The sequence below is a fragment of the Marmota marmota genome, unplaced genomic scaffold, assembly GCF_001458135.2.
Source record: "Marmota marmota marmota unplaced genomic scaffold, marMar, whole genome shotgun sequence".
Lineage (NCBI taxonomy): Eukaryota > Metazoa > Chordata > Mammalia > Rodentia > Sciuridae > Marmota > Marmota marmota.
In genome coordinates, this window is record NW_026000153.1 from 13,622,190 (window position 1) to 13,694,278 (window position 72,089).

At 38.2% G+C, this 72,089-nt stretch overlaps 3 protein-coding genes across 3 annotated transcripts in view; 2 read left to right on the forward strand and 1 right to left on the reverse strand.

The window, feature by feature from the left end:
* Positions 1-5,349, forward strand: part of Nme8 (NME/NM23 family member 8) — a 70,790-nt gene extending 65,441 nt beyond the window's left edge. The window contains exons 14-15 of the mRNA XM_015490087.1: positions 3,601-3,745; positions 5,118-5,349. Coding sequence (XP_015345573.1) covers positions 3,601-3,745; positions 5,118-5,349 — 377 coding nt within the window. The remainder of the gene's footprint in view (positions 1-3,600; positions 3,746-5,117) is intronic.
* Positions 5,350-19,326: 13,977 nt separating this feature from the next.
* On the reverse strand, positions 19,327-29,873 carry Sfrp4 (secreted frizzled related protein 4). The gene is made up of 6 exons (XM_015490231.2): positions 28,898-29,873; positions 27,551-27,631; positions 27,391-27,456; positions 25,401-25,599; positions 22,000-22,063; positions 19,327-20,177 (listed from the first exon to the last, which is right to left on the reverse strand). Exons 1-6 carry the CDS (start codon positions 29,340-29,342, stop codon positions 19,992-19,994), a joined length of 1,041 nt encoding a protein of 346 aa, XP_015345717.1. The 5' UTR covers positions 29,343-29,873; the 3' UTR covers positions 19,327-19,991.
* A 493-nt stretch (positions 29,874-30,366) lies between these two features.
* Positions 30,367-58,959, forward strand: Epdr1 (ependymin related 1). The gene is made up of 5 exons (XM_048786308.1): positions 30,367-30,523; positions 32,998-33,137; positions 54,253-54,434; positions 56,021-56,280; positions 57,349-58,959. The coding sequence occupies exons 1-5, from the start codon at positions 30,367-30,369 to the stop codon at positions 57,543-57,545; spliced, it is 936 nt and encodes a 311-aa protein (XP_048642265.1). The 3' UTR covers positions 57,546-58,959.
* Positions 58,960-72,089: the final 13,130 nt, after the last annotated feature.

Genomic DNA, 72,089 nt, shown 5'->3' on the forward strand with positions numbered 1-72,089 from the left:
TTTTGTTCAACACCAGAGTCTCTACCTGGTGAACCTGTAGTGGCCCTGTAGGTTCCCAGTACCTAGAAAAGGGCAAGACAAACTATAAGGTGCAAACACCATATAGCATTAAAATAAATATCCAGATTCTACCATGACATCTACAACACTAATTACCACACACAAAAAAAAAGAAAGAAAAAAAACCCAGGAATGATGGGATTAACTATTTGTCAATAGTAAAAAAAGAAAAAAAAAAACTAGATCTGGCTTTAAAGCAACCAGCAGGTATCAAGTAGGTCATCCACCACAGTAATAATTTCATTAATATTAATAGTAGAGGCAGGAGTTATATAAACCAATTCTAAAAGATGATAAAAATACAGCTAATTAGAAGAAGAGAAAATGTGGTAGGAAGGTAGAAAAGAGTTTAGATTTTCAAAAAAGTGAACAGAGAATTCAGGTAAGATATAGCAGGTGATAGTTATAAGGAAGGAAGAGAAAAAAAATAGGAAAAACAAAGTAAAGCAAGAGAGAAAGAGATAATGATAGAATTTGGTTGTTAGAAGGAGAAGAAAAGAAAGAGAAATAAAAGAAAGAAACAAAAGACTACGATACAAAGCAAAACCAAAATATACAACCCAAAACACCCTAACCTGCAAAAGAAAAGGCAAAGAAAAATTATTACATTCAAAATACTAAAAATGAGAAAAAAGGAAACAAACATGTATATGTATGTATGTGCCTGAATCAGTCAGTACAACAACACTTTCTCTCTCTCTCTCTCTCTCTCTCTCTCTCACACACACACACACACACACACACACACACATGCACACACGCACACACACACACACACACAGAGAGAGAGAGAGAGAGAGAGAGAGAGAGAGAGAGATATCCTTAGTGAAAAATGACAAAATTGTTCCCACTGAGCTATCTTTCTTTATGTTTCTGTTGAGCTGTGTTCTAACAGTGAGAGTAGGGGCTGAGGTTTGTTAAGCCTTTTTAACCTCTTCCTCTTTTTTTTTGTTGCTCTCTGAGCTGCCAGTTGGAGTGGACTAAGCATGAAGCTAGTTGAAATAATTCTCAGCTTCCCTTCTCACCAGTATGAGGTAGATGGAATAGGATCTACTGTCATTTGGAATTTTTTTCTGCACAGACATGATCCATGCATTCCCAGGGTGAAGCTGCTGCAGGATGCTATGAGTGGAGTTCCAGAGTGTGGGGTTTTCATCTACCCAGGCCTCAGGGACTTTGTTGGATAGTATATGCTCTGGAGGGATTAAATCAACACACCCCTAAGGCCTATCTCTGTTGGGAGTCTGGATCTCAGAATCCTCTCAAGAATTCTATTTCTAGGGCAGGGGAGCCAAACCTCCATATACTGCTGCCCATAATACTACAGCATTCCTGGGCTTAGTCCCTGAATGTATTCACAACCACCTGTTCAGCTTCCTGACCCACTTCAGCTGATCATGTTAGCTGCCAGACTCAAAGGAGAAGCCAGCTGGACTACCCTTCCCCTTTCTGACTTGAATGTCCCTGGGTACAATCTTCTCTGTGCCTGGTTCACACATGTTCTGCAAAGCACGCCCTAGACCATAGGGCAGGTGTTTACCAGGACAGTGTGGCAGTGTTTGCTCTGCTTTCCAGGCTCCCGCAGCAGCCACCACAAGATGGTTCCCAATTCATCTCTCCATGGATGATTGGGAAAGAGCACTTTTCAAGTACCATTGCACAGTGCAGCCTCTGGATCAACTAAGCTCGGGCTTCTTTTCTAATCTCAGATTTTTCTGTACCAAATCTGTATTTCTCCCTCCCTCTGTGATGAACCAGTATCATTGTAGCTGACACTATGGTAATTGGCTCAGCTCTAATATACTCTTTCTTATTTTAGTGTATCCAAATTTCTGAGTCTCTAAGACATTCTGACTGTCTAATATAGAATTTTAATAAAAATCCATCTTTACCCACCTCACTGAGGAGTAATACTTCTGATGGTTGGTTGAATTGTTATCAATAGAGCAACTAGGAATTCAGCCTTCCTCTAAACTGCTGTCCTAAATCTACCATGACTTATAGTTTCAAATGTCAATTTTCTTTCTTTGTTCTGATTTTTTTTCCTTAAGGACTTCACTGGAAATAACAGGAGATTCCCTGTCATAACTTGAATTTTCTTTTCTTTTGGTATGACAAGATAAAATTTAAAAAATAAATATGTAATATTTAATTTTGTACACACACATACACATGCATGCACATATGTACACACACACACACAAGTATACAAGCTTATTTTTGCCTAACCTCTAACCTCTATATTCATTACTTTCTTTTTTATCATCTTTTCATTCTTCATTCGATTTTCCTTCTTTTAGCTAATTTTATTCCTGTTTTCTCTGTCACATATCCACTAGACCTCATTTAATTTGGTGTCTATCTCCATGATGATCTTATCTTTTCCTTTGATTTCTTTCTTGAATGCAGTTAGCTTTTATTTTACATCTACTTTTTTGATTAACAATTTCAAAGTTTTGAATCATGGTGTTTTCATGTGCAAACTTCTCGATCCACATTAGAGTGTTGTGTTATGATGTCTTTTGTTGACCTTTCGCTGCTGCCTGCTACCTACCTACCTTCCTTCCTTCTTCCTTCTTCCTTTCTTTGCTGGGGGAAGAAAAATATTGTTAATCACAAAAGTGATTTTAATTTGATCTCTTTGGGGAGTTTAGGTAAGATTCACGGTGCATGGTAGCATTTATTATTGCATATTGGACCTGCCTGCACAATCTCCTTTATGTGGTTCACTAAGAGTTAAAGAGACTTTGGGTTTACCTTTCTCAGCTTCTCAGTTCAGAATGTTCTCTCAGATTTGTATGATGAGTAGTTTTTGTATCAGGTAGGCCTTGGCAGAGGGTGGATCTATGTCTCTTTCAATATTCCCTATTTATCTAGGACCTTTTACCTCAGCCACCTTCTTCCTTTCTGCTTATTACCAAGTATAGAAATCAACTTTTATTTTCCAACATGCTGCTTTTTTTTCAGAGAACGGATGCCTTGAACACACAAGGCCACATCCACCTCTGCCACCCTAATTCATCCTCCATACTGCAAAGAAAATTGACTTCCTGGAGAATAAATCAGAACTTAGTCCTGCTTCGAATACTTTAACTGTGCCTTTCTGTCCTTTGTCTCCAGAGTGCAGTCCTCAATATTAAGGCCATTGTGAAATTTTAATAGATTCACTTTACTTCTTACACTGACCACCTAACTTTTCAGGAGACATCACTTCAACACAATTCCAGGAAGAAATTCATGGGCATTTATACCACGGAGATGAAAACACATCTTTATTCTTAGCAGTCTAGCAGGGTTCCTCCTTCTCCTTTTTGTTAGTTCTCTAGGGCCCCAGGTGGTTTCTGAATTAAACATATACATTCATGTCTTAACACTCTCCTAAGTAACGATTTGGTGACTTTAAAGTCTAATTTAGTTTGACTCAGATTTGATTTCTTAAACTACAATATGCAAGTGAAACTATTATTTTCCTCTATTATTTCGATCTATGGAGCAATAGTGGAACAATCTGCAATATAACCAAATATTTGCTTCCCCTAGAGATCATCCTGAAGATCATCAAGGATTCAGGATTTGAACTGACTCAGTTGAAGGAAATAGTCCTAACTCCGGAAGAGGCAAAAAAAGTTTATTTCCGAATAGAAAACAAAGAGTTTTATAAAGATGTGTTGGCAGTATTAGCTGAGTAAGTTTATGATATGTAGTGTGTGTGTGTGTGTGTGTGTGTGTGTGTGTGTGTGTGTATATATAATATTATATATAATATTATATATAATTAATAATGTTATATATATGTAAATATTATAAGAATAAATATGTTTCTTTGTAATATCCTTCTTCCACGTGGTGGATCTGTTTCTGGCAACACACAGCTTCATTAGGCATTCCACAAGAATTAAAGTTTAACATTTTTTGAGTGTTCACTTAATTCCAGGGCTACTTCTACCTACTTATACTTAATATCTCATTAGATTCTATGACAACTCTATGTCATAATTTTACTAGAATTTCTACTTTGATTATGAGAGAACAGAGGCCCAGGGCTGGGTTTGTTCACAATCACAAAACTAGAGTTTGGATAGGCCCCAGGGAATCTCTACTCCAGAATGATGTTCCACAGAAGTCCCTTTTACAAAGAGCTCATAATTATCTGAACAACCATATCCATTCACCTTGAGTTAAAAAAAATTAGAGAAACATCTACACACATGCACACATATTCACATACTTATTAGGCTTCACAGTTCAGAATGCTCTCTCAGTTTTAAATGCGTTATCTCCCCTTTGCAGTCCCTGAACATTTGTCAGTGACTGTCATTTGTTGATATAGAAAGACAAAAATGACAGAGTTCCAACAAAAGGTTGGCCAATATGTAAGTTATCATTAGATACAAATAATAAACAGAAACCTAGAGACTTTGAGTACCTATACCATCACAGTTTAGAAAACAAAACTAACTTTGAATTCTGTTGCAGGTTCTATTCCCTGGAAGCAGCAGAGTTCAGGTTGTTTATTAAGGGCACCATGTAGGTGAGGCTAGAAAGAAACAGGATGCAAAAGAAAGAAAAGTCATGGTACAGTGCAGACTGACGCACCCTCTGCTGACAAGATAGAGGCCCAGCTGTTCTGTGTTGTGACGGAGATGACCAGGCCTTTGTACTCTCACATTGACCAAGTCACTGGATATAGTCTACTCTGGGAATGAAGGGACCTGAGCAATGCGGCTTTCTGGAGTATTAGCAATTCTTGGAAGGGCTAGACACTTAAGGACAACCACAAAGCAACAAATTCTGGGTCAGTGAGAATGTCTCTAGAGTAGCAAAAATAATGAATCTATTGACAGGTATTCTCTAGAATTAAAGTACAACACTCATCTAGCACAAAAACCTGTTGGATGAGGGAAACATGAAAAAAGGAAAACCCAAAGTCATACTTATTAGGGCAAAGGATAAAGAATAGCTCTGTGAATGGGCCTGTGACATTCAGACTTTAGCCATGTATGTCATCTGCACTGTTGCAAGCAGCCCATATCTTCCTAAAGTGTTATTATTTGCAGGGGCCCATCTTTGATCATGGTTCTGACAAGGTGGAATGCTATTGCAGAATGGAGAAGATTGATAGGTACAGTAGACCCAGAAGAAGCAAGACTACTGTCCCCAGAATCCATCCGAGCCAGATTTGGAATAAATATTTTGAAAAATGCTGTCCATGGAGCATCAAATACCCTCGAGGCATCAGAGGCCATTAGTAGAGTGTTTGGAGACGATGAGAATCCAGAGAACAATTAAAGTAAGTACTGTGAAGTATATACCACTTTTATTGTGATTTTCTTCCCTCTGCTGCTGGGACTAAGTCTAAGACAAGACTGTCCTGGGAAGATCAGAACCATTCCCATATTTCTGAAACAAAGTATATTTACTACCAGACATACTAGGCTGTTTCACAGCAGCCTCACAGTTCCAAGCTTCATAATGCCAGTGACTTGGGAAGTTCAGTTGCATGCAGCCAGGCTGGGGCATCTACAGTCAAGGGACAAGATGGAGAGAGTGGGATGAGGCACCCCTGAGTTTGCAAGCCTTGGGAGTCTCATGAAGTCCCTGTACTTCACTTTCCTTTACTTTGACTATCCTGAGTCTCATTCAGCAGCCGGAGCTCTGTTCTCTTAAGTATTTTGAAATGCAGAACCTACTAACTGTGGGTGACATATGGTGATGTAACAGAAGAGTAAAAATCATAAGTACTTGTTGGGTGGAGGTAGCTACCTAATAGGTATGTGCATTAAGTCCCCTTCTTTACTAAGCAGCGTAGGCCACATGGGAGATGGAGTGTGAGATGGATGACTTCTTTCATCAAAGCTTCTTTATTTTTAGAGGCCAAGTTCATAAGTTTCCACCATAATGGCTCTGGCTGCTGACTCATATGTGTCTGGCAGCCTTTTCCTGAGTGTAGTGCTATCCTCCCCTGCATGGGCCAAATTGAGGTGCATCCAAAGCAAAACAAGAAGCACTATTGTTTGAGTCAGCTTTTTCATTGCTGTGATCAAAAGACCCCAATCCTTAGAAGGCGAGCTCCATTGGTCTGGGACCAAGGTGAGGAAGGACATCCTGACAGAAGGGTGTGGTAGAGGGAAACAGCTCAGGATATCCCACCAAGAAGCAGAGTAAGAGCTTCACTCACCTGTGACAAGATATAAACCCCAAAGGCACATTCCCAATGAGCCACCTCCTCCAGCCACACCCTACCTGCCTTACAGTTACCACCCAATTAATCCCTCTCAGGGGATTAATGCAGTGATTAAGCTAAAACTCTCATAACCCAATCATTTCACTCTAAAATTTCATGCATTTTCTCACATATGAGCTTTTGGAAGATACCTTATCTCTAAACTGTAACAACTATGAAATGGAGAAACCCTTTCATACTCAACAAGATTCCTCGGGAGAGAAGAGCCTATTGTTTCCTTAGTATTGTAATTTAGGCTATGACTTATCCAGATATTAGAATACTGAATCAAAGTATTTTATATATAAAACATATATAACATAACAAGGTATAGCTTCTTCCATAACTATCACTCTACTAAAGACCAAGGCATGATCACACCATGAGTGAACATTCAAATTGATAAGATATGTGTCCTATATCTGGCTTGAACTGTGGGCTCAGTTAATATACAAAATCAGTTGAATAAAGGTTGTTTCCTCCATGGAAATGCAAACTTGATGGGATGACAAGTGACAAATGATTGGCAGCTGTGGGGGCTTTCGGTAGAGCTACATTTTGCTTATAGCTTCTGTTAGCAGTGTCTTTCGGCTAACATCTTCATCTTTTTTTGATGCTTGTGTGTGTGTGTGTGTGTGTGTGTGTGTATCTTGATGCTGGTTTGTCTTAATGTGCATCCTCTACTCTGTCATATCACTCAGAGGGTTAGGATTTTGGTCAGTATTCAGTGTTGCTATCTGCAGAATACAGTTGCAGGACTGAATATACATAGTCCTTTTGCTAAACAAGCTAGGACATTCAAGAGCAAGAGATAGAAAATAAGTGTGTGTTCTAGGGCTGCTAGAGATGCATATAAGATATGGAAAGGAGAATGAGATCACACTAAGCAGGCAGGATGCATGGCAATGTCAATGGGAAAGATTACAGAAGATTGAATCAATATAGAAACAAGAGAGTTTCGGAGAGGTGGGCTGATCAGATAATTCTTAGAAACCTGCACTGTAGAGAGGACTTGATGATTGACTATGACCTTATTAAAGAACTGGGGGGAAAAAAAGGATGAAGCTTCCCAATTTAAGTAACTGAGAAAATAATCTAATCCATCCCAGAGAAAGGATTCAGAAGAGAGGGGCAGATTAGAAGGGACTACCTTGAGTTGTGATTTGGTCATGTTCGGTAGAGGATATCTGAATTGATCTGTTGGCATGGTGTCAGCAAAATGGTAGAAAGGCAGCTCCAAGCTTCCCTCCTTCTAGGAACACTGAAGAAATAAGAAGCTTTTAGAAACAACATTTTTTCAGGATTCCAGACACTAAAGATCTCCAGAAACCAAGAGAGTGGGTAGTCAATGTAAAGACAACTTGAAATAACACGAATGCTCTGTGGCCTTTGTACTTGACCTGTCTCACCGTGTCACCAGCCAACAGTCCTAAAGATGGTGGCCTGAATTCCCAGAGAAACCCCCTACTCTCTGGTTCCAAAGAGCAGATCTCACTCACCAACAATTGTGGCATTTCTGTACCCTTTCCAGAAACTGTCTGAACAAGGCACTCCTCTTGACTTCAATCAGAAATCAGTTCACTGGAAAAATCACTCAGGTGGAAAAGAAATAGGCACTGCTTGAAAACATTGTAGAGACTGAAAACCCCACAACTACCTGGGGCCAAAGATGACTGAGGCATTAATTGACCACCTACGTTCAGGGAAGAAAAGCTGGGGAGAGAGTATTCTTGGGAATAAGACATTCAGAAACATTAGGGCACACTGAAGAATTTAGAAGGCTATGTTCATACCCAAAACTAGATGTGTGCTCCTAAAAAGACCCTAAGTTTTCACTGCTGGCCCATGGACAGACTCTGTACAAGCAGGAAGTGAAGATGAATTTAGAATTGTAAATGGCCTAAGCATTAAAGAAGTGGGCCAGCATAGAGAGTCACAGAGACTCAGAGAAGTATTTGATGGTGGTGCTTTTCTAAGCTGGCTTTTAAGGAACTCTGTCAATGTTTGTTGAACACAAACTCAATCTTCACACTTCAGCAAGAGCAAACCCTGATAAAGGTGGTGGTGGGGAATCTAATTTTGAAATTAAGTTGGTATTATTCAAACTAGATTAATATAAACTTAGGAATATGAGTAGTAATTCCCAAGTTGACCATGAAGAAAATAACTTTAAAAATTTACAAAAAAGAGAAATAAAATGTTGTATGACAAAAATAAATCAATTAAACCCAAATTGAGGCATCAAGAGACGAATGGAGGAAGAAAAACCATGTAGGACCCACAGAAAACAGAAATAAATCACTTTGATCAGGAATTACTTCAAAGATAAGAGCAATGCATTTTCCATCTTAAAGAGAGATTTGAAGAATGAATTAAAGTTTATCATCCCTCTTTATGTTGCTACAAAAGACTCACTTCAGGTCCAAAGACAAACACAAAAACACCAGGAACAAGTGACATTTATCCCTGTAATGCAAAGATAGCTCAACACTTGATAGTTATCTAATGAAATACACCACATTCATAGAATGAAGGAAGATAGATATTTTCAATTATGCAGAAAAAGGCACTCAACAAAAATCTAGCAACCAATAAACAAGAATGACCAATCAACTAGAAATAGAAATTCCTCAATATATGATAAATGCCATGTATGAAAATTATGCAGCTCATGTTTCATTCAGGTCTAAGAGGCTAAAAGATTTTTCTTTAAGATCATGAACACAAGGATTTTCACTTTTGTTACTTTTATATAACATAGTATTGGAAACTCTAAGGAGGACAATTAGGCAAAAATAAAATAAAATTTAAAAATGCATGCAATAAATTGGAAAAGAAAAACAAAATGGCAGAAAAATAAAATAGGCAGATAACAAGAATAGAAAATCTAAAATATCATGTACATTAATATATGAATGGAATGAAACAAAAAGAGAGAAACAGCAACTGTAGTGAGAATGTGGATGAATGGGTGCCTTGGAACACAGCTGGCAGAAGTGTAAACCAGGTAGTTGCTGTGGAAAATAGTTGGCAGTTCCTCAAAAAATTAAGCATGAAATTATCATTTGACCTAGCAGTTCCACTAGTAGATGCCTACACAAGATTATTGAAAACAGGATTCCAACGTGTACTTATATGACATAGAAAAATTATTCACAATAACAAAAAGGCAGTAACAACCATGTCCATGAACAGGTGAATGAGTAAACAAAATGTGATACATCCATACAAAGAAACATTCAGCCACAAAAGAGAATTAAGTGTTGATGCATAACATGAGGTAGATGAACCTTGAAAACATTTTTCTTGTATGGACATTCCTCAGAAAACTTGGACTGGAACCACCATTTGATTCAGTTATCCCCCTTCCCGACATATACCCAAAGGTCTTAAAATCAGCATACTACACTGATATAGATACATCCATGTTTATAGTAGCTCAATTCACAATAGCTAAGCTATGGAACCAACCTAAGTGCCCTTCAACAGATGAATGGATAAAGAAAATGTGGTATATATACACAATGAAATATTGCTCAGCCATAAAGAAGAATGGAAGTATGGCATTTTCCAGTAAATGGACAGAGCTGGAGACTGTCATGATAAGTGAAATAAGCCAATACCCAAAAACCAAAAGGCCAAATGTTCTCTCTGATATGTGGGTGCTAACACACAACGGAGTGTGTGTGGGTGAGGAATAGAAGTTCACTAGATTAGACAAAGGGGAATAAAGGGAAGGGGGATGGGATTAGAAATGACAATAGGATGAATTGGACATAATTTTCCTATGTTCATATATGAATAGTGACATGTGAAACTCCACATCATGTATAACCTAATTAGAATAAGTTATACTCCAGGTGTGTATAATATGTCAAAATGTACTCTACCTTTATGTATATTTAAAAAGAACAAAAAAAGAAAACATTTTGCTATATGAAATAAGCCATACACAAAAGGACAGAAACGGAATGATTTCAGCCTTGTGAGTTACTTAGAAAAGGCAACCAGAGAGATAGGAAGTAGATTGTAGGTTACTTCCTGGAGCGAAGGAAAAAAAAATTCTTGATGAGAAGCAAAGCTTCTTTTTTGGGTGATGAAAAATTTTGGAAATAGATTATGGTAATAGTTACAAAAAATGTGAATGTAATTAACACCACTTATTTATACATATAAGTGGTTGCAATGGCAAATTTTATTTCATACATAATGTACACACATGCATATATGTATATGATTAAAATGGTAAAAAACAAAGTAAAATAAGGAAGAATGGTGCCTTAGAGAAGCACAAGAATCCCTTGCAATAGCACCTAAAAATGCTTTCCCCAAATGATGGAAAATTAGGCTATTCTTGACGTTTTTTAAAGAAGATGCATGTGATTCCTATTTCATGACTCTTTTTTTTATTATTTGTCTTAATTAGTTACACATGACAGTACAATGATCTTGAAATATCATACGTTTGAATCAGATGGGGTATAATTTCTTATTTTTCTGAGTGTACAGGTTGCAGAATCATATTGGTCATACAGTCACGTATATATATACAGCAATAATAATGTCTATTTCATTCTGCTGTCCTCCCCTTCCCCCCTTCCCCTCCCCTCCCTTCCCATCACTTCTCTCTACCCAATCTAATGTGACTCACTTTTTTTTTCTTTTCCCCTCACATCGTCATACCTGTATTCTGTATAACGATGAAGGTCTCCTTCCATCTTCCGTGCAATTCCCCTTCTCCCTCCCTTTCCCTCCCACCTCTCTTCCCTATTTAGTGATAATCTTCTTCCCATGCTCTTCCTCCCTACCCCATTTTGAGTCATCTCCCTTATATCAGAGAAGACATTCGGCATTTGTTTTTTAGGGATTGGCTAACTTCACTTAGCCATGACCCTTAAAAGTAAGTCTTCAGTAATGTTCTTCAAGAGATAAAAATAGAGCAAATTTTTCTTTCATATAAAATATAGTGACACTAACAATAAATCTGTCAGACTCTTCATGGGCTTCTTTGCTCCTAGAGTCCTTTGGACACCCTGGAACTGGAGTTGCTTCCACAGTCCATGCCCCATCCTTCCCACTCCAGCCTGTCCACGTGTCCAGTGAAGAGCCACATGGTCAGTGCTGTTGTATTCCTCAGCTCCTTCCAATTCACTGCTGGACCTGTGGGTCAACCCCGAGTCCTTGAATCAATAGGGTAGAATGCTGTGCTTACTGACAAGTTCATATTTTTTTAACCCTGTTGCAAAAATTTTGTTCACTACCTTATTACTTTTTATTTATTTTTCATATGGTAGCAGCTTTATTCTGAACTTGACTTCACATACAAAGTTGCAATGGTAATGCCACTTCCAGTTAACTCATTTAAAATGTTTAAAAATGCAGATTACAAAAAAGAAAACATTTTGCTATATGAAATAAGTCATACACAAAAGGACAGACACTGAATGATTTCAGCCTTGTGAGTTACTTAGAAAAGGCAACCAGAGAGATAGGAAGTAGATTGTACATTTTAGAGATGTAGACTATCCAAAACTTCCAGAAAGTTTATTTAAAAAGAGAGCACATATTGGTACTCATCTTGAGAATAAAGAACAACAGTAATACTGAAACTGAATCCCAGATGAGGGTGCACCACTTCCTCCTAGAACTCAGGGAAGAGAGGAAGTCATTACACAGGCATTATTGGTCCAGGGATTCATGAATAGTTGAACCTTACTGTAACCACTAAAATTAGGTTAACATGCTTTGCTTGTCAAGGGAGCTGACAATGGTTGCCCTTCTTTTGTCACTTCAAAGCTATTACCCAACATATTTGGCATCATACCCATTCATTCCAAAAGGCATCAGAGATGAGAATTGAAGCCTCTTCACAAAACAAACCACCTGAAATGTATAGTGATATTCAACGTTGATCTGTAATTGACCTTAAATGATATGAAGACATCATTCCCTTGGAACACAAATTTATTGATCCCACAGTAAATGATAGGATAAGAAAACTCATAGTTGAATGAGAGCATCCTTGTTACAGGACAATCATCTCCCAGGCTAATGTCACCAATTTTAACTTCTGTGTCATTATCAAAGGGCCTTCTTTTCATTCTGTCAGTCAATCATCAGAACAGATCCAGGTCACTGCTCGTTTGAGTCCAGAAGAATTCTAAAATATCAGAGAAAGGAGGAAGGACCTGCCTAAGAGCACAAAGGTCTTCATCATGGCAGATTCCAAGACTCAGCAGCCAGGGGAAGCAGGAAATGGCCGCTATTTGCTTTTTAAATTCTTGATGAACTGAATGGTGTATAGATTTAAAACAAAAACATCATGGTATGGGCACCACAACAGACTGGTAGACCAATGGTACAGAATAGAAGAGACCAACCCACAAAATTACAATTATCTTATATTAGACAAAGGTGCCAAAAACATGCATTGGAGAAAAGATAGCATCTTCAACAAATGTTTCTAGGAAAACTGGAAATTCATATGCAACAAAATGAAATTAAACCCCTATCTCTCACCATGCACAAAACTGAACTCAAAATGGATCAAGGAGCTAGGAATTAAACCAGAGACTGTGTGTCTAATAGAAGAAAAAGTAGGCCCTAATCTTCATCATGTGAGATTAGGCCCCAACTTCCTTAATAAGACTCCTATAGCACAAGAACTAAAACCAAGAATCAATAAATGGAATGAAATAAAACTAAAAGTTTTTTCTCAGCAAAAAAAAAAAAAAATAAGAAAGAAAGAAACAATCTGTGAGGTGAACAGACAGCCTACATCCTGGGAGCAAATGTTTACCCCTCACACATCAGATAGAGCAATAATCTCGAGGGTATATAAAGAACTAAAAAAGCTAAGAACCAAAAAAACAAATAACCCAATCAACAAATGGGCCAAGGACCTAAACAGACACTTCAGAGAAGAGGACATACAACCAATCAAAAAATATATGAAAAAATTCTCAGCATCTCTAGCAATTATAGAAATGCAAATCAAAACTACTCTAAGATATCATCTTACTCCAGTCAGAATGGCAACTATTATGAAGACAACAATAAGTGTTGGTGAGGATGTGGGGAAAAAGACACTCATACATTGCTGATGGTACTGCAAATTGGTGCAGCCAATATGGAAAGCAGTATGGAGATTCCTTGGAAATCTGAGAATGGAACCACCATTTGACCCAGCTAGCCCTCTCCTCAGACAATATCCAAAAAAACTTAAAAACAGCATATTACAGGGACACAGCCACATCAATGTTTATAGCAGCACAATTCACAATAGCTAAACTGTGTAGCCAACCTAGATGCCCTTCAGTGGATGAATGGATTTAAAAAAATGTAGCATATATACATAATGGAATATTACTCAGCAATAAAAGAGAATAAAATCATAGCATTTGCAGGTAAATGGATGGCATTGGAGAAGATAATGCTAAGTGAAGTTAGACAATCCCCAAAAAACAAATGCCAAATGTTTTCTCTGATATAAGGAGGCTGACTTATAGTGGAGTAAGGAGGGGGAGTATGGGAGGAATAGATGAATTATAGATAGGGCAGCGGGTGGGATGGAAAGGGAAGAGGTAGGGGATTAGCAAGGATAGTGGAATGTGATGGATATCATTATCCAAAGTACATGTATGAAGAAACGAATTGGGTGTCAATATACTTTATATACAGAGGTATGAAAAATTGTGATATATATATGTAATAAGAATTGTAATGCATTCTGCTGTCATCTTTTAAATCAATAAATAAAATAAAAGGACTCACCTCCTAAGTTCTGTGATTATACCACATGTCAGGGAATTTTTGTTCAAGACTTCAGTATGGAAACTCCTAGCTGCTTTACAATTAGCATAAAACGTTGACATTGATTTTATTAAATGTATTCTTTCTTTTCATAGAACTGTAAGAAGATAATACCTAGGTTCACATCATCATATAATTGTGTGTCACAGCTTCCTGAGAGGAATAATAAGAAAGCCATTGTTTGGAGGAAATCCTCATCTCAAGATGAAAAAAATGCATGGTTATGAACAATAAAACTTTAGCCTCCCCAAACAAATCTGGATGTTTATTTTTATCTTATCTTCCAGAATGGATAAGGTAGCTTATAGTATATAAATGCTCATGACATAATAACTTGAGAGGAGTATGGAATAGGGGGTAAAAGAGAATAGCATAGATCAAATGAAGGCTAGGGAGGAGTAACATGCAAAATGCATAACACAAAGCCCTAGGATAGATTTAGCAGTTGATCGCAATTTGGCTCTAGACTTGCCAGCATAAATTTCTGAGAGGATGACTTATAGATAGAGATTTACATAATTTGTGATCTCACTACAGGATCGTGATGGTAAGATGATGAAAATATCTCCAGAAATAGAAAATGTTTAAAAGAAATCAATGTTTTTATTAATCTTGCTTTTCTCCCATCTGGGGATGTAGTCAGGATGTTTGCTGCAGTGGTCCACTCTTAAGCTTATATACAGTGTTGTGTGCACTTCCCAGTATGCTAGCTAGGACTGCTGGGACAGCCTCCTTTTCATTCCACTCAAGAGAACATAGTGGACATCAAGTGAGTGAAGGTCACGTTGTATGATTAACATTCCATCCTACCTTCTAAATCCTAATATTAACAAAATCGAGATACAATCTTTGACCATCTAATATTAGTAATAGATTACTCACTTTTTTAAAAAAGAAAAGTCAAATCAATCATTGGCTTCCTTTAAATTATGCAGAGAAATAAGCATAGTGAGAAATCTCCACCACATGGGCTGGAGATGTGGATCAAGTGGTATCACGCTTGCCTGGCATGTGCGGAGCACTGGGTTCAATCCTCAGCACCACATAAAAATAAAAAAGGAAAGATGCTGTGTCCATTGAAAACTAAAAAATAAATATTAAAAAATTCTCTCTCTCTCTCTTTAAAAAAAGAGAGAATTTTTAATTTTCTTCACCTCTCTGCCTCCTTCAAATTGAGTACTGTCATCTGCTGTTTTACATGGCCTGCTCATATCCGGATGTTCTCAGGTGATTGCATTATGTGGCACACTGTTACTTCATCAAGGATGGTACAGAACTTTGAAAACTTCTATAAGAGTAATATTACACTTTACCAGCAGATGGCACTCTACACTCAGTTGTGTACATGGGTGACTCCTTCAGAATGAAGATTTTATATACAAGACAGAGAAAGGTCACTTCTTTTGGATAGAGGTGAGTAATCAGAAATCCAATAATGCCCAAATAGAGACTTGTTCAATTCAGCCTTAACTCGTGTTATTCTGAATCTTGAGGGGATTGAATTTAGTGAGTGGGATATGGCGCTGTGAGGCAGACCTATGGCGATGGGATTTGCAGTACCTGTAAATATCTTCTGTTCGCAATACCTATAAATATGCCCCTGTGAAAAAAATGTTAGAAAAGGCTGAAAAGTTCTCAGAGCCACCACTCAGCAGCCTGGTCTTGAATTTTAGCTGGTCTTTAGGCAGAAAATGCAACAAAGAAGTTATTGTGGCTGAAGAAGTGAGGACTGCAAAATAGATGGGAACATGTGGGAGCTTTGAACTGAGACTTGTCAGCATGAGGAAGTACACACTTACACAGGATAGTGAGGATGGGAAGTGGACTCAAATGCAGGGACAGACTGAGAAAGGAAAGGGGGTGCCTATGCAGGAAGTATCTCTATCCCAACTGCCAAACACAGTTGGGTTCTGGAATCTTACAAATTCCTTTAGGTAAAATGATCCCCCATCCTTGAGTCTTTGCTTAGCCATGTACCTTGATCCTGAACCCAGAGTCCCTTTGATGACTGTACTAAATCCCTGTGTTAGTCAGATTTCTATTACTATAACAAAATACTAGAGATAATCAACTTTAAAAGAGAAAAGGTTTATTTTGGTTCAGGGTTTCAGAGGTATCAGTCCTTGGTCTATTGGCCCCATTGCTTAAGCTTGTGGCAAGGGAGCAAATTATGATGGGGAGCACATGGAGGAACAAGCTGCTTAAATAAATAAATAAATAAACGAACAGGTGGGAATCCTAACACACACTTAGAGGGAACATTCCCAACAATCTAAGTTTATTCCAGTAGGCCCCACCTCCTGAAGACTCCACCACTTCCCAATAACACCATGGACTGGAGACCAGGAACCCGGCCTTTAACACATGGGCCCTTCAGGGACATTTAAGATCCCCCAAAATTTCAGTCTCTCCAACCCCTTTCCAAGACAGAATACCTGAAGCATTCTTGGTTGGAACCTAACTCTGGACTTTCTTGGATCCAGTTCCCTGTAAGGAGGCACCCTGCATAAAATGGACATAGTTTGTAAAACAAACTATCCTATATTTGAAGGCACTTAGGATGGGTCTCCTGGTGCCTTTTCTGCCCACTGGGGTGGATTCGCTGACACTGATGCCTGCCTGAACTGTTTAAACTTGCTCATTCATTAAAAGTTACTTTGGATGACCTCCAAAGTCAGATTTTTATTCTTTTAGGGGCTGGGGTTATAGCTTGCACAAGGCCTTGGGTTCAATCCCCACCCAGTACCACCAAAGGAAAAAAAAATATGCTTTTAGTAAAGGCAGAAAATTGACTCAGCAATTAATTATCCATGTGATTTTCAGCTGCTGAGATACTTCAATGACATAATAAATATTCAAAATTATTAGAAGCTTAAGTATGTTAATGAATTTTTAAAATCCACCAGTTTGATTCAACAATGGTATTTTACATTTCCTTTGGAACCACGTTGGGATTTTATTCATAATTCCATTTCTTGTTTAACCTCAGTTCTTTACACCTCATTATGTTATTCAAGTTCTCAACGGTTTTGTAAAATTTGGTAACGGCCCTCTGGGTTTGAGGCTTTTCTTTTAGCTAAATTTAATTGCTAATATAATATGAGCTTCTTTCTTTTCAAAGTGTGTCACCAAAGAGACCTGAGATTGCCATTATAAAATAATTTTCATCTACATGTCACTATAGTGTATTTTAGAATTATCTAGTTGTAAAATATCACCACAAAAGATATTAGGCTCATGCTAATTAAGTCCTGTCTGGACCTATAAAGGCAAACTGAACATTTCATGGACTTTGTTACTGCCTTTAGTTGCCTCTTAAAAATATTTCCTTACATTGTAGTAGAAAGAGAAATCTCTTAGGTAGGAGAGCAAATAAGTACTGGGAGCTCCATAGTTTTGATCAGCCTGTTCACTCTTCAATAAACTTGAACTAAAAATACATTAAAAAGCTTAAAGACAAGCATCTTTAACGTCTAAGGATTCAAATAGTGTAGAAGTCAATTACTGACATCAACAGGGACATTTTGTTGACACCACTGCTTTATAGATTATGATGGAAAACATGGTGGTAAACTTTTAAGATTTTTATGATTATCATATTGTGATGATCATGAGAATCGCAATCACAGGACCATCCACATGGGCCATAGCACAAGTGTCCAACTGCAGCATTCTGAAATCCAGGATTGTAGTACTATATTTTGTTCCCTCAGTGATGGCATAACAGGAGGCTTCCTATGAAGAGCTGTCCCTGGAAGATGAGGAACTCCTTAATGGGTGACTTTGATTCAAGAGTAGCCTTGCCAAACCGTCCTTGGAGATGACTGCAATCTGGAATGTTTCCACCCAAAGTTTCCAGTCTCATTTAGTCAAGGCGGCCATGCATTGTGCTCACAGCCCTATTTGGTTGCCTTCCCTTTCTCTCCCTCAGGTATTTCCTCTACTAGAATTCTTTTGCATTTAATTCTGTTTTGGCACCTGCTTCTCCAAGGACCCAGACTAACACACATGATCAATATAATAGTTTTCAGGTTTGCATGTCTGCGTGACCTTAAACCATACTACATTCTGCATCTTTGATATTTTTGTGGCATCCTGTAATTATAAAAGTAACACTTGGTCAGACACAGTGGTGCATTCCCGTAATCCCAGTGGCTCTTGAGGCTGAGATAGGAAGATTGCAATTTAGTGAGGCCCTAGGCAACTTAGCAAGACCTTGTCTCAAAATAAAATGTAAAATGGGCTGGGGATGTGGCTCAGTGGTTAAGTGCTCCAGGGTTCAATCTCTGATACAAAAAAAAAAAATTTAAAAAGTAACACATGTTCATAAAACAATACACTTACTATAGACCATTTTGAGCAATCAGTGTGTGTAGCCTTGAAATATGCTTTCTCAGAATATATTTCATTATCAACAATGTAAAGTTAATGTATTAATTAATAAAAATATGGATAGTAGAATAGTCGCACTAAAGTGAAATCATATTATTAAACCATATGTTATGAACAAAGCTAATGACACTCCTTTGAGTGGTCAGAGGCCAGGACTAACTCTATAGTAGGCATAGGTCTGGTGAATAATTAAGTACTATCATGTAGGTCAAGGGTACTTAGAAGTGTGAAGTCACCCTCAGTGAGGGCTATGCTTATGTTCAACATTTTCATGAAAACCACACAGTGGCCTGGTTAATCTTTAGGGGTTAATCAAATTCACAGAGTAGAGAGATTAAGTCATCTCATTAAAGATCTTGTAAAAACTCATTTAACTTAACCCTCTCCTGATAAGTAAGAACCATGGCCAATCTAAAGGAGAAATCAGTCTTAAGATTTCAAATTTTTCCACTAGTTCCATACGTAGTGGAACAAGTGGGCGAGTGGCCTCTGTCCTCTTCCCCAAATACAGACCTGTGATGGCCATGCCATAGCAGGCTGAGAATCAGCAAGTTGAGAACCCACAGGCCCTGCAGTGAGCACCAGCAATTGCAGGGAGAACATTTTCCCTGGTTTGGCAATCATGATCCATGGATGTATTGGGAAGGGGGATGAGCATTATATCTCTGGTGGGTGTAAAATATTTGAGGGTTGACCCACTCATTGGGACCTAAATCATAATGGGACAAACCAACTCACTGTTTCTGGTGCTGCTTGGAGAGTACTGACAAGAAGCATCATGACTATGAGATCAGAGCATCTTCAACACAGCAGGTAAAAACAAGAATCCAGGCATTGTCTCTCTGCCTCTCCTTTTTATTTATTTGTTTGTTATTATTTTAGATTTTTTAAAGAGCTTTTACCTAAGAAACAGAGCTGGAAGTCTTACAAATACACATTACCATTTTCCATGTCTTCCTTCTCTAGATGTTTCAAAAATCCGCCTTTATCACAAAAATCTTTGTGCAGACATTAAACACATAAAGATCTTTTAAACATCCATTTCTCTTGCTTTTCTCAGAAGCATTGTGTTTTCCATCACATTTTCAAATATTGTTAACATTTTAGCAGAAATAAAATCTTTTGTCCAAAAATCAGCACTTCATTTGAAATATGGCATTAATTTTACAACACTCATATTAGGTCAGATTCTAAGAACAAAAGCATATTTCCTCCACATGGAAATCACATAGAATATGCACACAGACTACTCTGAATGCAAAGCTCTTTCAACCAACTTTATTTATTACACCTTCGATACCAAAGGGCAAACCTATCAGTATGGCTTGTGGTGCCTTAGAAATAGAAATTGAAGCCTATCATTAAGAAAAAATGCTGCAAGATGTGTCTATGTAGAGCACTGCAGTGAGTCGTTAAGGCAAGGGGTACGTGACCTTACACAGGCTGTCCCAGGCAAGGCCTGGCCTCATCAGTAAGGAAGTCTCCATTTAGGACAGCAGTCAGCTCACACTCTTTTGGGGTTGGTTTTCTTCTGGGCACTTCTAGCTTTAATATTCTTCTTAGGGCTAGCTGGTTTGGGAGCAGGTGGTTTTCCCTTTGGTTTTGGTGGATTACTACGACTGGTGCGTCCGGCAGTTCGCTTCTTATCCTGAAGTGTTCTCTGCTGTTCCTGCAGCCTCTCTTCCCACTGCTGGGAGGCAAAATTTACAAAGATGACTGTGAAATACATCGCACCTCTTTTTTTTTTTTTTTTGTACAGGGGATTGAACTCAGGGTCGCTTAACTACTGAGCCACATCCCCAGCCCTATTTTGTATTTTATTTAGAGACAGGGTCTCACTGAGTTGCTTAGCGCCTCACTCTTGCTGAGCCTGGCTTTGAACTCAAGATCCTCCTGCCTCAGCCTCCCGAGCTGCTGGGAATAAAGGCATGCGCCACTGCACTGTGCCCACTATCACGCCTCTTTTGATGTTAAACTAGTATTAGCATTTACAAGTGCAATTTTTTTTTTTTTTTGGTCAGTGCAATGGTTTCACTATAATATCATGACAATGACAATTATAATAGCCACTGGATTTAAGTGTTAAGCACTTGTCAAATACCAGGTGAATTGAAAAAGTGCCCAATCTACGGAGAAGTCAACATATGTTTATTTCTTTTAAACTCACAAGGTGGGCAACACTGTCATGAACAGAAAATAAGCACACAGAGGCTATCTGCAGAAGGCCATATAGTTGGTAAATACTTGAATCAGGATTCAAGTTCACCCACTGTCTCCAGGGCCCCAGACCCGCACCCATATGTTTTGACCACCACCCCTTTAATGCAACATTTCTACACAGTGACAACTGAAAATCAATCCACTTGAATAAACACTGCTTTATATTATAATACATATTTTCCTATTCCTTTTTTGTTAGAGTATATTTCATTCAACAAAAATTTGAGCAGGCACTAGAAATGTAATGAAAAGGAAAACACTCTTCTTACTCTCCTAGGACATAATTCTAGTATGTTCTAGAATACCAAACTCATTATTACATGTTGCTTTTACATGGGGAAGTATATTGGAATATTTGCTGCCCAAACTGTGATTCTTGAAAGTTTTTTTTTTTTTTTCTTTCTCTCAGCAACATTAGGTCCTTTGGCCAACTTGCCTTTTGCATTGATGTCTTTAGATTACTGTTGTCTTGGAAATCAGGAAACCAATTCTGCTAATAGAGCAATTTCTTTCTAGTAGCACTGAGCATGCTCTTATTCAGACATGTTCGGAGCAGAGGATGCTGTGTTGTAACTACATTCTCCATAAGTCAATTAATATATATTCTTGCCTTGCCTGAGAATTCTTATTCATTCAAATTAAAAGAATGTGGGCAGGAGCAGTCCCTTCTGTGAATTGGAAAACATAAATTCTCCTAAATATGTCTAAGCTTACCTTCAAGAGAGAGGATGCTTTGAAAGTTTCAAACCAATTACCTGATTTCTTATCTTGAGGCAAAAAATCTATTCTTATTCCTTTAACTGAGCTATTGGTATCTCTATGGTGTTACCACTAAAATCATGGATTTGGTTATCTGTGTTTTTTTTATAATAACCTTACAATATTTTAAATAGAGAAAGATTTTGCTATGTATAGTGATGGTATACATTTTTGAACTAAATGTTTGCATCCCTATATGTTGGTTTTAATCCCAGTAGGTATTAACTCTACTTAATATCTTATTTGATAAAACAATTAAATTGTAATACAATAAGAAAACAAAAGAAAAATTTAATTTAGAAATAAAAGTACATTATAATTGAACACAAAAACCAACTCTGAAGCTGAATGATAGACTTCTGATAAAAATTCCAAGTATTAATACCTATACTTAATTACTTATTCAAAAGACAGATACTGTTACCAGTTCCCATGAGAGCTTGGACATAAAGAATGTGAAGAATTCTCAAATTGTATTGAATTTAGTTATATGCATTTGCATACGTATTCAGAGTATTGCTAATTATACTTACTATGGATCTTTTACTAAGTTGATCTCTCCATTTTTCAACTAAGCAATTTTCAAGAAGCATCATCCTGAAAGAAAGAAATTTATCTTAGTACTTTATAAAAGTAAAAAGCTTAAAAGTGCAGAAAATATTTAAAATTAATTTCAATAACCTTATCCCTATAATCCATTATTTTCAAATATATACACACAGAAAACATACATGTACACATATATACATATTTATATGTATTTTAGAGCACATTGTATTTCACAACCTACTTACTGTATATTTCCTTTCATCATTATATTCATTTTCTGATATAATTAGAAAAATTCAAAGATTAATTTTAAATAATATAATATTACAACTTTGGTTATTCATTTAGCCATTTCTTTTTTTTTAAAAAAAGAAAAAGGATGCTTATTTTATTATAAAATCTGTTTGTACACACATATATTCTTGTAAATGCATTACATATTTCTGAAAGGACACATAAAACTTTGTTTTTTTTTTTGCTTGTTAAATTTCTATATTTATTTTTTTTTATTTTGTTTTTTTTAATTTATTTTTTTATTGGTTGTTCAAAACATTATAAAGCTATTGACATATCATATTTCATACAATAGATTCAAGTTGGTTATGAACTCCCAATTTTACCCCAAATACAGATTGCAGAATCACATCGGTTACACATCCACATTTTTACATAATGCCCTATTAGTAACTGTTGTATTCTGTCATTTAGCCATTTCTTTACTATTGAATTCTTCCTTTTGTTTAGCTATTATTACCAGGGTTGTGTTGAATATCCTTATATATAGTAGTGTGCTCTGACAGATTTCTGAAAGTAGTATAACTAGGTCAAAGGATTTTGATTTTTTTAAAAATATTTACATACATAGTACCAAACTGTTTTCAAAATGGTTGTACTTCCACCCAACTCACTAACATTAAGAATTAGGTAAAAATGAATCTGCTGGGGTTGTGGCTCAGTGGTAGAGCACTTGCCTAGCACGTGTGATGCACTGGGTTTGATTCTCAGCATCACATATAAATAAAATAAAGATCCACTGACAGCTAGGAAAAACTATTTTTTAAAAAAAGGTATTTTTTATCAATGCATTATAATTATACATGATAGTTGATTCACTGTGACATGTTGTCCATGCAATTAACATAATTTTCTCAGTTTCATTCCTTAGTACTTTTCCTTTTCCTCCCCTCCTCCCACCCCTTCCATCCTCTTCCTGTATTCTGTTGTTCTCTCTTCTATTTTCATGAGCCCCCTTTTTAATTCCCTTTTTCTCTCTAGCTTCCACATGGGAGAGAAAACATCCCACCCCAAACTTTGTTTACTATTTGCATTTCTTCAAGGTCTTGGCTGCATGAATTTATGTATGCATATTTCTATATTGTGTTCTCAACATTTTAAATGTTGTGTGAACTTTTTATAAAGCAAGGTCACAAAACTTGTCATATCCTCCTCAAGAATTTTTCTCAACTTTTACCAGTCTATTTTTGTTATTTTGAGTATAAAGTGTTATGTAGTCCATTATGTGCATTGATATTTTTCCCTGCAATTTCTTATATTACTTTTTTGTTTACAAAGTCCTTGCCTTTCAGATCTCACATATTTAATCACCTAATTTCATCATCTTTGATTAAGTTTGTGAAATATTTATCAATTGAATCTATTTGAAATTTATAGTACAGTATAAAGTGAAAATCACTAATTTTGCAAATAAGCTATTTGCAGCATTTACTAAATAACATTCATTTCCTACCAATTTACCACATTTCTTTCATAATAAAAAGTCATTTTATGCCTTGAAATCTCTTGAGATTTTTTAAATTTATTTATACATCTACTCTAGCAACCACATGGTTTCAACAAGTGTAGCTTTATACTAGTTTTGTAAGTTTTTAAGAAAGATCTCCTCTAATCACTTTTATTTCCAAAATCCCCTTTACATGCCCTTACCAGATTCTTTTTCCAAATGATCATGAATACCATTTGTAAAGACATACATCCCAACCATCCAAAAAATTTGGAATGAAATGGGGTAATAAACCCCTTTGTCCGTTCAAATAGAATTTAATGACTAGCATCTAGCAATAGCAGGTGCAAACAGACACAAACCCAGAAACACAGCTGGCTTCCTATCAGAGACAACATGTAAGTGGAAGGATGGCCTGAAAGCCAAGAATGTAAGGCAGCGTGTGAGGGGGTACACTGGTATTGATAGAATACGGGATGAGAAATCAATCAAGTGAACTCAGTTTTGAAGGAAATGTTTATTTCCTGTTTGGAGAAATGGAGTCTTGGGTTACACCAAGAAGAAACAGAGAATCATGGATGGTAGAGAATCAAAGGGATTGCTTATTATATACAAATGATTGATTTTGCTAGAAAATATTTGCAGGATGTTATGGGGCACATCCTGGAAACTGGACTGTAGAATTTGACTTTGTATTATAGGGAATGTACCAATATATTTTTAAAAAATGACCAGTGAAGGGATGTGAGGAGACAGATATCCCCAGCTAGAATGTGCATGGGTATGCATGTAACATATTTTTTTATTTATACTTTGCCTTGTGATGACTTGAGTTGGCAATCACGTATTCCTAGATTCGGAAGTCACCTTAAAAACTTGGGTGCAGTGGAGCATGGGAGCATGTGTGTAATCCCAGAAAGTCAGGAGGCTGAGACAGGAGGATCACAAGTTCGAGGCCAGCCTGATCAATTTAGCAAGGCCCTAAGCAACTTAGTGAGACCTTGTCTCAAAATAAAACTAAAAAAGGACTGAGGATGAAGCTCAGTGGCAAATTACCCTTAGATTAAATCCCTAGTATCCATACAAAAAAGAGTCCTTTTAAAATCTGTGCATATATATTCAATATTATATAAAACAAATATTGTGAAGTGTACATAAAAAAATTTATGAAGTCATAGTCCCAGAGTTGACTTTTAAGTTATTAAATAAACCAAAATCAGTATTTTTCATGCTAAGATTGAATGGTTTAGAGAACTGTTCTTCCCCAAAATAATTAAATTGCTTATATGATTTGAAATCACTTAATGAATTCTGAAATTGATTTTCCAAGATTTTATTTAAATACATTTCTACTTTCTTTCATTCTCTAAGGATTTAATTGACACACACACATTTTATATATATATATATANCCTTACCAGATTCTTTTTCCAAATGATCATGAATACCATTTGTAAAGACATACATCCCAACCATCCAAAAAATTTGGAATGAAATGGGGTAATAAACCCCTTCTTCTGTTCAAAACTACTTTTTCAAGAAGAACTACTAGTGCTTTCCTGTTGTTGTTTTTAAAGCCACGACTGCTAAGTGCATTTCATATGTCTGTGCGCAGTGTGCATATTCTTCAGCTGTTGAGCTTACCTTGAGCGCCACTCGTAACACATGATAAGAACATCTTGGTGGGGCAGGATGTGTGGACACTGGCAGGAGGAATTTGTAATGAGCGGGACTTGTGTTCGAGGGATGGGTGACAAGGACTTGAAGATCTCTTTTACGTCCACCACTGTTGTTACTTCATTGCAGCCACTCCTCTGCACAGCTTTTATTTTGGCATGAATAACTACAATTTAAAAATTGAAAAAGAGTCGTTGAAGACTTGGGTTAAAACTAGGGATGGAGCCTTCATGCCAACTCCTGAGCCTCTCTTAAATAATCACTCCTATAATTATGGTCATGTCCAAGCAGCCCTGATGCAGGCAAAAGCCCATATGCTAAATGCAAGGCATCCCATGCTGTCAACATTGTCTACAAAGTTCTGAATCATGCTGCCAGATGGAAAAGCAAGCCCAAGGCAGTCTTTAGTTTGAGTTCTGCCTTAGGTCAGCAAAAAAATTCACACAAACATATTTATGTGTTTTTATTCCCCTGTGATGATTTGAAGTGAGTATCATACATTCTCAGGCTCCGAAGTCACTTTTAAAGTCTGTATTCCTTCCATCACCCATCTGATGCTTTAACTTCTTCTGTTTTACAGAGAGAATTTATTAGAGTAATAACAACTGCAAGGAATCTCTGAGGACTGTTGTTCTCAATCCTTTAATTTCACAGATTGACAAAGTAAGGCCCAGGGTGAGCAGAGATAGAATTGTTATTACAGATGGCTGCTAATGTCACTGTCTTTGATCAAGTTTTAAATTCTGACTTCTTTGGTTCCTTACTATTATCACTGCCTCCTATGGAGTTATAATCAACCTAATATGGGTCATTCTTGGATTCCATCCTAGAAAGCTGGCTTAGATGGAGCCAAAAGTAGTTGAAAAGAAAATGTTCCATCATCAAGGTGGTTCCAAGGCTGTGACACCCCAGAGAACAGCTTGGCAGAGAAACTGATTAGCACCTGGATTTTGGCAGATGAGGGACTAAGTAGGTCAGAGTAAGACAATATCTACACACAACAGGTTTCAAGAAAAAAAGTCTACTGGAAAAAAATAATGTATTATTGTTATTGTTGTGTATGAATGTTGAATATTCCATGTTGGTTATGTATGATTCTCAAATCTGATATCTAAAGTTCTGATTATTTTTTCAGCTTTCTAAACAGTCATGATTTTCCTACCTTTGTGAATGCTATATAATCTAAGCTTGATATAAAATTTAAATTTCAAATATAAAAACTAAATTAGAGAGTACCTTGAATATCTTTCCTTAGTTTCCTGTTACTTCAGTAAAAATAACTTAAGATACGCAATAAAGTATAAAATAGCCCAAGTAGGCATTTTGAAAAAATGTTCTTAGTTAAATTTAATTTCCAATTATGCTAGTAGAATTAGTTACTTGAAACACTTAAAATATCATGACTGACTTTTCTTTTCTTTGAAGAGACTGCTGAATGGTACTTTCAAATAAAAAAGAGAAGGGCATTTAAAGTATTTCAATGCTGTAGTCATGGAGTTTCATCTAATAATATTCAACAACATATTTCTCCACAATTTTTTTAAGATTTTAAATATTTGTAACTATAAGTAAAAAGATAGATGGGCTAGTCTTAATTCTCTTGCCTCTGGACCTCAATTTTCTGGGCCTCAGTCCAATCCATGGACTACATCTCCATCCTTCCTGTAGCAATAAAATCTTAGGATGAGAATAAGGGAACAGGTCATTTGCTGAGCAGCATTTCTCACCAAGATCAATGTATGATTTAAACAATGTTCTCACCTGGGCAATTTATTTTGTTTGTTATGATCTACCCAGAAAGGCAAGAGGTTTTACAACAATTATCTTGCTGTTCAGAACCGACATAATCATCTAGAAAAATCATCAAGCCTCTTTTTACTTTGTGACTAGCAGATCTGGCCTTTTCAAATTTGTAGTTTGCCAAGTCTCAAGTAACTGGCTTTAGCAGATGACTTACCATAGCTGTAGTTTTTGCTCAGATATGTTGCCAAAGTTGGCTTCACCTTTTTGCACTTGCACCGATCTAAAAAAGGCAAAAAAGAGAATTTTTAAAAGTTGGAGAAGGGATACAGAAATCACTCTGAGAAGGAGAGTGAGCCAATGGGGAAAGAACTTACCAGGGCTTAGGTGTTTACAGTCCACATCAAGGGGCCGTTCCTGCATCATCATGTCTGGTGTGATGTCTATCCACTTCACATCTGAAACATAAACAGGGCCATGAAAGGTGGTCAGTGACTGAGTGTGTTCCCCCTATTGGAATACGAGAGGATTTGAAAAGATAAACTAATACAGTAGTGCAAAAGATTACTACTAGTAATAAAAATGGCAGGTGTCAGCTACTTCTCACTAATGGCATCCCCAGGCTTAGGTAAGAACTCTCTCAGGTGAGACTTTGCCTATCCAAGCACAAATAGATGTGAATGAACACCCATGTAACCAACCAGGAAAAAAATGAGTTCACTTCCTCTGAAAGTGATGGTAAGACATTTATTTTCCAAGCTAACACTTTAATCAAAATAATCAGAATATTTTCAAATCCTCACCTCACATTTTGCAGTGCAGCAACAGTGCAGAGTTGCACAACCAAAACCAAGTATCACTATCATCTATAAAATGCAAACAATACAAGTGTTTTCTCTAAAACTCTGAGTTAGAGAGAACTTTTAATTTACCCCTCCACTTAACCACGCCTCCTTTGTGTTCAGAGCAATCCACTAAAGTATAACTTCAGAGCATAATCTCTTTTAATGTGGCATAACCTAGCTCAGGGGAAGCCTGGATACAAGAAGGCAAAGTTATTCTTAGGTTTCCTTTTAAGAAATGAATTTAGACCTTCTCCTTCCAAAAAAAAAGAATGAAAAAAGAAAGAAAAGCAGCAAGCAAGCAGCAAATTGAGAAAAGAAGCTGAAAAGGGATTAACTAAATTGATGTCACACTAGGTAGCATCTTTAATATGAAACAAAGGTCAGTATTTGGCAAGGAACAGCCTACATTACAAACCCTACTCCTGGTGGGGTGTAATGACCATTATTGCTCTTTCAGAAAAAACTTTTAAAAAGTAGCACCAAATGCCCAGTAGGACTTGTTAAAGCATTAAACTAGCTACAGGCACTGTGTTTAACATGGACTCTAACTCCCAGCAATATCTGTTTGCTACTATTATTATCTACTATTACTGTAAATAAAAACATTGCCAACGTTTCCCTTGTAAGCAAAATCTTCCCCTCGCCCCCCCTTCATGGAGCGCCAAATGCTCTTTGCCAGTCTCGCGAAATTCTTGTTAAGTAAAGTCTTCTGCCATTCCTTCCCATCTCTTCCAAGCCTGGGAAGTGAGGCTGGTACTGCAAGTGAGGGTGCTATGTTGAACACCCCCTGGCAGCTGTAGATGTGGTCCGCCTAGTTCTCAAGTGGCGGTGACGCCCCAGGCACTTCCTGGCCTCCCTCAATCTTTCCCAGTGCCTCACCATCCGGGAGGTCGGTGACTATGGCCTCTGGCGAGATGCACACCCCACGGTCATAGACTGGTAACTCGTCGCAAGCCAGGCTCTCGGGCCAGCTGTGGTTATACATCTTCATGAGGGGTTCACAGTCGTCGCGCGCGCGCTGGCACACGGACTTGCACGGCTTGATAGGGTCATGCAGGAACTCCAGGGTGCAGATGGGCGCATACATGGCACAGAGGAAGAAGCGCAGCACGGCGCTGCAGTTCACATCCACCAGCTCCTCGTATTGCTCGATGGCCAGGATGGCATTCTCCTGCGTGCTGTGGTGCAGGTGGTTGGGCATCCGCGTGATGTTCCAGGGCATGTGCCTGCACATGGGGATGCGCACCGCCTCGCAGGGCGCGCCGCGCACGCCCAGCGCCAGGCGCAGCCACAGGCACAACGCCACGAGGAGGGAGAGGAGCATGGCACTGCCCTCCTGCGCTGCGATCCAGATAGGCAGAAAGTGCCCTTTTCTTCCTGCTAGTCTTTCGTTGTTGCTTCTCCGAGGAGGAAATCCTTCGGGTTACTGAAGAGTTTTCCTCCCCAAACTCCTGTCAGCAGCAACAGGCGGCCCTGGGGTCTGGCTGCAAATCTCGGCCGTCCAGCTAAAAAAGCACCAGCAGAGCCAGCGCTCAGCCTCCAGGACAACAAACTCGCTCAGGCTGCTCCAGTCCCGGACCCCACAGCTCCCAGCGCAGCCAGCCACGGCCATTTCGGCACCCTATTTATCTGGACACCTCCCCTGACGTGGGCTCGGAACGCTCCCATGGCAGCAGTAGGAGCGGCGCGGGCTCTCTCTCTCTGCAGCCCCACCCCTGTCCCCTCCGAGCAGAAGCGGTGACATCACCTCCCCAGGCTGAAGCCAAGGGCTGGAATCCTGCGTTTCCTTCAAAGTCCCTCATTTTCAGTCTGGCCTAATCCTTTTCCTTCGGATCAAGAGCATCTGGCAGTCCTTTTGGACACCGTATAGAGGAGGCTACAGGAGAGAAATTCAAGAGAAAGAAAAGGCTCTTTGCTCCTTCTGCCTTACAGTTTTCCGGACTGATAGGAGTTGGAGGGAAATGGGAAGCGCGGTTACCTTCAAAGTCTGAAACGCATTTGCTTTCTCCAGCAGGGGGCATGAGAAGCGCTGAGTAGTGAGTGGTGTGGGACCAAGGGATGGTACAGTAAATGTGGAAACAGGATGTGCACACTTTATATAAACCACCCCACCCCAGTCCTAGCTGTGTGAAGTTTGTTGTTGTTGTTGTTATTGTTGTTGTTATTGTGGCTACTGGACATTATGTCTGGCTCAAGTTTTTCCAGGGGAGTACTTGGCTTGTGCCTTCTCCAGGAAATAAACAAGAAAGACTGCCCAGAAGTATAAGAGTATCTTCTAGTTTGAGAAATGTCTAGTCACCATCAACATTCCCTCTTCCTTCTTCTAAATGGTTAGTCCCCTTTCGAACATGAATGGAATCCGGGAGAAAACAAAAGAAACTTCTGGATACCACAATCTGATTTTTCCCCCCTTTCCATTCCAGCAGCCTAAAATCTTGATCTTTGATGTGCTTCAAGACTGTTACTTGAGTCCAATAAGAAGCTGTTTCTCTGGGAAGCAAGTAGGTATGCTTTATTTTCTCTTACTTGATTAGGAAGAGACAGCAAAACCAACTTCTGGCCTCATTACTCACAGGAAAGGGAGGCTTTATTGTTGTGAGTGTACATCAGTTTTTAGGCAGTACAGCCTTTAGAATATGTTTTCCTATGGCCTTAGTAAAATGGAAACATGTTCTGTGAACATTAATCTTTAAAAATCGTAGTTTAATTTGAAATCTAAATTTAAGGCAGTTAATTTTTTTTCTTTTCCTAATCTTAGACCCACAAAATTAGTTTAGTTTTGACCCTGACCAAGACTGAGGATTAAAATTGCTGACTAAACAAGTAACAACTGACAATTATTGGGCCTCTATAGTGGGCCCAATATGAAGTAAAAGCTTCAAATTCATTTTCTTATTTATCTAGGAACATGAATTAAACATGGTAAGTTAAAAGGATAAATGAGACAGATACATTTCAATATTCACCAGAGGAGTCAAGTCCTATTTAGTCTTTTTAGGTACAGGTCAGGATGTCCTAAAACAGCAAAGCCAAACTTGACATGTAGATAGGTCTCAAGCTCCAAAGATGCCAAACTAGACCAGTAAAACATAAAGCAAGAGAGATAACTACATAATATTTCAAGCCATTTCCAGCAGTGAAATTCTGAATCTAAACCACTCCCTGAGTGAAAAAAAAAAAAAAAAAGCTTCAGTTTCTATTGGAGGAGCAAGAGAAAGAGCAGAAGGACCTACCATTTTCCTATCAGTTGTCTGAGGAGGGGGAACTTGAAGAAGGCTCGAACTTCTGCAGCGAGTTTGAACCTGCTGTTTTTCTAAAATATATAAGTACCATGTCCCAACATTTCATGCGTTTCCTTGATGTTCTTGGGATTCATGTCCTTTAAGAAAAGGTGAGTAGAGGTGAAAAGTCCCTTTTCATAAAGTTCTTTGCTTATCCCATCAGCCCATCAAACTCTGTCTCTTATGTTTCTACAGCAGAGGAGGGATTCATCAGGACAACTGGTCAACTTCCTTTCCTCATCATGTCCCCCCAAGGAGCCTGTGATTCTAGAATCCGTATTTCAGCACTCAATCCAATATTCCTAAGCTGAGAAAGTTCCCCTAGACCATGGCTTCTCTCCAGGTGATTCCATTTCAGGATCCCAAAGTGCCTGCTTTTCTGCTCATCCTCTAAGTGGCTGGAGTTCTCCAGGATTTCATCCTCAGTTCTCTTCTCATTCTCAATACTCCCCTCTGCTCCAGGGGTTGTCAGTTTTGGCACTTTTGATATCTGGGGCTGGAGAATTCCTTGCCAAATGTCCCCTGGCATGGTGGGGGAAGAAGATCTAACTGAAATGTATCTTCTCTCCCTACTCAGAGCTGAACTCCCAGTGACTCAAGCCAGATAAATCTTCCTATGAATCTAAATTTTTCTCTATAATTCCCAATACCATTTCACCCTTTCCATTCCCACGACCACACTGTTAGCTCAGCTAAGATCTCTTGCCTGAATAATAAGAGTTTCCTGCTTGGTCCTCCTGCCTTTTCTCTGACCCCACTCATTCTTCACAACACAGACATCTGAATGAGCTTTCTAAGGAACATACCTGATGATGCCCCTCTAGTTTTAAATGGATTGAAGGCTCCCAAGTTCCCCCAATTATTACTAACAAAATACTTAAAATAACTTTTAAGGCCCTCAGTGATCTGGCTCCAGATTGTCCTTCAGTTTAGTGCTTGAAACTCAATACTATACCTATTTTCACTTGCTTCTGTGTCCTTCATTCAGGAATGTTCTCTCCCACTCTCACCTGGCTCACTCTTCCTCATCCTTGATATCAAATGCAAATGAGAAGAAGGTATAAACTTGGAAAGTAAGGGTCATTTCTTAGTTTCGTTTTCTTTTTCTTTCTTTCTTTTTTTTTTTCTTTTCTTGATGCCATATGACAGATCCTAACAGTGCTTAAACATAACCCTGTGAACTTTGTACTTGAGGGGATCAGTCTCAGTGCAAATGTGACCTTGAGGTAAAGTCCTTGAGCCCAAGGCTTTACTATGAGGGCCTGGGAGTGGAGGCTGGGAAGTGACCCTAATGAGTAAACTGGTATCATTTCTTAAGGAAGGGACCTGTCTTTTCACTTTAAATTTGTAGGCGAAGGGTTACAATTTGCCAAGAGGCATGATAAACCAGAGAACAGCAAATGTAGCAGTTCTACTCTCCCATTTGACCTTGAAATTGCCCCCAGTGTGTGATTACTTGTTAAAACACTTCAGCTTCCCAGTCAAGTCTCATTCTCCTCCCCAACCCCCTTAAATTGCGATGCCCTTCAGGGTGCTAGTGGCACCGCTGCCTCTGCATTTCCTGTTGGCAGCAGTGAGCAGTGAAAACAGAAGCTACAGTAGGCAGCGGCCAAGGCAGAAATAGCTCGCGCGCGATTCACCCGAGCCTTCCCAGGCCCAATGTCTAGCTCAGGAGCCTCCGTGTCCTGATCTCAACAGCTGATAAAGGCCACTGCTATAGGACAGGAAGCACCTCGGCCGGCCCAGTGCCGAGAGAACCCTTGGAAACCACTCTGCGCCTGGAGCCTTCAGCGGCCCCTTGGGCTCGGGCTTACTCGCGGGGGGTGGCAGACCGCGATGTCAGGGCGCGTTCCTCTCCGCGCGGCCAGCCCCTTGGGCGCCNTTCCCTAAAAAAAAAAAAAAAAAAAAACTTTCGCCAGGAGGGTCGCATCGGGACAGCATAGTCTGGGGCTGGGCTCACCAAGTGCGGCCGGCCGGCAGGCTCTCAGTATTGCTTCACACTGCGATGTTAGGAAAATAAAAGCCCTAGCAAGATCGAACCGCCAGGGGCCCCAGACCCAAGTTCCCTCCAGTCTCCAGGTTGCTGAGTCAGACCCAAGGCGACCATAGCCCCCTGTAACCTAGGGCGTGGCTTCTGCACTAGCTCATTTCTTCCAGAAGCCAGCTGCTAGGGACACATACACATAGTACACACATACATATATAATACCTTCAAGATTTTTCTTTCTTTCTTTGTTTTCTTCTTTTCGTTCTTTTTTCTATTTTTCTCTTCTTCTTCTTTTTTTCATCTTAAAGGAATATAAGAACACTAAAATGTGCAAGATTCTGATAAATCATCACCTTGTTACAACTGTTAAAACTTTAGTTCACTCCCATAAGGTGTTTTGTTGTTTGCTTTTTAAAGCTAGTTTTCCATACTACCATCAGAAATTGTATACTATTATCTGTATCCTTTTTTCTTAACATTGTCTCTTACATGTTATTTGCCATTTTATTGCTTGGCCTCTATCTAGTTTTAATGGGTACACAATACTCCATAAAGGAAGAATTCAATATAAAAATATAACTGGCCTAATAATTCATCTTTCCACAGTTATGACAGAAGGTGCTCTCCTGAGTGGTCACCTTGCTTTTGGCCCCTTTAAGACCTGATTTCTAATTTGGGATTACCACCTGTCTTCTTACCACAGCCTTCCTGTTCTTCCAAGGGTCATTTTGGCCTCTCTTGCATCATTAGGAGGTGTGATATAAATGTCCATCATTTAAGGCTTCAGTGATCAGTAAGAACAGTGACCAAGGGGTACCATTCTGTTCTGGGACAAAACAAATCTTGATAATAATATCATTTTCCCTTAAAACATTTGTTGAAGTGTTTGGCTTCTTGAGGAAACTAGGGGAAGGATTGACCATTTCAAGTGATCTATTCAGAGGAGGATAATACATAGGAAAACACAGTAGGCCTTCTGTATTTTTTGGTTCTGCATTTGAGGATTCAAACAACCACACATCAAAACTATTTGAAACAAATTGCATCTGAATTGGACCATACAGATTTTGTCTTGTCCTTATTCCCTAAATGATGAGGTGTGATATCTATTTACCTAGCGTTTAAACTGCATTAGGTTTTATAAGTTATCTACAGATGACTTAATGTGTTTGGGAGGATATCCATAGGTTATTTGCGAGTACTACGCCATTTTGTACTAGGGTCTCTGGCATCCACAGAGTTTGGTATCCACAGGGGTCCTGGAACCAATTCTCCTTGGAGACCTAGGAACCACGGTATATGAATTCTGTAAAAGCATGGAACAGAAGAATCTTTATGGTAGATATGTGCAAAACCTTTCAAAACATGGATGTTTTGGGTTGGATCTTGAAAGAAGTGGTAATAACAATCACCAATATTTGAGCGCTTATTATATGCCAGCCATGTTGCTGCCAACTTTGCACATATTATATGATTTAGTTTAAATCTCACAACAATTCACAGTGCAGGTTTTATGACCTCCATTTTATAGAAAGACCCTGAGGTCTAAGAAGATTAAAAGAACTTTCTCACTACCACAGAACCAAGACTCGAGAAAGCCAGGTAATGGTGAACCATTACTCATTGTGCACATTTATGTGAAGTCTGGTATAATAGAAGTGTATTGATGAGTGGTCTTCTTGAAGATGGATTAGAGTGACTTGAAACTCCCTGCTGATGCAGAGGAGTGTGGCCAGCAGAAGGATAAAGCTTTATGCCCCACACCCTGCAAGATAGCAATTTTTGCAATTTAAAAAATTCAGGTATAAAGTCAGACAAACCTAGTTTTGAATCCATTTTCTGAAGGTGGGTCTTTGGATAAATTACTGTCATTTGCTGAGCCTCAGATTCTTCATTTAAAACATAAGAATATTTATGACAAATTTGTTAGAACATTGTGGGGATTGAGTTTAGGTATGTAGAGCATAGTATAGCATCTGATAGCACTCTGAAGACTCAGCACAAAGCTGTGGATGATCCCATCACCACCACCATCATCATCCTGGTGAATTTCCCATCTGCCAGAAACTTGCTTCCAGCTGTGGACTCAGATATTTGACTCAGCAGCACACCTACAGTTCCTTCCTTTAGGGATCAGACTCAGAGTATGCAAAGTCAAATGTTAAACCATATGTTTCAATGAGTTTTATTGCTGGCCTGGAGGCTGGAATTCTCAAATTCTAAAACTAGGGTCATTATCTTCCTGTACTCAAAACTAGGTGTGTGTGTGTGTGTGTGTGTGTGTGTGTGTGTTGCCAATTATAATCAAGACGTTGTGAGCACAGAATTGGAACAAATACATTGAACAAACATGATTGATTGCCTGTGCTAGCCTAGGCTTTATACTCAACATTTGGTTTTCCATCATGAATAAAAGAGGCCAGCCCAGAGTAGGTTTTCATGGTAATCAGGTGAAGATGAAGCGATACATTCATTTTCACAGTTGAGATGTCTTTTCTCTACTCTGCTGGGCTAGACTCTTCCTAGTCTGAATAGGGTGTAAGTGGGTAATGCTGAAATATGTATTAGTAGCTCTCCTTTTGTGACTCCATGATTAAATAGTATAGTCTTCAGATTTTTGTGTTTTACCTTTAGTGCAATCAAATCTCACTCTTCTTTTTGTGTGTGTGTGTTCCCTCATGGTAATTCCCAATTTCTTTGCCCTTATTAGTTAAGTGTTGGTTTTATAGTTTAACTTTTAAAGGACAAATGTATTCCTTTTCTTTCCAGAGTTCTTGGCAAGGTTCTGTCTTATAGTCCCATTGCTGGCTGTAAGTCAGATGTAGAGGAGAAGGTTTGGTGCATAAATACATTTTGAACTATTTAAATGTAGATTTGTTGAAATGAACTCAAAAACTTTTTTTTCCAGGTATCAGCAGTCTGGCCAAGAGAGCAGATGTTATTTGAAGAAAATGTGGATAGGTTGTCTCTTTGTATTTATTAGTAAGTTGAGAAGTAAGTTTTAGAATTGGATCAACTTCTTAAGATTTTCATTTTTCGTCCAGATAGTTATGGAAAATCCCACTGATAGTTAATGTGGAATGATCAGGATTTTCCAGACTCTCTTTTCCCTGAGATGAGGGAAGAGATTAAACAACTTTACAAGCTTTAGATAAGACAAGTCTGAATAGAGAATGGGAAATATTAGTAATTGATACTATTTGGTTTTCTGGTTCCAATGGTCTGTCTTCACTCCTTGATTAAACTCACATGAATTATGTTTGGAAGACTGATAGAAAAGCAAAATGTTCATTTTTGTATTTCAGTCAATATGTTGAACTTTATGGGAAAAACAGTGTTGATATTGAATGAATGCTGAGGGACCTGGAGTGATTTACAGCTACTTACAAAATGGTGGCTTAGGTGTTGGGATTAATAAAGCTATGAATGTTAGTGGGTGCAGAGGCATTGGATGAATATGCATAGAGGCAAAACCTTAGACTATTCAGTTACCAATCTAATATGTTCCATTGGTGGTGATTTTTATTTGTAAATGATGAAAAACATGTCAAAATTGGAGGGGCTAGTCATTCTCATTCAAGTTCTGACTAATTCTGTCCCAATTTTCCCAGGGAACTTTATTTCCTGAAGAACAAAATCGAATTTTTTTTTTCTATTTTTAAAGTAAACAAGTCATCTGTACTGCAGAGAGCATAGCATCCATTTTAGACCCATGAAATATCAATCATGGCTTCTAATCCTGACTTTTCCACAATAAGGTCCTTAACTTCTCAGGACCTTGGTCTTTTTTATCTTTTAATTTCAATGATGCCTACAATATTGATACTAAATTCCAGTCCCTTATTCTTAAAAGCTAGGAAGAGATAGGATCAATGGATATCATGAAAGCACCAAATTGTGCTTTATCTTATCAAGCTGATTGGCTGTTGCTACCAGGATGCAATGAACTTGGCACAGATTTTCAGTTTTTCTCAACTTGTCTCTTTGTGTCAATAAAGTCAAGTTTCCTTTTATTCATGTGTTCATTTATGTATTTATTTATTTTGCAGTTCTAGGGATTGAATCCAGGGCCTCAAATGCATGCAGGTCAAGCTCTGTGCCTCTGAGCCACATCTCCAGTTTCCGTGTGCTTTCTCTTTCTTCTTCTTTTCACTTACACTTGTGCTTGTGGGCAAAGAATGAGATGTTGTCTTTCAATGCTTTGGTCTTAAACTCACAGAGCTGTTCTCTCTCCTGAGCATCCCTTTATACTAAGAATCAAATAGGATCCTACAGGAAGTTTCATCCAAGTGTCTGCTATAGAAGATTAGTTCCAGCATATGCAATTATGTTAAGTAACTTCAATGATCTAATGTGTTTGTGAATGAAGATAAGGATCTTTTTCCTGTTTTGTTTTGTTTTTTCTTTTTTCTTCCCCCACACCCCATGGCACTAGAGATTCAACCCAGGGTTGCTCTACCACTGAATTATATCACCAGCCCTTTTTAATTTTTTTTTTTTTTTTTTTTTTTGAGAAAGAGAGAGTTTTTCACTAGGTTGCCCAGGCTGGCCTCATATTTGTGATCCTTTTTCCTCAGCCTCCTGAGTAGCTGGGATTACAGGCATGCACCACCATATCTGGCTAACATTCTTTCCAAATGCACAATTTTATTTTGTTTTGAAAAACTATCTCACACTTATAGAAAAGTTGCAAATATAATGCAAAGGGCTTCTTTCTCCCTTAAATCTTTGAACCATTTGAGAGGGAGTTTCCAACCTCATACACCCATGATCCCCAAATACCTCAGGGTGTATTTCCAACAAGAAAGGGCATTCTCCTATATAACTTCAATACAAACTTAAAAATCAGGAAGTTAACAATGTTTTCTCTTATCTGAAATTCAGTTGTCATTCAGGTTTTACCAGTTTTCCTTTATGTGTTCTTTGTAGGAAAGGGACTCAGTTTAAATTCAAGCATAATATTTAGGGGTTGTGTCTCTGTAGTCTCTCATGGTCTCAAACAGTTCCTAAGATCTTTCTTGCACTTTAGTACTTTTAAAGATTGCAAACCAGTTGTTTTGTAGATTGTCCCTCCACCTGGGTTTGTCTTGTGTTTCCTCATATTAGATTCAAGTTGCTTACCTTTGGCAGGAATAGCTCAGAGGTAATACTCCGTATTTTTGGCATCCTGATGTTCACTGGGATCATTTGGTTGACTGTTCTCTTCCAGGTTTCTTCTTCACTGCAAAGTGATAATTCTTTCCTTTGCAAAATACCTATTTTGTAGGGAGGTATTTTTAAACCATGTACATATCTCTTTCTTCATTAAACTTTCAACCCGTTCATGTATTTGTCTCAATATGGACTCAAGGATCTCCTTTTATTCCACTGCTCTCATTGTTTATTTGGCTTTCCTGGATTTGGCCTGTGGAAGCCTCTTTTTTTTTTCTTTTTTCTTTTTCCCCTCCTATGGCACTAGAGATTGAACCCAGGGTTGCTCTACCACACTGAATTATATCACCAGCCTCCCCGCCCCTTTTTTGAGAGAGTTTCTCACTAGGTTGCCCAGAGATCACTCACTCCTCTTGATCTCTGATGGCAGAAAATAATATTTTCTTTTATTAGCTCCAATTGGCTTCAATGTCCTTTAGACATATCTTCTTATTCTTTGAGCATTCCCTTTCTTTTTGGCAAAACAAGATATTTCAAGATCATCTGTAGTTCCCTTGTTTCCACCTTGAGAAGCCATTTCTCAAGAAGCCTGCTAGAGAAGAATACTTGGAAGTCAAACTCTGTTTGTGGTCATTGCTACTGTGTGGCCCTGTTCCCAGTCCTTCATGGTGGATTAAACAAGGGTGTCTAGGTTTAAATTCACACACACACTTACATACACTCATATGTAGATTACACACAGGTAAGCCTGTATTTATCTGTAGGCCTCCAATTCTAATGCATATAGCTATTTACACCAATACCTCCTATTCTAATACCACATGGTTCTTTCTAGTTTTCTGTGTATCACTTTTTTTTTTTTTTTGGTACCTGTAATTGAACTCAGGGACACTCGACCACTGAGCTACATCCCCGGCCTAGTTTTTTACTTTATTTAGAGACAGGGTCCCACTAAGTTGCTTAGCACCTCACTTTTGCTGAGGCTGGCTTTGAACTCACGATCTTCCTGCCTTAGTCGCCTGACCGCTGGGATTACAGGCATGCAGCACTGAACCCAGCTTCTCAATATCACTTTTGAGGTTACCTTCTCAGTGAGAAAACTGTACCCTATATTTAGTTGAAGTGTAACCAATCATGCATTCTTAGGATAGGTCCTCTGCACATGAACACCCACCTCACCCCACATGGACTCTGCACCCCCAGCCAGTCCCTGTAGAAACCTACTTTGCTTGGTCTTACCTAATGGTTTTATTTAGTCTAAATTGTTCAACAAGAAGAAGGGGAAGGTTAGGTTACTTTTTTTAAATGTATGTTTGTTTTCTTTTGTGTTTCTCAGCATATCATATCACCATTGCAAATCCTCAGAGGGTGTCTGTGTGTCTGGAAGAAGTAGATTAGTATAAAGTGTTCAACAAATTTATTTGATCATGAACTCTGTTTTGCATGGACTGGACTTTGAGTTTTAAGAAGTTATGACTTTGAGAATTTCAGAATAATGACTTCTCTTTTGGCTGTTACTCACTCCTCTTGATCTCTGATGGCAGGAGATAATATTTTCTTTTATTAGCTCAGGGAATCTGACTGTTCATGGCCCCTTGCTCCTCAAAGAATAAACTGTGCTATTTGCAATACTAAGTTTTTCTCCAGAAGAGATTTCTTTCTCCAAAGAGATTTTCATGGAAGAACACAAAATTTGCTTTAAGGGGCTTAATTCAGCGGGGCTGTTTCCCATTGGCTTTCAGGATAAGGAGGGAGGACTGGGCAGTGAGGGAAGGAGGGAGGAGAAACTACTGCCAAAAAAGATAAGAAAGCTGGTAGAAGATAAGACTGTCTTATAAATGGAAGCCAGAGGTGGTCACCATACTGTTCTGGAAAGATCTTTTTTTCTCTCCCATAACCTTGAGCTATTTCTTCCTGATTCTGACCTTAAAGAAGGTGGTCAGAGGCAGAGTGCCCAAAGATCTGAAAATATTCCACCAATTAGTGGTTTATTTTTCCTGGAAAAAATGTGATAGTCTTATATTCCCAATTCCAGTAAAAATCTTCTATTTTCCCCCTTTAAAATTTCTTTTATTTTACCCGTCTTTTATAGTTAAAAAAAAAAAAAAAACTTTTCTTGAAGGCTGCTAGCTGAAACCTCATTCTTCCCTTCTGTTTAAAGCAAATCTCAGGCTAACTCCAATTTCTGTCCTCCCAGGCTCTCTTGAACCCCCTCCAGTAAAACTTTCATCACCACTACTCTGTTGAGAATGCTCTGGGCAAGGGCAATAAGCAGCACATTACTAATCAGCTCATCTTTTATCAGTCCTGGTTTTACTTTGTTCTTCTCCATCTTGACACATTTTCTCCTTTGATTTTCAAAAACATGTCACTCTCTCCTTTCCTTCCTTCTGCCTCTTTTCCTTTTCTTCTTAGTCTCCTTTGCCCTTCCTCCTCTTCTCTGGGCTGTTGGTGATGGACCATCTAAGGGCTCAGACTTTCCATTTCTTTACTTTTTGTCTAAACCTGCTGTCTTGATGATCTCATCTAGGTCATGGCTCAGAGTGCCCTCTCCCCAGTGGAAGGCTCTCGTCTGTCCTTCTCCAAGCCATAGATCTCCCCTGACCTTTGCACTCATGGATCCAGCTGCTTAGTTGATATCTTCATTTGGAATCCTATAGTCATGTGTAACTCAGCATGTCCAAAATGTTTCCCCTGCATATAAACAAACAAACAAATAAAAGCCAGAATCTAATCAAACTAACCAAACTTACTCCTCATGCAGTTTTCTTTTTCTTTGCCACTAGCAAATCCACTTGTTCTGCGTGAAATTCTTAGACTCATCCTTGATTTCTTTTTCTCCCATTTGCCAAAAAATATTCTGTAAACCAATCCAGTTGATTCTAATTTCAAATAGATACCCAGAAGCTGATCATGCATCCAATATTATTCTGGTCCCACCTTCACCATCTCTTGGCCTGGATTTTTGTAACAGTCTGCTATCATCTATTTCTTTGCCCCCCTGCCCTCTACTTCTGCCCTGGCCTCCTTTAGTCTATTCTCAACAGAGTAGCCCAGGTAATTCTGTCAAAAAACATGTATCATGTTGTTCCTCAGCTCAAAATACTCCAGTGCTTTCCATCTATCTTGGAGTAAATGTCCTTCCTTGTAAGATGTCCTTACAAGACCCTAATGAACCTATGGGATCTGCTCCCTCCCCTCTTCATATCTTATTTTCCCAACCTCATCACCAACCCACAGCCTTAGCTGTGGTTCTCTTTACCTACAAAGCCTTTCTCCTGAGAAACTGTATGGCCACTGTCAAATTGCGCTAGATCTCCTCTCAGTACTCTCACACGCCCATCTCAAATGCCTTATATGTTCCAGGCTCCTACTACTATCTAACATATGATTTAATAATCCTAAATTTGTTTCCTCATCTGTCCTGTCTTCCTTCACCCAAATTAAGGCAATCAGAGTCCTCTTCTAGTGTGAGTACCTCTAATGTTTCCCAGTTACTTTTCACAGGTTGCTGGCTTAACACAATACTCAGGTCTAGTAAATATATCTCTGATCTCATTTTATAAAGAATGTATTTTAATTAAGATGGATGAAACTTCATCAGCCTAGTGAATTGTACTAATAGACTGCCAAGTGTTAAGTCATCTTTGCATCTTTTTTTATCCTTTTTTTCTCATGATTATGTTTTCTAAAACAACAAACTCACAGATTTATGCAAAGGTTTTTATAGCTTATTATTCATTGTATTTTATACCATATATCTGCTTGATTAAAGAAAGATAATTTTTATATCAAATTGCATTGTCTACCTTACCTATGTTTTTAAAAGTTTTTACATAGGTCTGTAGTGGAACCCGGGCAGAGGGCATATCCCAATCTTTGGGGAATGGATTTCCTCATTTTCATTTCATCCATGAGCCACTCCCAAGCTCATCTCTCATCAAACATTGTTCTCAATGTCTCTTTTCTTCCTTCACCTCTATTTTTGGAGACTTTCCACCCATATGGATGTGGAGGTTTCCCAGGCACCATTGGTTTTCTTCAAAGGCAATGTATCTTTGAACTGAGAAGCTTTCTAAAGAAGCACTAGTCCCCTACTAGGGTACTTATGTCACCCTCATACCGCCAAAGAAAGTGAAAATCTTGTGACAGATGGCCCCCAAAAGAAGAAGGCAGCTGCCCTGGAGGAAAAAAAAAAAAAAAAACCAAAAACTGGATGAGCCCTGCCCCTTCACAGAAGGCTGCTTTTGTTGTGGCTAAAGTGAGGTCTACTGTGAGCATTCCAGAATGTGGGCTTTGCTGATGAGTAAGAGCCTAAAACTTTGCATCATAAAAGACAAAAAATTAACCTTCTAAACTCTCCCAGAGAACTCACTGCTTTGGAAAATCTCAGAAGTTGCCAGGGAAAATGATGACAGATGGGAAGAAGGAGGCTCAGGGCCAAGGCACATGCCAGTTTCTTGGTCTGATGTAGTATTGCAAGTTATAGGTATACTATAACTTATGAAGAGTATACATGTAGCATCATGGACCCCAAACTAAGTGGCATAGTGAATGCAAGGTCCTCCATAGTTGTTTGAAAATATTTGGAGTATACCATGGGTTTGGATGAGTAGGAAAATTTTTACCCAGCATGCTGGAGGCCCTGGGTTTAATTCCTAGCACCCAAACCAAACCAAAACAAAAACATTTGCAGGGAAGACTGCAATGAGGCAAGCTATCTTCATTGACTCCACAGCTTCCAAGACATTCCCTTTAAGCCCCTTACTGAAACCTCTCCTTATCCTCTGGAGTCTTAAGGCCCCCTACCAAGAGTGCTTCACCAAGCTGTTGATGAATCAGGATGTTCAGACTGAGAAAGGCAGATATGTGCCTCTGAAGAAGTTGTCCAGGTCACACTGAAGCTATCAGAGTCCCTAGGACAACTTTTTGCACAGGGTTCCTACTTGAAGTGTTGAGGCAGAGGCAGCGAACGTAGAGAAAGCATGAGAAGATGGAATCTCCCACTTCAGGAGAAAGAGAGCAATGGACCAGTGGACATTGCACCAGTCCACATCCTTGGTAGCAAAGGATTCTGGGAAAAGACTTATTATCCACTGGAGTGCCACAGCAGGACCTGGGAGTACCTCCATCTCAGTATCAAGCCTTTTACCTGTCCCCTTTGTCCCACACTCAGTACTTATGGACACTGATGATTCTCGCAGCCCAACTCCAAGTATGTTCTGGCTGAAGCTTGAGACCTCAGAAAAGACACCCTGATGAGAGAGATCTCGACTCTCTTTAAGGTGTTCAAAAATAAAGCCCAGTAATCTACTTTCCTGACCTCAAAACCTTTTGCACACAAGTGTTTATTTAGGTCCTACATAGCATGTTGAAAAGAATTTCAAGTGTTTTGGTGGTTTATAGTCTTTCCTCTTTCTATTATCCTGACTCAAACCCTTGAAAGGTCAGCTCTTTCACTTGGTATAACACAGGAATTTTTATAACGTGTGTGTTTGCACAAAATACTGAGGAACTTTGCCACACAGTCTGCTATTTAAAAAATTTCAAAACATAAGTCATTTTCCTCCTTTCACTGAAATTTCTTTTTTAGACCAATTTTCTCACTTGCCTAAATTCTTTCTTTTGATTCATGTTCTAGTCAGCTAAAGAACTTATGCAATTACTCTTCATCAGAAAAGATACCTGAGTTGTATACTTTCAAAGATTTTTAATGTCTGCGGATATCTACTTATTATTGTTTTACCTAATAATAGTTTTTTTGAGGGGGATGTGTACAATTCAGTGGGTACAAAAAGTCCTTTTGCTTAAACATTTTTATATCTTTCAGACCTCTAGAACAGAGGTCTGATACTAAGCTAAGTTTGGTTTACTTTTTATGTGTGTGTGTGTGTGTGTGTAAATGCAAGTTTTTGTAGGTCATTTCTATTGTCCTTGAACTTTATTAGGGCATGTCTACCTCTAAAGAAATTTCATCTACTGTTTGTTTTTCTGTTGGTGTCAGGATCAAACCCAGAGCCTTGAATATGCTAGGCAATCACTTTACCACGGAGTGACATCCCCAACCCTTCATCTCCTGTTTCTGGAATTTTTTTACTTTCGTTTTTTGCTTTCTTTCTTTGTGGATCTCTTTCTACTTACACATTTGGTTCTCTTACATCTGTCCTTCAAGGTTTTTTGTCTCTCTCTCTTTTTTTTTTCATGTTGAAAAATTTTTTAATGTTAGGTTAACCCATTATAGACAGGAAAGTAAATGTTCTCTCCAATTTCAGTAAAATAATCATATTGGGGCAGGGGCTGGTCAGGTTCACCTACACTCTGCCAAAGCACCAATATTGAGTTCTAGAATAATACCTCTCAAGTCACCAGCTTCTTGGTTTCATTAACTAATTTACTTATTTACTTTTGGTTTATTTTATTCTGCCTCTACTGCATTTCTTATTTTGATCTCATGTTTTTTCATCGGAAAACTACTCTTGTGTTCACCATTATTCCTTTTATCATGAACACTGTGTATCCTAAATCCCAGGGAAAGTAGAAAGATCAGATTTCTATGTTAGAGTTTCATTAGCTGGAAGGGTGTGTCAGTTTATATTTCAGCATGGTGGGAATTGAAGCATTTCTACTGAAAAGCGTAGTACTGACTATGTACTCCTTGACTCACTCTCCTTAATGCCCCTTGATGTGTAGTCTAGAAACCATTGTGTACTATGGCAACCTCCTGGGTATCTCAGTACTGATGAGGCTGTTCCTTTTAGTAATGGGGAAAATTAAGTCAGAATATTAAGACAGTTTGAGTTACTGTCTCATGAAATATGTTTTTTATTATTATCTTTCATCAGATGAAAGAAGATATACCTACATATTGCCAGTATTCATCCAGATATATTTTTTTAGGTGTGGGGGGGGACTTCTTCAATTTCTTGAGCACTCTTTTCAAGTTTTGAAGTAGAATCCAAGTATTGGAGGTCCATCACCTTACAGCTTCTTAAATTGCAGACGTAATTTTTCCTTTTCCTTAGGCTGCATTCTTAGGTAATTTAATTTTCCTTTAGTTATGTATGATTGGCATGAAAATGCACAATGAGTTTGTGTCTAGCATCACAATTCTGAAAGTGTTTTTCTTTTTTATGTCTCATAATTACTGTAGGGTGTAACTCAAACTTAGCAGTTGCCAGAAATGGCAAGTAGCTGCAGCTCAATTTTTCCTCCTGAGAGTCAGAGGACCAGCATGCATTACTAATCTATTATATTGCATATTAAACAAATCCAAAATTTGACCAGTATCTTCCATTAAAGCTAAAGTCCTTTTGTAATCACAATATAATATTTGTCCACTCCCTTTTCTGTAATTTAGTATATATTGGAGAGCCAAATGTTCTACATAGATGGGAAGAATCATTCCTTCCCTATGTGGAGGCAGCCAATAGGATGGTATTAGAGAATTAGAGTGATTCTGGTAAGAGATCAGACCTTGGGTCCAATCCCAACCTCATTATTTACAACTGAGTTATGCTCAGAGCCTTACAGTCATCTGTTTAAAAAAAAAAATGCTGGTAACATGTCATCCAGCTGAATTTGCCTTCAGCAAACTTTTAGATTTTTTTATTTCTTTTTTTTTTTTTCCTGACTATCCCAATTTAGGAGAGAAAAACAAGTGCTTGTTGACTATTGGGGTCAGGTTCATCTACATCCTGCCAAAGCACCAATATTTGGAATTCCAAGATTAGCCAAGTTCTTGGGTCCTGCCCATTCTGGAAGGGAAGGTCCTCATTGTGTGGTTGTAAGGAATCAGGTAGATAATACCTGTAAAAAAGTAGTTTTTATTTATTTCATTAAGAATACTTATATCTACAGATGCAAAAATACCTCACTAACAGTTGTTTAGTATGTGTGTTGTTTATTACAGAACTGTCATGATACGTATTTCCAGGTTTCACCCAACAGTTTCATCAAGGCTCCAGGCTTTTCTCTACCCTTTGTTCTGCTATTCTTAGGATGCTGTCTCACAGTTGCAGATGGTGTGTTGACTTGTTGCCTTATGTCTTCAAGATGGCTGTCTCTGCTCCAGGCATTCTATCCTTACCCAACAACGTTCAAAGGCAGCAACTGAAGGAAGCAGAATGGGACAAAAGACAAGCTCTTCTTTTTGATAAAGGAGAAATCTCCAGAGGATTCCTTCTCCCTGCAGACCACCCTTTAGATTTCCAAGGAGAGAACCAATTATACTCCTGCTTCTAAGGGAGATGAATAAAATTAGTTATATGACTTTTTTTTTCAGCTACATATTGAGAGGCATTCAAGGAGGAAGGGGCAAAAATGCCTTTGGGTCTTTTATGAAAGTATCCACCACAGCAATCAGTAATAGGCTCTTTTTCCTCTCTCCATCCCACTTGGATGAAGTAATGCTTCTTAGTTATATATCAGATTAAGTCTTTTGTGTTCAAGTTAAATGATTAGTTTCTTTGGTAAATGATAAGGGTCAAATTTTTCCATAATAGTAAAGGATGCATTGCATTTTTATAAAAAATTCTATTTCTATTTTCTTCAAAAAATTCTCTGAGCTTCAGAAGTGTGGTCCCTCTTTATTTGGAGAAATTGAAACATCAAAATTATAAGCATAGAGACTACAAGCAATAAGCCATGGCCTTTGACCTAAGACTTCCTTATGATGCTTTTCACAGTATTTGTAAACCTTATGCTGAAGTTTGAAAACGAGACAGAAAAGTTGTATCCCTGTCTCCTAAGAGAGCAATCTTTTCAGTACTTTTTCTAAGGCAAAGATATTAGTGAAGCTCCAAGTCCAGTTTAAAATTCTAGTGTCCCTTTATGGGAAACAGTCATATTTTATATTAAATGAGAATTTTTTAGATCCAACAATCCAGTCTATAAATATTTCATAGGATAATAAACACAGGAAGGTAAAAAGTTTAATCTCCAAATTATAGTCAGCATTAACATTAACAAAAATGGGAATAATCTAAGCGGTCATGAATAGGGAACTAATGAGTGAATTGCAAATTATGGTATTTGGGTACAATATGGGAATTTGTTAGGATTATTGTAAAGCAGTCTCACTTAGGAATTTTGATACTCCCAACCAGCAAACTGAAAATAAATAAATAAAAATAATAATACATTATGATCAAGGAAAGTTTATTTCAGAAATGCAAGGATAGTTTGATTTTAGGAAATCCAAAACATCTAGGGAAATAATCACATGATTATGTCCTTAGTCTGCTGGAAAGGCAGTTTACAAAATTCAACAAACATTACTGATACAAGGACTTAATAGGAACCGATAGGTGCTACTTAACATGATGCAAACTTTATAGGTTTATATTGAAATCAGAATCCTCTTCCTGTTAAACTCAGGAAAAGAGAAGGATATCCATTACCTCTACTGTACTTAATATTGTATTGAATTTTTAGCAATCACTGTCTTTTTCAATGGTGTGGATGTAGTGAGCCTTGAAGACACAAAACACCCCAAAATCAATCAAAATTAAAACAAAAGAATTAGGTAAGATAGTTGAACATAAAATTGACATGAAAAACCTATAGTCTTCACACATACAAATGATGACCTGCTAGACATTACGGTGGAAGGAACCTTCCATTTAAACAAGAAACTGTAATGGAAAGGAAACTTCCATTAAAAATACTAATAGCAACAAAGACATAAACTACTCAAGAGTAAATGTAAAGAACTGTGCAAAACTGTACAGAAAATATTTTAAATATTCCTAAAATATACAAAATGACACCAAAAAAAATGGGCAGATTTTGGGAGGAAGGGCAGGATGATCACTCATCATAATGCAGGTATTAATTCTATCAACCTTAGAAAAGATGAAAACAATCAGAGTCCCAGTAAATTTGGCCTGATATTGAAGCACACTATTAAGTTTCTCTAAATAAAGCAATATGATACCGGTGCATGAAATGTCAATCCAATAGAATAAAATAGAGTCCTGGAAGAGATCCACATACATCTGGAAATTCAGTATCTGATAAGGGTGGAATCTCAAATCACTGGAGAGAGATGGAATTCTTAATAAATGGTGTTGGAACAACTGGAAAAACGATAAAATTGGCTCCATGTCTCACATCATGCATAATAATAAACTCTAAATGAGTTAAAGATCAAAATGTAAACAAAACAAAGCCACAAAGACATAACAGAAAATATGGGTACATATCTTTATAACTCAAGAGTAAGAATTTTTTTCTAAGTATGACAAAATTCAGAAGTAATATAAGAAGAGTGTAAAATTCTTTGCATTGCAGAAAATTTTTAGTAGTCAGAAAATGACAGAGGAAAAAAACTTGCAACTTTTATCAGACACAAAAGACTCATTTACAAGCTATAGAAAGTTGGGAAGAAAAAAAAAAACCCTAAGGTACAGAGAATAAAGAGTCAGTTCATAGAAAAATAAGGCCAGATCAATGCCTCAACATATGAAAATTTGCTCAACCAACTATCATGAGTGAAGGAGAATTAAAACTAGTCTAGCCAGGTGCAGTGGAGCATATCTATAATCCCAGTGGCTTGGGAGGCTAAGGCAGAAGAATTGCAGGTTCAAAACCAGCCACAGCAATTTACTGAGACTGTAAGCAACCTACTGAGACCCTGTTTCAAAACAAATAAACAAACAAAAAACAAAACAAACAAAAACCCTAGTCTTCTCTTTGGAAGGATAGTGACTGGGAGATATCAGGAGGAAGGCCTCTAGGATGCCTTATTTTGATCTAAGTAGGGGATCCACAGGTTGTGCACTTTGCAAAAATTTTCAAGCTCTGAACTTTATATTTGTGCAGTCTATTATAAGGATGTTATACATATTTTTAAAAGTTCCAAAAAATACATAAAAACCTTGATAGTCAAATTCCAGGTCCTCCTTATCAGATGGGCTGAAATCCAAGTTTGACTACATGCTCTATTGGCAGTATTATAAAGAAAATAGGCACTCTCATATATTTTGATAGGAGTGCCAAATAGTCCTGTCCTAAGGACAGAAATTTGGTAATATTCAACACAATCACAAATGTTTCACCTTTTGACCTAGCAGTTCCATTTAGGATTACCTTAAATATATTCTTCCAAAATAAAACAGCACATAGGCATTCATTGTGGTGTTTTGTTAATATCAGAAGCATGGAAACAACCCACTGTTCATTAGCAGGATTCTGCCTAAATAATCAATGGTATTTACATAAATAACCTATTACATAGTGATAAAGAAGAAATCTATAATAGAGAGTAGACATAACAAGGGCAGAAAAATATACAGCATGCCACCTTTTCTATGAGAAAGGAAGATATGTACACCTGTAATCCCAGTGTCTTGGATGGCTGAGGCAGGAGGATCTCAAGTTCAACACCAGCCTCAGCAATTTAGTGAGGCCCTAAACAATTTAGTGAGACCTCAAAATAAAAAATAATAAAGGTGTGGGGATATGACTCAGCTCCCCCAGGTTCAATACCCAGTACCACCCTGCCCCCTCCAAGAAAGGAGGATAAACAATAATCCATGCATGCATATGTTTATTTTTTTTTATTTTGGTAAAAAGACATGCAGGAGAAGTTCAATTAACATTGATGAATAGTGTTATATATAGGGCATGTGGGGATGGGAGAGGATTGGGATGGGAGGGAGACTTCTCTCAATGTGTCTTTTGATATTATTTTGCATTTGAAATGTGAAAAATATTCCATATGCAGATAATAAAATTAAGTCAAAGAGGGGAGGTGTAAATCACTAAACTGAGGGAAAAAAACTGAAACAAATGAACCTAACATTCTACCTATGAGCATAACCACACACCAAATAGGCTTATTCCAAGTGAACTTTTAGCACAGTACTGACTCTAAATCTGAGTTATACTTTGAGGACAATAAGAGCTACCATGAAATCTTTAAAGTCATTTAGCAACTCAACTTTTGTGTAGTAGATTTGACTGTAATATAAAGCAAATAAGGAAATTTTATTGATGTTTTAGGAAGCATCACTTTTATTTTAAGAGAAAAGTTATTTCAATATGAAAAATAATGGTGGAAAACCTATAATGTTAAGTGTTGTTGGAAATATCAATATGAATTCACGATTTTATAACCATTCAGTATTTGCTGACCACTGAATGGACCTCAGAGCAGCGGTGTCCCAATATATATGTTCATACACAGACAGAGTCAGCATGATAGTTGTACAACCATGTTCATAGTGACATTCATTCATAATAGCCAAAGGGTGAGAACAACCCCAGTATCTATCAAATATGAATGGATAAACAAAATGCAGTATATGTATGCAAAGGGCTACTATTCAGCCATAAAGAGGAATGAGATTCTGACATATGTTATTATGGTTTAGATATAAGGTGTCCCTCCCCCCCCCAAGCTCATGTGATAGATAATGCAGGCATGCTCAGAGTTGAAATTATTAGATTAGGAGAGCTGTAACCTAATCAGTAAACTAGTCCACTTAATAGGTTAATTATTGACTGGTTTACTGGGTAATAACTGTAAGCTGGTGGGAGGCATAGCTGGAAGAAATAGTTTCCGGGGGTGTGCCCTTGGGGATTATATACCTTATATTTTCCCTGGCTTCCCCCACATCCTCTGCTTCCCAGCTGCCTTGAGCTGAGTAGCTTTCCTCTGCCACTCTCTTCTGCTATGATGTTAGGCCATCCCTGGGGCCAGGGCAATGGAGTTGAATAGCCTGACCATTGTCTGAACCTCTGAAACCATGAGCTAAAATAAAGTTTTTCTCTTTTCAGTTGTTCTTAGAAAGCATTTTGGTTACAGCAATGAAAAGCTGATGGATGCATGCTACCACATGAAAGAACCTAGAGGACTATATGCCAAATGAACTATGCCAGTCAACAAAACATAGATACTGCCTGAATTAACTTATGGGGGGGTACCTAGAGTAGTCAGATTCATAGAGACAGAAAGTAGAATAGTAGTTGCCAGAGTCTGAGGAGAATAGGAAATTGGAAAAAATTTTTTAATGGGAATATAGTGTCAACTTTGCAATTTGGAGGCTGGTTACACAACAATGTGAATGTGCTTAACACTATTTAACCGTTCACATAGAAACGGTTGAGGTGATAAATTTTGCATATATAGGTATTTTATAACAACTAAATATTTATAATTTAAAGAATAGATATAAGTATAAAAATGTATCTAGAAGAACATATATTTAGGCACATGCACAGAGTTACTGTGTCTATAAGTTCAAGTTTCTGGGCAACTTTTACTTTTTATTTATGTATTGTTTGAAAAATTTTTTTACATGAACATGAATTAGTTTTACAAAAACCATAAACCAGTTTCCAGAAGAAATAAAACTTGTGAATATTATCAGTATTTTGGAAGATTGAGAACAGAGGTCTAATACTTAGGAAAATGAATTTTTAGGAAATGGAAGTTATTGTTAGTGAGCCTGAGAGTTTTGTTAAGAGCAACATAAATCTTTTGTTCCATATGGTGAGAGGCAAAATGAGTGGCAGGCCACTCCTCTGCATTGTGGCTGCCTTGGAAAGCTCGGCCTTCTCACTCCTTGGCTGGGCCTGACCAGCTGTGACCTTGCTTACAGCTAAGGCCCAGCAGCGGGTGGCCGGCCTCTGTGGGAACTCTCACCCGCTGCTCCCAGAGAACCATGCTTTGCTTGGTGTCTGGCCAGCAAGGAGGTGAAGTCTGCCTGCTGTTGTTGACCCAGGGCTGTCTGCCTGTCTGTCCTCCATGCTGATTCCAGCACCTTACCTTCCTGGACTGTATCCTGGAGGTGCAGTTGATGACTCCCATCCTCATAACTGCCTCCCTGTCAGAGCCAGGCTTTGATCCTGCCTCCAGGGATGCAATTTCTGTTGAAGTCTGACAGTCCTTCTGGTCTGTGGGTTACAACCCGCACAGCGGTCCCCACAGTGATGACTCATTTCCACCTGGGCTGATGGCTGCGTTTGACCTTCTGTCCCTTCCTATCAAACTTCAGGCCTTGTGTCTGAAGGAGAAACTTACATCTGACCTGTTAATGCATTCACATAAACGTGGGAGCATCGTTAAAATGCTCTTTCCTAAAATTTATCATGGAACAGTATTATTATTTATAGTCACATGGGATTTTGAAAAATACAATGAATTATACAGTTCTACTTTGTTTCCCATTATGTGATTATTTTCAGTTTTACTTAAAGCACAGTCAACATCACAAAGTCACATTCACTCTTGATGGTGCCCTCTGTTTAAAAAAAAATATTTCAAAAACAGAAAATTACAGAGAACACCATAACACCTGTGTGTGGATTACCCAGATTTAACACATTAATATTTTGTAATGATAGTTTCAGGCCCAGAATTTTCAGTTTAAAGTTAAATTATACTTCTGTGTATGGGCAGAGCTGGCCTGGGGGAAAGGGAAATTTGCAGATAACTTTTCTTGCTGTGCCTGTCCTTTCTGTTACATGTGACTGACTACATGCTGGTGGCCCTTGATTCTACATAAGACCTTGTATGCCTCTCACAGAATAGCTGTCTGACGGCTTGCTATGGTTTGGATCATGAATGTCCCCCAAAGGCTCATGATTTCCAGACCACACCACCCTTGGGGGGTGGTGGAACCTTTAAGACATAGGGTCTAGTTGGTGGAAGTTAGGGATATTGGAACCTCACCCTCTTCTTCTCTCATTTTGTTTTCTGGCTCCAATGAGGTGAGAAGTCCACTTAACCTTGTACTCATGCCATGATGTGCTGTCTTGTCACAGGCCCTATTATGGTTTGGTTGTGAGATGTCCCTGAGTAAACTCATGTGATATATAATGTAGAAATGTTCAAAGGTGAAAAGATTAGATTAGGAGAGCTGTAACCTAATCAGCAGACTAATTCATTTGATGGGTTAATCCTTTTGTTGGATTTGAATAGATTACTGGGTGGTAACTATAGGCAGATTTGGCATAGAAAGAGGAAATAGATCACTGGGGGTATGACATAGGGAATTATACATCTTCTCCTTGGCTCCTCTGCTCTCTCTGCAGATGACCATGAATTGAACTGCTGATACCATGAGCCTGAAATAATTTTTTCTTCCTCTAAGTGGTTCTTGTCAGTTATTTTGGTCACAGAGATGAAATTCTGACAAACACAGGCCCCAAAGAAACAGGTCAAATGACCATGGGCTGAAATCTCTGAAACCATTAGCCAAAATAAAGCTTTCTCCTTATGAATTATTTATCTCAACTATTTTGTCCAAGTGACAGAAACTGACAAACATAGAGCTCTTACTTGGGGCTCTTCTTCTTGAAGCCCTGGAGTCCTCAACTCTTTCTGAAATGAAACCTGGTTATGAGTAGGACCCAAAGTTGCAAGCTGGAAAGGAAGTTTTATGAGAACAATAGGATGTTTTTATAACTCTGCAGGAGTATCTCAGAAAATAAAACGCATCCAAGAAATGAATAGTTGTTGGAATAGCAGTTTGCTAGTGCTTCCTGCTGCCTCCTTCTTTACTCTTAGTTCACATGTTGGAAAATAGCCACCAACAGCTGCTGAGTTTACATATGACATGCCCATTTGCCTAAAGAGGTTGAATAGTAGGCTCCGGTTACAATTCCACATGTCCAGGTGTGGGGGGATCTGATTATGTTGCCCTGGTTCACAGGTCCACCCCAGGTCCCGTAAGCTGTGATGAGGATGGAAAGGTCATATGTGACCAATATGCTGCTTAGGTGGGTACTTCTGGCATCCCGTGGCTTTAGGGCATGAGAACAGTAGTTTCAAGAACACTCTTTCTTGCACAATACTACACATCCTTCAGGGGCGATTGTCAGAGTTTGAGAAACACAAGAAAGGACTTGCAGCAAAAACTAGGAATGACTCTCAGCTTGGACACCTGGGACTGGAGATAACACAGGATGGAGATGCTAATGGTGAAGAGAAAAACAATAAAGGCAGCTATACGTCCCTGAAGGTTCACATTGTAGGGTTTTTGTGGGTGATGTACTGGTCATTAAAAGTGTCTGAGAACCAGATAGTATTTGGACAGAGGTTCACATATTTAGAAATGAATTATGCTCTGAAAGTTAATGTTAATATTTTTATATGAATGTTTACGGTGCTTAACTGGTTATAAGGCAATAGTTACTTTTTAACCCCCAGCTCTTCAAAGAGGTAATGGTTTTGTGTGGACACTAAATACATATTATAAGAGATTACTTCATTTTGGAGCATTATCTCACAAAAATCCACATTTTTCTATGTTTACTCCTACTTCTAAAGATATGTGAATATACTTTGTATACAACCAGAGATATGAAAAATTGTGCTCTATATGGGTACTATGAATCATAATGCATTCTGCTCTTATATATAACAAAGTAGAATAAAAAATTTTAAAAAATGTGTTATTTTATTTTTGTCTTATTCTGGTAAGCCATTTCATATCTTCTCTGGAATAAGCAGGTTATATCTAAATGTTTAGAATGAGATCATGTTCATATTTCCATACTAGCTCAAAGCATTATTTTGACCACACAGGTAGTTATTGTCTGCATTTTTTAAATAAAGAAAGTAATCTTTGAATTCAGACTTGGGAAGAGAACATACATCCTATGAGCATTCTTCTAATAGCATTAGTCCCAAAAAGCACAGATCCATTCTTGGCTGTCCTTTATTTTTTATTTTTTTATTTTTAATTTTTTGCAGTGCTGGGATTGAAACTAGGGCCTGTGCATGCCAAACAAGTGCTTTACCACTGAGCTACATCTCTGCCAACTTCATTTACTCATGAAAAGCACCTAGTCCTTCTGCACTCAAATGTGAATTTCAGTTTCTCAGATGAAGGCGGTAGTGAGTGCCTCTCTGCCCCACTACCAGCAGTGGCCAGAGTTTTGGATTGATACTGAAATGTAGGGAAACATGGTGGCCTTTACAGAACATCAAGATTGCTTAAATTTAAGGGAGATACAACAGCATGCACGTGACTTCTGGCACCACTTGGGAATACTTCCCTCTCTCTTACCACAAAGAGTCATGAGAGGAGGTCAAGAGCATGTAGAAGACCTCAGTTTAGGGAACCCTTGCTGGCTGGGGACCCTTCAGTTTTAGTCCTTTCTGTCTTAGGGTATGTGGGAGTGCTGAAGCTTGGTGCAGCTCTGTTCAATAAAATCTTTTATTTGTGACAAATAGGCATTGAGGCAGCGAGATATGGATATTTTTGTCCATCTGGTCCTCAGCAGATTCTTGTTTTACATTCAGTATACTCCTGTAATTGCTTGGCTTAGTGTTGTAAGAATCCAGCCAAGCCAAGGGTTAAACCCTCCTGGGGCTAAAATCACAAACCAGCTGTAAGCTAGGGTCGTAGCTTCTCTGTGTTTGTAGGATCAGAGTCAGGTATATAAGAAGTCACTGATAAGAATTTGTTCAGTGAATATTCAATTTTGACCTGAAATTTTAGTGATTTAATATTCAGTTTGATTGGTGTAAAGTGTTTGTAAATAAGGAAATGATGGCCTAGCAAACAAAAAAAAATTTTTTCTATGTTGAAAGTACTTTAAAGAAAGTCTTTGGACTTTATGCTCATAAAAATATGATAATTGTAGCATAAAAGTTCTATTTTCTTTTCATTTATATTTCAGATTATTTGAATATATTTTGCTCTATAAGGATGGAGTCATGTTTCAGATTGAACAAGCCACTAAGCAGTGCTCAAAAATCACCCTGACAGAACCCTGGGATCCTCTTGACATTCCTCAGAACTCCACCTTTGAAGACCAGTACTCCATTGGGGGGCCTCAGGAGCAGATCACCGTCCAGGAGTGGTCCAACAGAAAGTCAGCTCGATCCTGTAAGAATTAAAAGGGTCCCTTAATAAAGGTAGCTGTTAGGGAAACGTATGGCGAATTATGTTGTGTAAAGCCTATGTAAGTCCCCATATGTACTTTGCAAATTATGGGACACTAGGTTCTAAGCATGTCATTTGAAACATGTTGACCTTCTAGAGCCACATGCACTTTTCTTCCACTTTGGCTCTTATGGACTACATTGGCTTTTGATGTTTTGGGATCACCCAGAGGTATGTGACATGGGGGGTGCTTTTCTAAGGCACACACTCGAATCAGGTGCCTCCTTTTCCTTTCTTCTCATCACTTCTTAAAGTTGCATGGCCATACCTACTCCAGTATTCTGAGTGTCAAGTGGCCTGCTTTTATTTGAAGCGATTCACTGTAATTCCAAGTTTGTTTTAAACACTGAGGGCATTCATGCCATGGGGACCAGTGTGGTAGTTCCTCAAAAAAGTAAACACAGACTCATCATGTGATTCAGTTATTCTAATTCTCAATACATTCCTAAAAGAAATAAAGGCATGAACTAAACATACCTGTGTATGCCCACGTCTAGAGCAACATGATTCCCAATAGTCAAAAGGTAGAACTAACCCAGATGTCCATCAGCAGATAAATGGATAAACAAAATAGGGCGTTCGATACAGCAGAACATTAGTTAGACCTAAAAAGGAAAGAGTATCTGCTACCACATGAATAATCCTTGAGGATATTATAGTAAGAGAAATAAACCAGTCAAAAGGGACAAACATTGCATGATTTCACTTATGTTAGGTATCCAAATTCCTGCAGGCAACCAGCAGCCTGGATGTTGGCAGGGACTATGGAGAAAAATAAAATGGGAAGTTATTGTTTAACAGGTCAGAGTTTTCAGTTGGGGAGGATGAAAACATGGAGATGGATGGTGATGATGGTTGTACTGATGATGTGAATGTACTAAATGCTTGCAACTGTGTGCTTCATCATGGCTAAAAACACCTTTTATCTTGTGTGCATTTTACCACAATAAGGAAAAAGTGTAGCATTTTGCCTGTCTCCTCTATTAAAAGTCAACTTTCTTCTTCCTATAGACGAAACCTGGATCGGCATTTATACAGCCAAGGATTGTTATCCCGTCCAGGAAACCTTCATTAGAAATTATAGTGTAATACTGTCCACACGATTTTTTGATGTACAGCTAGGCATTAAAGACCCCTCCGTGTTTACCCCTCCAAGCACGTGCCAGACGGCCCAGCCCGAGGAGATGAGTGAGGACTGCACCTGGTGAGCCTCTGAATGCAGAAGTGACTGCCTCGAACATCAGCTGGAAACAGATTGGAGACTGGTGGGGATGATAGAATCTACACTGGGGATAGTTTTAGGATGCTAAACACTGATATAAATTTTTCCCTGTGTCTGACTTTGACTGCTCAGCTATGAATACAGAAGGAAATTGAATGGAGAACATGTGGCCTTCTTAGATGACCACTAGCATGGCCACTTCAGTTATTGCTAACGCATACTTGGTTTTCTGTGTGCATAGGTGTCTATTCAGTGTCGTGGCATATGAAGGGGTGAAAGGTTAGCAGGAGCAGTTTGCCTTGGCAGGGATGAATATTTTAAGAATTGATGGTGATAATAAAATGCAGGGTGATTTTGGTCAGTGTTTATTGTTAAGTTCCCTACAAGGGAAACCCCCTGCGTCACTGTACCAGGAGGCATCTGTTCCCACTGATGCTCACCCCCACCCTGCCGCTACAATGCACAAAATGACCTCCTAAATTTCTTCCAGACATAAGAACTCTATGACATGACCCATGGACAGAGATATTTGGAAGGAAATGAAAGGCTATTATTATGAAGTATTAATTCTTTGAAAGGGAAAAGAAAAAGAGAAACAGAAGTTTGAAGCAAGAGGGTTTGGACAATCATAATGTTTGTACTTAACGAAGCACGAGCCATGTATGCTTCCTGTTTTCTATGCAAGAGTATTGATTTATGTGCGGAATGTTCACATTCTTCTAAATGGACAGCTGGTGTTCTAAAGTAGCGCTGCACCCATTATCAGGAGACTGATACCTCTAATCCTCCAAATGCAGAATTAGAACTCCTTTGTACTCCAGTTCCTTTGGTTATTAACTAAACTAGACTTGCCCTTGCCTTGGCCTTCCTGGGACTGTTTCACAGTCTCTGTTGTCTATCTGACATCTGCTCATCCTTCCCAGGTCAGTTCACACATGACCTTCTCTGAGAGCTGCTCCCAAGCCTGGATTAGTTGCATCTTGCAGGTTGAGCATGCTTTTCTGACAATACTTATGCTGTGTGACAATTTCCTGCCTCCTGGATGCTATGTCCCACTGTCCTGGCTAAGAGTCCCTTGAGTACGGGTATTACTGTTCTGTTTACTTTTTAAATCCCAGTACCAAGCAAGTGCCTGCACATGATCAGTGCCCTCAACATTTGTAGAGTTAAGAATACTAGCCTCTGGTTCTCAGTTTCCTCATCTTTTAAGTGGGGTTGGGTTTGCTGATCTCTGGGTAGACCTTCAGTAATACAATTTATTATTCTATATAATTTTCCTCTTGTATTTCATTTGGCCATCAATTTTAGTTACCAAAATAAATGTGTGATACCCATGTTATGTTCATAAACAATCTGTATTACTCACAGTTTATCTATATTAATAAACTAATTTAAGCACATCTCAAAGCACTCTTTGATATATTTGCTTTTCTAATAAATATGGGTGAATGTGATTATAAAAGTTAAAACTCTTCTCTAATAAACAGTTTAATGTGATCAAAACCAAATTGCTTATCCTCTTGCCAAAGCCTGCAAGTCCTCTCAAGTCTAGTTTGAAGTGGCTTAGGTCAGAAGCTTCAGGGTCAATTTTGACCCATGTCTGCTTCAGTTCCCACTACCAATCAATACCCGAGTCCCCGTCAAAACAGTTTTTATTTTTATTTTTTTTTAATTTTTTTATTATTAGTTGTTCAAAACATTACAAAGCTCTTGACATATCATATTTCATACATTTGATTCAAGCGGATTATGAACTCCCATTTTTACCCCATATACATATTGCAGATTCACATCGGTTACACCTCCACTTTTTTACCTACTGCCATACTAGTGTCTGTTGTATTCTGCTGCCTTTTTAAAGCGACTGTTTTTATCCATCTCTTCAGCTACCACCAGGTCTTGGATCTCACCATCCTTGGCCTTTGGGGGATCCTTGCACCCTCTGTCCTCATCCTGGTCTTTTCTTCTAGAAATTATCCTATGCTCATTCACACTTCATTCATCCATCCACATCAGCCAATACTGAGCATCTGCTCTTTCCAGTGCCCATGTTGTTTTCTGGAGTCACAAAAAATGGCAAAGCTCAGTTGAGGCAGTTATCCAGATCGCACAGACCAGGAAGAATGTCACAGCTGTGTTCCATGGGGTCAGCCTATAAAGCCTTTGTGTTTGACCCACTTCCCATCTCCCCACCCACAGAATGGCCCTTTCCTCTCCAAACCACACATTTTCCCTTATTCCCAAGCCTCTGTCTTTGCCCACCTAGGCCACATCCCTATTCAAAAGGGAAAGGAAGAAGACTCCTTTTATTTCATTCAAGAGCACATGAAGTGGGTGACTCCTTTTTATCCAATTGTCCTATCTTAGTAGTTAAGCCACTTTACAGAAATGAATAAAAAGTCCAGAAGGATTTTAGATCTGCTGAGAAGCTCAATATGGATCTGATAATGCCCTGTCCCTTGATTTTCTGCTGCCTTCAAGTAAAGTAGAACCCCCTGAGCACAGTGGGCAAGTCTTTTTGATCAGACCTGTGGTTCTCCAACACTGGTACAGTTCCTTCTTTGAGAAATAATGGCTGGGTTACCCCTGAATGCAGGAGAATTTCCATAGTCAGAAATCTTGTGTAAAACCTTGCTAGTGGCCATCATAGTGGAAATGAAGAGGGCTATTAAATATAATAGGGACTGGCATCTATTAATGAAGAGGAGCATCCCAGGGTTAGACACATCTGCTAATGTGGAATTACTGACAATGGGCATGAACTTGGGTTAGTTACCATGTTGTTGATACTTTGCCTCCTATGTCTCTGACTCCATATGCTACATTGAAAAAATTTGCTTCCACCTCTCCCAGGCAGTCTTATTGCTTCCAAATTGCCAGGAGCCATGCAAGCACTGGGGAGTGCTCACCCCTTCTCCTACTTTCAGTCTGCCAGGCTGAAGAAGGCCCAGCTCTAGGGCATGGCTTTCACTGCCGCTCCCACTTGGCCATATAGAGTCAAGGAGGCTTGGCCTTTCTGCCTTCATTTCCTCTCTTGCAGGATGACTTTCCTATCAGGAGATTTTCTAATTGAGATTTCTGAAAATTGGAACATATTTTAAAGATATCTAAATATTTAAAGAAGGTTAAAAAGTTCAGGTTTCTGAGAAGGCTTTTCACGAAAAATACATAATTCCTTACCAAGCTAAATTCTACATCACTTGAAAGATGAGTAATCACCTATTGCTAGACCTCCCCTGCTAGCCCCACCTTCAGTGTTCTTTCTGTTGCTATCAATTATTGTGCCCACATATTGGCTTGAACCCCATAAGGGTGTTTTCCAGCTTTTCCAGATACATAGATTCTGCCTTCTCTCTCTACAGAAAGCACCTTAAATGCAGGAATGCTGTTATTGTCATTCTTACTGGGTCAAAAGAACTTGATGACTTTAAACTCATAGAATTGAAGCAAATGGGACTCCTCAGCCAACGACTTGGGAGTAATTTATGACCACTTCTTATAGAAGACAAACTGTATGGATAGCCTAGTATTCATAATCATCTCTTTCAAGAACTATGCCAGGGCAGTAACAACAGAAATAGATTTTTTATTTGTTTTAAAGTTGAATTATTAGCTCCGTTACATGGGTGGAAAAAGTTTGACCTAGAATTTATTGTGTATTTTATGTAGGGAGAATGATGTTTACTTTTATGACATTCCAGTTTTTAAATACATATTGTTTTCATCAGAACAAAAATTAACACAATATTTTCGATATCTATATCATATTTAAAGTTGGAAAAGATAGCCCCAGTAATTAAGGAGTAAACCATAATTATCCTATAATTTAGGAGCAATTTTCAGTGAATACAACATACACAGTACTTAAGTAATCTGAGTTATGTATGTGTGTGCCATGCTGTGGTTTTAGTTATATCATTCCCAAAGGTATGTTACATATTTAAATATCATTATTCAAATCATATTGCTAAGTGTTCTTTTCCTCCATCAAGATAATATTTAATGACAAAGGAGTTACTCTTCTTAGTAAAATTTGATAGCTTTCATGGCAATTTTCAGTTAAGCTCATAGTTTCAATAGAGAGAATTATCACAAAACAAATAATAAATCAAGGGTTATCTGTTATCATGTGAAATGTTTCTCAAACCTAATGTGCTATTCAATAACTTCTCAGGCATAGTTGGTGTATTAGTACCTTTTGTTACTATAAAAAAATACCTGAGGCAAGCTACTTATTAAAAATAAGAGATTTAGTTTGGTTTACAGTTCTGGAGATATGAGGACAAAGGTCCACATTTGATGATGGCCTTCTTGCTAACAGAGTCCCCAGATAGTATCATGATGCAAGAGGCAGAGAATATGAGTATAGTATGTATCTGTTTGGTCTCTGTCCCTCTAAAGTCACCAGGCTTCAATCATGAGGCTCTATCTAATACTAATACTAATCACTTCTCAAAATTACCACCTCTAAGCATTAGAGTTTCCTCTCTTGTACTATCTCCCAATGGAGATTAAATTTTAATGCATGAAGCCTTGGGACACTCAAACCTACCCAGACTATAGAAGTGAACTAATTTTCTCAGTTAGCCTGGAGGAAGGTGGTTGTAGGAAAACACTGGCATGAGCTTCTTAACAAAAAGTCAACTACCAAAACTCTTGGAAAGCTCCCAGCTAGGTAAATACACAAAGATGCTTGATTAACAATGGAGTAATGGGCTGGACAAGTGAGTAATTATATATATATATATATATATCAGTAATTTAGGATCTCTTGGTTTTGTTTCACTTCCAGTGCTATAAGATATATGTGTGTGTGTGTGTGTGTGTGTGTATACACATATATATGGTTTGCTCAGCGTATCCTTTATCCAATCTTAAGGAATAAATACAACCTTAAAGGCCAGGTTCCCACTAAATTCCATGACAAACTGAGAATATTAATTTTTAGAAAAAAAATTTAAAAAATGTAAACATGAAGGCAAGGATAAAGGTGATTTTCTAAAACATTCTGTGATCACCATAGTTGATGGCATTCATTAAATTTCACATGGAATTTAATCTCTTTTGAGGAAAGCACTTTGCTTTTGCAGAACTTTCTGATTTGAAAGCATTAAGTGTTCACTTTTCAATAGTTTTGGCCTCCATGAGGACTTGGGGATAATAAAATGAAGACATAACCTGGTCTGTCTTGCATGATCTTAGGAGATTTTAGTGATTTTTATGATGCAGATTTACATCATGCGAGTAAGAATGATGACCAAGCCCAGGAAAGGCATGTGCTTCATGAAGTTTCTTATAGGTTAAAACTTTCTTCATTTAACACCTTCCATAATTTTCTCCCAGTTCAGCAACCACAATGCGTGCTTCCATCACTATAACTCATACCACATAAAATGCAACAAGTAGCACTGCAAAGGTTTCCAGATGGATCCCAACTCTTCTGATGTCTTGGCCCTAAAGATTTGACTAAGATCTTTATGTATCCTACCTCAATAATATCAATAAATGCCATGCTTATAGTCCTCCCATGAGTTCTGGCTCAAACTGTATCCCAAACAGCTAAGAGATATAGAATGAGGAAGTGGAGGGGAGGAAGACATGGAGCAGGAGGAGGGATTTGGATTAACACCATAACTTCTCAGGTCAAAGGGGTTGCTGCATATTGATGAATAAGCACATGAGACTAGCAAAAGCCACACTGGAACAGTACTCAGAAATGTTCAATTTTCGTATTTCTCTCTTAAGCTACCCTAACAAACAGCATTTCTAAACTGATCATCATCCCCATGACCCATAGGCCTTGTCTATTAGAAATTCACACTTGGTTTTATGTCTGTATGTCTGTGCAACTCACAGTAGATGTAGCCATTTAATAAGGAAGAAAAATCGCCTCCAAGAACAATGATATTGGCTTCAGGCATAGTGTTCGTGCTTTTGTTAGTTCAAAAATTTAAAAATGATTTTTATTTTGACTACTGCCAACAATTAAAGTTCAGTGTTATGGGGTGTTCAGGTGTGAAAAATTGAACCTTAAAGGATGCTTTTTAGTTTAACTGAAAATTTTATTATTATGTACTTAGTCCTTGGACAATAATGGGTTTCCATGTGATTTTTTAGAACTTCCCAGTCCACCTCATTATTCCTAGACACATTGCTTCTTCTGTATAGGCATGTGAACTCTGTATTTCCTGGGTTTAGGACTAGGAATAGAGGGAAACAGACTTATTCAGATAATTCAAATAGTTCAGCTAAGGAACAAATGATCAAGTGTATTATGGTGTTTGCCATTGATGCTCCTGGAATGGAGATGAGCAAACTACCCCCACCCTCAGATTCCTGCCATAAATTATCATTCAGTTTAATGAAGCCATTTAAAAATAAGTTTGCTAATGTATTTTTTATTTAGATGAATCCATATGTATCTTGAAGAGTGGTCAGTGTATATTTACTTAACAAAGCCACCCATAAATAGGATAAGCTTAGATGTTCCAAACTTGGAAATAAGATTACGCTCCATGATTGAAAGTAGAGGGCTAATGCCTAACAAATGGTTGGACTAGCTATTTAGAGATGAAAATCATGGAAAGTGTAGATCTGAAAGTTGGAGAAATCATGATGTCCAATTAAAGATGATTGCCATTGGAATGCAGTCTCATCAAGGCTCCGTCAGAATTGGGCTGATGTGAAAGAACACTGAGACATTATCATCTTTTTTTTTTTTTTTCTGAAGACAAAGTGTTTTAGCAGAAGGAGATTGGTTTACATGGCGTTTAGTTAGGGAATCTAAAACCAAGGATTTGGCAGTGTTTATCTCACTGTATCCAGGAGAGAAAAATACAGAATCTGGCAGACACAGACAGAATGTTGGGGACAAATATGAGATTAAAGTCATGTGTGGTTAGTTTGGATATGATTCAGGAATATTCAGATTTTACTTCACTCTCCTTGTCAAAGATCCATAGAGGAGTAAGCTCAGAAGGCAGGGCCAAGCTAAGAGTCCCTGTTACTTAGCTGGAGTTTTGGCTCCAGGTGCTTCTGTAGATGCTGGTGAATAAAAGGAGACCAGGTGGAGGAAGGAGAGATTAAAGCAGCCATTGTCCAAATCAGGCTAAACTATCAGGTTTGTCCATACCAAGAGTTCCAACCAAGTGGGCCTTTCCATTCCCAGTTCAACAAAAGGACATGGAGTGTAGACTCACTGCAACAGAGAAAGATGAACGAGGACAAGAAAAAAGTGTCTTCCTCACTGCCTAATGCTGCTTTCCTCAGACCCTGGCTGCTCAGAGCAATAGCCCACGTGCATGAAAAGGAAGACCCAAAACAGATCTGGCCAGGTTTAGGGGTGAGACAGAACTCGATAAACTCAGAATGATTCCTCCAGCCTTGGTGGATTCCCTTCTGATTAGGAATTTTAAGTAATTTTGAAATCACAATTGGCTATCCAAAATGGTAGATTTAAGTTGTGTACTCATGGGAAAGTTGAAAACACAATTATAAAATAACAAGATGCTGTCTTAGTTTATATATCAACCTTTTAACTAAGTTTCTTAGTATATGTCACTGACTGAGGGAGACTGGGCAGTAGAAAAGAAAGACAAGGATATGAAATCACACATGCCTGAGCTTCAATGCTGATTCACTTATTCCCTCTGTGTGACTGGGAACAATTTTTTTGAACTCTCTATGAACTCTCTACTGCCTACAAACACACTTTTATTTTTTTTGGTTATGATTAAATGAGATAACATTCACAAAATGTGTAGTGCCTGGCTTTGCAAATAATAGGCACTCAAAATGTTAGACACCTCCCTGACTTCTTTCCCCTGAGAGTTTGGACTTATCCTCCATGGACCAATAATATCAAACCTCTACAACTGTAAAAATTCTAAGGAGTAGATCTGGGTTATAGAGTTCCACAAAGATAGTGCCCTCCATGGGCTCACCTTCACTTATCAGCTGGCCTCTCCCTAGGTATCTCTGAGTATCTCTCTCCTTCTTTGCTTCACACTCCCATGCAAAAATGTGTGCCAACCCCTAGCCACACTCAAGCATCATCACATAGAATAAATATCCAGTTTAAAAAGTAACAGCAACTTTCTACTAATAAATGTGTCTCTCATGAGCATATGATGTAATAAAAACAGAAAAATAAATTATTATCAACTTCAATCCTGGATAAAAACAATGAGCACTTGTTTTGTGCCAGCTCTCAAGAGTTTCATAACAAATATTTCCCTTAAACTCTTCAAACACTTTAAACTAGATGCTATTATTATTAAGTTTATCTCATAGACTAGAAGAATGCAGGCCTTATCAAATGCCTTTGACTTGGGCATCCATTATTTAATGGATTATTTTCAGGTATGGTTTTATTTACTAAATGCTATTAATGCATTACTTATAGAAGTCATTTATTAAGTGAAAAAAGACTGAACAGATACATTCAAACACAATTCTGTGCAGATGATTTTGAATATTATCTAAAAAGAAAACCAGGTATTTCTAAATCACCTTTGATTGCCAGAAGTTATGGACTCCTAGGTTGTAGTGACACTTTCTTATCTTTTCCCAAACTTTATAGTCAAATATCTGTTTGAACACACAGTGAAAAGTCCAAAGTCACAGGGGCACTGGAAACAAGCAGTATTCATTAGCTGATTGCCAACCTATGTGAAAGTCATCACAAACTAGGCATCAGAGCTCCCTGCTCAGCAAGGGTCATGGCCATTCCATTCCTAGGCTTGAAAAGTGACAGGGCAGCAGAAATAAAGTAGGAAGATATTTCCATCCACTCTTACCACTTCTTCCAAAAGTCTGGTCCAGTCAGAAAGCCAACAGCCATCTCCCTTACTAGGACAGAGCTGTATCAGTGCTAACAGAAGCTATCCTTTCATCCTTTCTTACATTCGGCTCTTCCCCAATAGAATATTTTTTCATGAATTAATTACAGGTAATATGATGTCTAGCAACAAACAAGAAATAAGGTTAGGTAATGGGCCATTATTAATAGCACATGAACTAACCCAAAGAGAGAAAAGATCTTGGGGATTGTAGTTTTCTATTGCTTGTTCTACTCATTAAGCATTACTGAACCCTCTGATTTAGGTCATTTTGTGTCACTGTAACAAAATACCTGAAGATATATACTTTATAAAGAAAAAAGCTTTATTTGTTCACAGTTCTTGAGGTTCAATAACACAGTGCCAGAATCCTGACAACTTCCATCCCCCATATGTATCACAACATGATAGAAACATAAAGGAAGATGACTATGGAAAGGAAATGGGGTAGGGTTGTTTTATAACAGTCCAATCTCATGAGAAATAATTCACTCCATGCAAACAGCATTAATCCTTTCCATATGTTGTGCCCCCATGACCTACTACCCTGCAGAAGATCCCACCTCTTAAAGATTTCATTATCTCACCACTGCCACACTGGGGGACCAAGCTTCCAGCAATGTGAACACAAGCCATATCCAAAATATGGTACCCTTCTCTGTATTGAACTTTCATCTAGGCAGTGGGGATGCAGTCAAGAACAAGATCCTGACCTCAGGGGCATTCCGGTGAAGGAGAGGTTGACAATACATGGAAAGTTTTAAAAGCCAGAGAATGAGAAGAACTACACAGAGATTGGAAAGAAGATGATAGAACAGGGTGAATAAATAGCTCCTTTACATGAGGATGATCAGAGAAGGTTCCTTCTAACTAGACACCCCAACATCAAGAAGTGGAGCAGGAGAATATCCTAGGGTAGCACTCTAGATAGAGAGAACAATTAAAGCAAAGGCCTCAGCTCAATGAGTCCCTTTTGGTGAGAAAAAAAAAAAAACATGTGGACCTGTGGAGATGGAGCTTTGTGAGTGAGGTCTTCCCTAAGAGTCAGTCTAGATGAGGCTGAAGAGGTAGGTGAGGCCAGATCCTACATGCTGGAGTGGCAGAGCACGGAGGCTGGACCTCAGGATAAGGCCCAGGGGAAGTAGGAGCATTTTCAGCAGATGAGTCACAAAATCTTATTTCTATGATCAAGATCCTTATGGCTGCTGCGTAGAAATGGGTGGGATGGAAGTGAGAAGCAAGCAAGGAGACCAGGGAGGAGGCTGTTATGGTAGCCCAGGGCAGAGATGATGGTGGCTTGCACGAGGTGGCTGCCGTGGAGTGGGGAGAAGCGGATAGGGTCAGAGCTGGTTTGGAAGTAGTCAGTGGAATGTGTTGATGGATTCTCTTTGGAAGGTGAGGGAGGAAGGAAGAATCAAAGAAATCCAGTCAAGTGTTAGTCACTATTAAATTTACCTCATATTCAGAGAATTAGCTAATGGTAGCAGGGGGAAATCTTTCCTCAGTCTATTACCTAGTAGAACAACTCTGTGTGTGTGTGTGTGTGTGTGTGTGTGTGTGTGAGAGAGAGAGAGAGAGAGAGAGAGAGAGAGAGAGAGAGAGAGAGAGAATGTGTAATGAGATATCAATAGAGTTTTTCTTGTTCTCAGAGAAATATGTTGAGATTCAAAGATGAAGACAAAGTTTAGAGAGCCAGCCATCTCCTTCTTTGACTGAGACATGCTAATGAACAGTGGGGCCCCATATTAATTCCTCCTCCTAAATCTAAACCAAGGACAGTGGAGGGAGGAGCCCACTTGAAAGCCTGCCTTTCTGAATGACAACTGGGTCTTGCTGTCTCTACTCTTCTGAACATCTCTGCCTCCTGGGGAGACTGGCATCTTGTCACTCAGTTGTACATCTATTTAAGCAGAAGAGAATTTGAAGATAACTATTTAACAAATCAATAGTTACAAACTACTAGAAATAATCAGAAATAAAATGAAAGAACATTATTATAATGTTAAGCATTAGAAAAACTGGAACTTCTAGAAAGAATCTTTGTAAAAAAAACTTTGTGGAATCTCTGTTTTTTTTTTTTTTAAATAAATGTAGGGCTGGGGATGTGGCTCAAGCAGTAGTGCACTCCTTTAGCATTCGTGTGGCCCTGGGTTCCATCCTCAGCACCACATACAAACAAAGATGTTGTGTCCACCGAAAACTAAAAAATAAATATTAAAAAATTCTCTCTCTCTCTCTCTCTCTTTAAAAAAATAAAAATTAAAATTAAAAAAAATAAATGCATAGCTTTTGTAAATGTATAGCAGTATACAATTATTTTCATCAATTTCTGAATTTAGCTAGTAGATCTTTTATAGAGATTTAAGTTTTCAAGTTAATGTAAGGATTATAAATATCTAATTCCAATCCCAAAAGGATTTCCTTTGATATTTAACAAAATAATGTCCTTCTGGGAAAATAACCAGTTGGGATTAAAGAAGAAAAGAAAACGATAACTATGGATTTTATCTGTAACAGGTGTAAAATGAAGTGTTGAATAAAAAATTGGACAGACCCTGGAATTCAATTCACAAATAAGCCATGGAGTACAACAGTCTTGAAACACAGACACACAAATTTATCATTTCATAATGAAGCATCAGGAAATAAAAGAATAGAAGAAATGTCGGTGGAGTAGACAAAAAGGAATGAAGGAGGGGAGGAGGGATGAGATAGGGAAAGACATTGGAATAAATCTGATCTAACATTCCTAGGTACCTATCTGAATGTACCACAGTGCATCTCACCATCATGTACATCCACAAGACACTAATTAAGAAAAAAGTGTATGCAAGGGATGAGATTTCTTATCAAAAAGTACTGAGGAAATCAGCCATTTCGGTTACAGACAAAGCCTCATTGGTATTTCACCTATATTATGCACTGGAATAAATTGTAGTACACAATGAAAGGAACTTAAAAACAGTATGAAACCTCTCTAGGATTTTTTTAAAGGTTATAAAAATAAAACATAAGCAAGCATCCTGATCTTGGTTTGAAAACATTTCAGAAAAAAAAATTACTGAAAGAAACCACACAGGAAAAAGAGAGCTGATTATATAAAGCTGTCTACATAATACATATTATCATGTAGGTAATAAAGAAGACTAAAAGACAAAGGACAAGTGGAGAAAACTGTGTCACAGTGTATTTCCTATGACATCTTACTAATCAAAAATTTCTACAGCTCATTAAAAATAAAGGACATGAGTAGATATTCATAAAATTAGATGAAGGGCATTTTTTAAATCGTCAAGTTCAGTAATAATTTTAAAAATGCAGGCTAAACAATAATATAATGCCATTTTCACTTCTGGTATTTATAAATATTAGAAAGCATACAGTCCCCAGAGTGTGAAAGGTTTGATAAATCCTCTCATGCATAACTTGCAGCCTATACTTGGGAAGAGTCCTGGAAAGCATTGGTGATATGAAACTGAGAGTCATAAAATTTCTTATGCCACCATCCCTCCATTGTCATCAAATTATTGAAATGGGCATTTGGCATCATCACCTCTAAACATATTTCCACCTAAATACTTTCAGCCTGGCTGTATGCTGTGAAAATTTTGTTTTAATGAATCATTTGGCCATTTTTTGGTGGGGAGGGTACCAGGGATTGAACTCAGGGGCAATCAACCACTGAGCCACATTCACAGCCCTATTTTGTTTTTTATTTACATATAGGGCCTCAGTGAGTTGCTTAGAGGCTCGCTTTTGCTGAGCTGGCTTTGAACTCCATATCCTCTTGCCTCAGCCTCCAGAGCCACTGAGATTACAGATGGGGGTGCGCCACCACATCCGGCCTCATTTGACCGTTTCTCAAACTCAATTCCATATAACTTTTAAAGAATTTCCTGGTCCTTCCTTGGTTCATTTTTGAGAATTAGGGAAATCTTCTCTCCAACAGTTTTTAATCTTTCATCAAAGCTGTTAATTCAACCTGACGAGCTAATAAAATCTTGAGAATTTCTTTGTGATCTCCATGGAATTTTGGATCCTCTTTTCTTCAAGATGTACATAGGTAAAATCACTTTGTGTCCCCCACAAGCTTTGAACCCCATTTGGGGTGGATGTTAGAATAAAATTCTTAGAGCATCGTGAACTGTAGCATAAATGAGAATCACATGAAAGAGCTGTTGAGAGACTGGTCTCTTCCTCCGGAGTAGCAGATTCAGTAAATATGGGTTCAGCCTGAGCATCTCATTTTAAACAAGCTCCTAGGTGATACTGATGCTGTTGGAAAACCTTCACCTGGAAGAAATTATGTCTAAGGTGAGCAGGAGAAGTAGTCATTTGAGATTTGGGGGAGGAGAGCAAAACCTTGAGTTTAAAAAAATGAGAATACTATAGTATTATTTCAATCATATTTCAACCATTGTGGGAGAGAAATTTGGGGGCAACTTAATATCACAGCCAGATTCCAACAACCACCTACCACTTGTTAATGTGAGACTAGATCATGATTTCCCAAATAGAATTTGTTTTCCTCAGGGGCAAGTCCCCATCTTAAACCTTTCTTACATTCCCCATGGTTATCTGCACAAATAAGTCATCAGTGTAGTTTTGCTAGTTAAACTGAGTTCATAAGACAAACATGGTCTGAGAAGAGGGAGCCTATAAGAAAGTTCTGGGCACATATGCACAGCTAAAATTTGGGAATTTAGTACTCATCCTGGTTGAGGAATATCATGAAATCCATATCTTTTCATTATCCCAGTTGTAGCTAAGGATAAGCTGAATAAACTTTGAGGTTGAAGATTTTAATGACTTTACAAAGCTCAGTCTCTGGATGGGATCTGTGTCAGGATTCCAATAATGATGGTAGGTAATCACGGGACAAAGACACAGTATTCTTCAGTCTATCCAGGTCCTTAATGAAATTGTGGAGATACAGGAGAGGTGTTAGAGATGAAAATAAAGGAATTAGTTCTTACTGGAAAACGGTTTTTTAAAACCAACATATCTCATGTATCTGCCTCAGAAGTTTATTTCTTTTCTATCTTTCCTTTTTTATTTTATTTTATTTATTTTATTTTTTGCTTTGCTCTTTTAAAAATTATTTACTTGGTTATAAACATATCTCCTTTTATACCAGAGACCCTAGACAATATCCTATATTCCCCTGATGAAATTGGGACTTTACTCTTCTTTCAAATTATAATAATAAAGGCTAACTTGTTTATAGCACTTACACTTGCCATGTCCTAAGTGTTTTACAAATACATTCTTTTAATTCATAACAGTATTATTAGGCAAACACTTTTAGTGTCCATTTTATAGTTAAGGAATCTGGATCAAGATTAAGTAGCTTGTCCAAGGCCACAGAGCTGGGAAATGGTCTAGAGATTCACACAGGTTGTAATCATTATACTGAGTGGAAGGGGTAAATCAATGGAGCTGAATAGCAATGATGTCCCAGGAAACCAGAGCTTTGAGTCAAAGCTCACCTGTGATATCTTGGTCCCATTATTAGACCTAAGTCCCATTTTTTCATAGCTAGATAAAAGAAAATCTCACTAATTACTTCACTGGTATTTTTAAGGAAAATGTCAGTACATGAACTAACAACTTCAATAGTTCCCTGAGCATGGTGCTTACTTAGCACACATGGGTTTCTATACTTAATGGAAGAAATCCTCACAACAAAA

Excerpts from the sequence above, each read along its gene's own strand:
- Epdr1 (XM_048786308.1), top strand. The coding sequence starts at position 30,367 with ATGAATGGAATCCGGGAGAAAACAAAAGAAACTTCTGGATACCACAAT. Across the intron at positions 30,524-32,997 it reads TTTCTCTGGGAAGCAAGTAG|CTGATAAAGGCCACTGCTAT; the intron begins GTATGCTTTATT and ends TGATCTCAACAG. Across the intron at positions 56,281-57,348 it reads CAGAAAGTCAGCTCGATCCT|ACGAAACCTGGATCGGCATT; the intron begins GTAAGAATTAAA and ends TTCTTCCTATAG.
- Sfrp4 (XM_015490231.2), bottom strand. The coding sequence starts at position 29,342 with ATGCTCCTCTCCCTCCTCGTGGCGTTGTGCCTGTGGCTGCGCCTGGCG. Across the intron at positions 27,457-27,550 it reads CTGTAAACACCTAAGCCCTG|ATCGGTGCAAGTGCAAAAAG; the intron begins GTAAGTTCTTTC and ends TGCCTTTTTTAG. Across the intron at positions 25,600-27,390 it reads GAGCAAAAACTACAGCTATG|TTATTCATGCCAAAATAAAA; the intron begins GTAAGTCATCTG and ends TTTAAATTGTAG.